We start from the raw sequence: 72,089 nt of genomic DNA on the forward strand, positions 1-72,089 counted from the left end.
ATGTCCATGTGTCAATTTTTGCCCTAGGTTGTGAAGCAACCTATATTTCTGTTATTCCAAAAATTCCCAAAAAATTCTCATAAATTGTTTGGATCATATCTTCATCAGATATGTCAAAAACCTTCCTTGCCTAGTTCAAAAATAACTCAACAATATTCATTTTCCTATTCTGTTCAGAGCAGCACTTTTGGAAGGAAGTGTTATTTATATATTCTTAATTTCCCTAAAAATTTGTGAAGACATTCTTCTTAGTATATGATCATCATCAGCCAAAACTCACGCCCATTGGCCATGTGCATTTCCCGTACCGCTAATCAAACACTTGGCTACTAATTCATGTTTGAGCATAGTTCGGTCTCCTCCTGAGAATCTTATGTTATAATTTCTTCCTAGCACCTACCTGGGGAGTGTCCAACCCACTAGACATGCCTAGGCCGCCCAGAACGCTATAGTCACGCGGTGACCACGCGGCGGCATGCGAGCGTATGCGCTCTAGAGTTGGGGCCCTCGGCCACCGTCCAAACCTCGATGTCTCGCCATCAAACCATTTATTTCTGATTAAATAGATACTTATTTACCTAGAAATGATTTTTGGAAAAAATAAAGAGCAAACTATGAGGCACCTGCAGTTCAAATTTGATCCGCTTCCACCTGAATCGACGGGAATTTGTCTTTTTCACCAGAGGTGGATCAAAACTTTTGACACCCAACCATTTTGTCAATTGTGCATTATATATGGCCTAGTATTTTATAAAATTGATTAGGTCCAATTTTGCAACAAATATATGGTAGGTCCTTCACAAAAAAACTCATTTTGGGCACTCGAAAAAAATGGAAAATGAATTTTTCGTCCAAAGAAAATGAAAAGTTCCTTAGGCAACATTGTTTGTCATTCCAAGATGCACCATTGTGCATGATATGAGGTCATTTGAACAAACTATGCCATGAATGTGGCCATAAGATTGATCATTTGGCTTGAAAGCCATGAATCTTCACACATGATAGCTCATTTCTGAGAACATTTTTTTAAATAATTACCGTATTACAAGTTTATTATTTTTCCTAGGAACTTGGCCACATATAATGACACAATGCGAAGGTTTTCCAATTTTTTGATTTTTTTAATTTTTTATGCCCGTTTCAAAATGCGGTCAAAACAGCGGGCATGACCGTTCCTAGCTAGTGGTTGAATCTTGGATTTTTTTGGTGTTTCTCTGATTAAATATATACTTATGTACCTAGAAATGATTTTTGGAAAAAATAAAGAGCAAACTATGAGGCAGCTGCGGTTCAAATTTGACCCGCTTCCAGCTGAATCGGCGAGAATATGTCTTTTTCATCAGAGGTGGACCAAAACTTTTAACAGCCAACCATTTGGTCAATTGGGAATCAAATATGGCCTAGTATTTTAAAAAATTGATTTGGTCCAATTTTGCAACAAATATATGGTAGGTTCTTAATAAAAAACTCATTTCAGGCACTCGGAAAATGAAAAATGAATTTTTCGTGCAAAGAAAATGAAAACTTCCTTAGGCAACATTGTTTTCCATTCCAAGATGCACCGTTGTGCACAATATGAGATCATTTGAACAAACTATGCCATGAATGTGGCCATAAGATTGATCATTTGGCTTGAAAGCCATGAATCTTCACGCGTGATAGCTCATTTCTAAGAACACTTTTTTAAAATAATTGCCGTATTACAAGTTTATTATTTTTCCTAGAAACTTGGTCACATATAATGACACAATGCAAAGGTTTCCCATTTTTTGATTTTTTTTGAATTTTTTATGCCCGTTTCAAAATGCGGTCAAAATGGCGGGCATGACCGTTCCTAGCTAGTGGTTGAATCTTGGATTTTTTTTGGTGTTTCTCTGATTAAATATATACTTATGTACCTAGAAATTATTTTTGGAAAACATAAGGAGCAAACTATGAGGCAGCTGCAGTTCAAATTTGACCCGCTTCCTACTCAATCGGTGAGAATTTGTCTTTTTCACCAGAGGTGGATCAAAACTTTTGAAACCCAACCATTTGGTCAATTGTGAATCAAATATGGCATAGTATTTTAGAAAAATGATTTGGTCCAATTTTGCAACAAATATATGGTAGGTCCTTCACAAAAAGAACTCAATTCGGGCACTCGAAAAATGGAAAATGAATTTTCCGTGCAAAGAAAATGAAAACTCCCTTAGGCAACATTGTTTGGAATTCCAAGATGCACCCTTGTACACAATATGAGATCATTTGAACAAACTATGCTATGAATGTGGCTATAAGATTGATCATTTGGTTTGAAAGCCATGAATCTTCACGCATGATAGCTCATTTCCATGAACACCTTTCTAAAATAATTGCCGTATTACAAGTTTATTATTTTTCCTGGAAACTTGGTCACATATAATGACACAATGCGAAGATTTTCCAATTTTTTTTATTTTTTTATGCCCGTTTCAAAATGCGGTCAAAACGGCGGGCTTGACCGTTCCTAGCTAGTGGTTGAACCTTGAAAAACCTTTAATGTTTCTCTGATTAAATTTATACTTATGTACCTAGAAATGATTTTTGGAAAAAATAAAGAGCAAACCATAAGGTAGTTGCAGTTCAAATTTGACCCGCTTCCAGCTGAATCGGTGGAAATTTGTCTTTTTCACGAGAGGCGTATAGAACCTTTTGACAACCAACAATTTTGTCAATTGTACGTTAAATATGCATTAGTATTTTCTAAAAATTATGCGGTAAAATTTTGCAACAAATACATGTTAGGTTATTCACAAAAAACCCATTTTGGGCACTCGAAAAATAGAAAATGGCTCTTTGTGCAATGAAAATGAAACCCCCCAAATCAACATTATTTGTCATCCTAAGATACATACATGTGCACAATATGGATTGATTTTAACAAACTATAAGTGGTTAATATGGATTGATTTTAACAAACTATAAGAAAAACAAAAGATTTTTTTACACAACCTTAATTCTGATTGGTAGAATTAGCTATGGCATGGATCGACGACATGGCGGAGATCCGTCCATCCATACAGCCATCCACCATCCATCCAACCCACTGATCTAGATCCTACCCTACCCTGTGCTTCTCTCCCTGATCCAGATCCACCTCTCCCCCTCCCTGCCACCTCCCCTCACCTTCTCTTCCCGATCCAGATCCACACGCCACCTCAGCGGCCCCTCATCTCCCTCGACGCCTCCCATCCCCACCGACGACCTCGATGCCCTTCTCCCCCACCAGCGCCGCCCCCATCCTCTTCATTTCCCCTCACCTTCCCTCGCTCTCTTCCCTTGGCCGCCGCACTAGCAGGACTGCGGCGCGGCACCAGCGCCACCACACCAGATCCATCGCCGGCTACCCCCCGCCCTACAGACCCGCGGCAGCTCATCTCGGTGTTGCGCCAGCGTGTGCGTCATGCCGCACCATCGGAAAAGCCTCCTCCGGCGTCCAGCGCCAAGCCTCCTTCGACTCGGGGGCACCACCGCGAGCCTCCTCCGAATCGGGCGCCGCGAGCCGCCCTACCGAGAGCAGCGCCGGTGTCCTTCCGACTCTCCTGCTCGACAACGCCATCGCCTAGGGTATTTTTTCTTTGCCTGTCTCAATCCTATACCATGCGGTCTGTGAACTTCAGAAGCATATGTACAGATCAATTAGTGTAATTAGTGTATTCACAATGGGATCCATGGCCCCCCTCCCTCCCAGATCCACCAGGCCACGCTCCTCCCGTGGGATCCATGGCACGGGTCACCCTACAACAACTGATCTGTGACGAGCGAGACAGGGAAGAGGTGTTCCTTCTCATGGTCCGTAGTGCATCTCGCGTTCCACGGCGTCCTTGGCGAGATGTACAACTTCATGTGGCAGTGGAGATCAGAAGCTGCGGCTGTACGACCACAGTGGTGGTAAGAGAAGTACGGCCCCTTCCCTTCCTTGCTAGCTAGTAGCTATTTTGATTTTGGTTGGTCCAATCCGATCCAATCCTGCCATTTAGTTTGGTTATAACACAGGAGAGGGACACCTACAGTTGAGTTTCAGTTTGGACAGCATTTGACGCACATGTATTGGGGTATTTGGTTTACTTCTATTTGTATGTGCATTTCTTAAATTGAAAATAAAATTAGTTGGGTATTCAATTCCTACGAACCAATCTGCAACATTTTTTATTCAACATGTACTACATCAGCAACTTAAATTTGTCTGTTTCATTTACGAAATTTTTAGAGGCTTGATAGATATCGATGTCACCCTGTTGTTGGTTTGCTTGCTGGAGTCTTGGGGGGGGCATGGATTTTATAGTTTATATATGTAGCAACGTATAGTTGTTTCTACATTTTGATGCACGCCCTATAAATGGATCACCATGTGTGCTCTGGAAGGAAACTAATATAGTGCTTTGAATTTCAGATCAAGATGCTACCTGTAACTTGGATTAGAAGTTACTTAATTTGGAGCACTGAAATGGAATTACAGCAGCTGATTGGTACATGTTCTCAGTTTGGCAGTACGAGTTTCAACATTGGAATGGAGATGTATCTGGTCTATTTGCGAAAATAGTTTCAACATAATCTGAATTTAGTCCTTTTCCATTTATGAGACCCATTTGCTATTTAGCTCAATGAACTACAACTGAGATGGTTTAGGTTAATTTCAGTCTTGTACTCTTGTTTCATCTTAATTATTAGACTAGCCTGTGACATCATAATTCGGCTGGGAATACACCTCTACGTTTTTCATATCCAGTCTACTATTCTGACAGAAATGCCGCGCCACATTGGTATGTTTCATGATTGTCCCTGCAGGTGGTGTTCTGCATCTTTATCGAATTGTAAATCTTTTGCCTAGAAAATGTTGCCGTGAAATAAAACGTATGAACGGGTAGTTTCGTTACAACTACAGATTGTCTTTTGCCCTGAAAGTGTTTATATATGTGGGTCTTTGTTCATTTTTTCCATGAAAATTTAGTAGCTTGTAGGCTGTAGTTCTGTTCATTTTTTTTTGAGAAAAAAAGGTGCGGCTCCTGGTTTCATTTCATCAAATGGAACTGCCATTATGTAGGTGAAGTTATATTACAGCTATATGCTTCGTAGCTTGTTGTTCCTGATCCATGCTCCTATATGTATTAGGCGATCAGGTAGGTGAAGTTAGAGCTGTTTCTGGCATGCATGAGGGGAAGGGCGAACAGCTGGCTCGATTTGTTGACGCTTTTATTGCTTTAGTAGGTACCAATACAATTCTTCCACAAGTGAAATAAATGTCTGAATTCAATTATACCTTTTGCTGTAGACTAGTGTTTTGACACCCAGTTAAATTGGCAGGCAAGAATGGAACCTTGGAGGAGTCGCTTGAACCTTGGAGGAGTTACTACTACTACTAGACTGATCGATCCATTGATTTCTCTGAATGTCACTCAAATCCTTAGCTACCTAGCTAGCTTCCCTCCCTCCCTGCACACACCTAGCTAGCTAATTACACTAGTGGTGTTCAGAAACAACTTCACTCTGAATTAACAGTAGTTAATGTAAGTTGATTAACGCATTGCATCTTACCTTGTATGCTGAATTTAAATTGGTTGTGACTATATACTTAGGAGGCAGTGACATAACAGTATATGCCTGTGCAGATTTATACATTGTTAAAATGGAGGCTTGGGAAGAACTATTTTCTTTGTAGTAATAAGTCAGGAGTTGTTTGTTGCTTCAGTAGGGTGTCATACATTATAATCATCAATTCATGTCGTCTGGGATCAAACATAGCTTTGAATTTTCAAGAGTAAATATTTATGTGAGAAGTACAAACCATGTTCGATTTTAACTAGTACAAAAATTATGCCCCTGCTATAGTGATACATTCTGTACTACACTGTTGCTTCAGTTTGCTTGCTTGATTACCTCTCTAAGGCAGCTTCGTTTTGTTCTTCTTCTTCATGTGCTACTTGCAGCATCAAGGGGATCTTCGACCGCTACCAGCAGGCCACTGGGACCAGCCTGTGGACCGAGCAGTATGAGGTTGGCTGCTGCTTCTCTATCTTGCCTCCATCCATCTTTTTCTTTAGCTGTATCACTTTCTCCTTTCTTTGATGTGGCTGATTTGCTTCGGTTTGATATCATCTAGATCTGACTAGTTTGTACTTAGTCACTAGTGATGCACTGCTCTTTTTCCTTGTGATGCTCGAGTACTGAAGAAACTTGGGTAATATGCACTGGTCTTTTGCTTTTGCTCTTGTGAGTTTGGCAAGTGATTGTTTGGGGAGTAGATGTAGTGTGTGCTTATGCTCTTCTGATATTTGCAGGAGTAGTTCATTCTTGGGACATGTTTTAAATCAATAATGTTCCTCATTGTGTTAAATCAAGCATTGCAGAGTACAATATACACACTAGACTGTTTCTGAACGTGTTAAATCAACAATGTGTATGTGTTACTGTATCCTAGTAATTCTGATGTGTCACTGTATCCCAGTAAAGCAAGATGCTTGTTATACTCATGTTCCTGATGATATTGGTGTACACTCAATTTGGTTATTTCTTCTAGTTCTGCTACGAGTTGCTGTGTACTCCTAGTGCTGTAGTTGCTGTGTAGTAATACAGAAATATTAATGCTCAAATATGATGATCTGGCCTGCAGCGCACCTACAGTTTTCATTTCTATGATCAATTTAGAGAGTTGCACATGTTAGTATATTGTATACTAAAAAAAATCCTAGCTAGTGAGAACATTTTAGTCACTCCATGAACACATACTGGTTAGTGTTAGTCATACTATTTATGTACATCTCATTTGCTGTCAATTCTTTCTTATAAGTTATTGGATCCCTCATTGGCTAGTGTTTGATGTCATGTACACATTCTTATTCTTATATGTTCATTCTTTTTTTTGCACAGGTGAAGTGCGAATCCAAGTTCGAAGCTGTCAAGCATATCAACAAAGACTAGCATATTATGTGTTGTAAATGTAGGTAGTAGTAGGCTTATCTGGGCTGTAGTATACTGTAACACTTGTAATAGACCAATGCCGTGTTGTTTTGGACGGATTTCATTTGCTATTTGCATTGTTTGAAATAATGATTGTGTATGTGATTTGAATACCCGTCAAATGGAAACCTGACAAGGGGGTCCAAGTTATAATGGTTGTTTGACAGATTTTGAAATTTTTGATGTGTAGGATCAATTTTGTGATAAGCATGACAAGTGGGACCAATCTGATTGGTGGGACCAGTGGCAAAAAGAAGGACGAAAATAAAAAATCTGTAGACTGTAAAAGGCTGCATCTTAGAAAAAAGGCCGAATTAATGGCCCAAGCCCATGTAGCTACCGAAAATTAACAAGAAAAAGTACATTAAAAGGCCAAATTGTTGGGCTAGGCCCATGTAGAAAATCGAATTGGACCGGGCTGAATCTTGTGCCACATCAGATTGCCACGCTGGATGCCTACGTGGCCTGGGGAGGTTGCTAGTGACCAAAACGCCACAATAGACGTATTTTGGTCATAAACGTCTTCGACCATTCCAGAAGAAAGGTCGCTATAGTCAGTTTACGACCGCCAGCTTTTGACCTTATGTTTTTGGTCACAAAAAGGTCACAAATTGAAAACAGTGACCATTCAGTGACCAATAGTGCTGGTCACAAGTTGACATATTTCTTGTAGTGAACACACCCAATACAATGGTAAATTTTATAGGTGCACTAGTTCGGCGAAGAGATGGTGATACGAGTGCAATATGGGTGGTAGATATAAGTATTTGTAATATGAAATTATAAACACAGCAATGTAACTAATGATAAAAGTGAGCGTAAACGGTATTGCAATTGTAGGAAACAAGGCCTAAGGTTCATACTTTCACTAGTGCAAGTTCTCTCAACAATAATAACATAGATAGATCATATAACAATCCCTCAATATGCAACAAAGAGTCACTCCAAAGACACTAATAGCAGAGAACAAACGAAGAGATTATGATGGGGTATGAAACCACCTCAAAGTTATTCTTTCGGATCAATCTATTCAAGAGTTCATACTAGAATAACACCTTAAGACACAAATCAACCAAAACCCTAATGTCACCTAGATACTCCATTGTCACCTCAAGTATCCGTGGGCATGATTATATGATATGCATCACACAATCTCAGATTCATCTATTCAACCAACACAAAGTACTTCAAAGAGTGCCCCAAAGCTTGTACATGAGAGTCAAGACGAAAACATGTGCCAACCCCTATGCATAGGTTCATGGGCGGAACCCGCAAGTCGATCACCAAAACATACATCAAGTGGATCAACAGAATACCCCATTGTCACCACGGGTATCCCACGTAATACATACATCAAGTGTTCTCCAATCATGAAAGACTCAATCCGATAAGATAACTTCAAAGGGAAAACTCAATCCATTACAAGAGAGTAGAGGGGGACAAACATCATAAGATCCAACTATAATAGCAAAGCTCGCGATACATCAAGATCGTGCCATAGAGGGAACACGAGATAGAACACGAGAGAGAGAGAGAGAGAGAGAGAGAGAGAGAGAGATCAAATACATAGCTACTGGTACATACCCTCAGCCTCGAGGGTGAACTACTCTCTCCTCATCATGGAGATCGCCGGGATGATGAAGATGGCCACCGGTGATGGATCCCCCCTCTGGTAGGGTGCCAAAACAGGGTCCAATTGACTTTTGGTGGCTACAAAGGCTTGCGGCGGCGGAACTCCCGATCTATCTTCGTTCTTGGTGTTTTTAGGGTACGTGGACTTATATATGCGAAAGAAGTCGGTCGAGGGGGTGCTCGAGGGGCCCATGAGACAGGGGGGCGCACCCAGGAGGGGTGGGCGCGCCCTCCTATCTCCTGGCCTCCTCGAGGCTCTTCTGACGTGAACTCCAAGTCTCCCGGATGATATTCTTCCAAAAAATCACGCTGCCGAAGGTTTCATTCCGTTTGGACTCCGTTTGATATTCCTTTTCTTCGAAATACTGAAACATGCAATAAAACAGCAATATGGGCTGGGCCTCCTGTTAATAGGTTAGTCCCAAAAGTAATATAAAAGTGTATAATAAAGCCCGTAATCATTCAAAACAGATAATAAAATAGCTGAATGCTTCATAAATTATAGATACGTTGGAGACGTATCAGCATCCCCAAGCTTAATTCCTACTCGTCCTCGAGTAGGTAAATGATAAAAGAAAGAATTTATGAAGTTTGAATGCTAGCAGGTGCACAAGTTTGATCAATGATAATTTCAATCACCTTTCCTAGCATGATTATATGTCATAACAGTAGTTCATCTCATAAAACTTTTCATGATCAAGTAACAAGCTATTCTCATGTTATAGCATACCATAAAATTTCTTGAAAACTAGCAAACTTCATTCTCAGTCATCAAACGATTGCAATTCGTCTTATTTTCAGGAAGGGTCTATGTCAGAGCTTTGATTTAGGAAACTCCACATACTCAACTATCATATAGTCTTCTACAATTGCTAACACTCACGTGATATTAATGGGTCCAAAGCTTTAATCAAACACAGAGAAAGATAGGGGCTTATAATGTTGCCTCCAAAGGTATTCACCTTTGGGTGATGTCAACAATAATAGTTCATGCTAACTTACATCCAATTGGATATATATATATCAGGATCACCCCAACACAAAGTGCTTGCCAAAGGAGAAAATGAAAAAGGGAAAGGTGAAGATCATCTTGACTCTTGCATAAAGTAAAAGACATAAAGTAAAAGATAGGCCCTTCGCAGAGGGAAGCAGAGGTTGTCATGCGCTTTTAGGGTTGGATACACAAAATCTTAATGCGAAAGAAAGTCAATTTATATTGCCCCTTGTATATGGACCTTTATTATGCAGTCCGTCGCTTTTATTGCTTCCATAACAAGATCGTACAAAGCTTATTTTCTCCGCACTAATAAGTTATGCGTATTTAGAGAGCAATTTTTATTGCTTGCACCGATGACAACTTACTTGAAGGATCCTACTCAATCCATAGGTAGGTATGGTGGACTCTCATGGCAAAACCTGGGTTTAAGGATATTTGGAAGCACAAGTAGTAACTCTACTTGGTGCAAGGAATTTTGGCTAGCATGAGGGGGAAAGACAAGCTCAACATGTTTGAATGATCCATGACAATATACCTTAACTGAGATGTGAGAAAACATAACCCATTATGTTGTCTTCCTTGTCCAACATCAACTCTTTAGAATGTCATACTTAATGAGTGCTCACAATTATAACAGATGTCCATGATAATATATTTATATGTGAAATCTCTCTTCCTTCAATATTCTTTCATGAATTATTCAAATGAGCAATACAGTGCTTGCTAACCTTCAATAAACTACCTCTACTTCTTAGATGTGAAGTCCTTACTCCCCATGGGATAAGCAAATGAAACATATAATATCAGATTTATGACATTCAACTCATTCAACCATTTACTCATAGGATATAAGTGTAGCACATGATCAAATGAAAAACTACTCCAAAAGGATATAAGTGAAGATCAATGAGTAGTTAAATAATTATGTAGCTATATGAAGACTCTCTCTCATTTAAGTATTTCAGATCTTGGTATTGTATTCAAACAGCAAGAAAAGAAAAACAAAATGACATTGCAAGGATAGCACAACTCATGTGAAGAAGCAAAAACTTAGGTTCACCCGATACAAACCGATAATTGTTGAAGAAGAAAGGTGGGATGCCTACCGGGGCATCCCCAAGCTTAGATGCTTGAGACTTCTTGGAATATTATCTTGGGGTGCCTTAGGCATCCCCAAGCTTGAGCTTTTGTGTCTCCTTAATTCCTTTTATATCACGGTTTCCCTAAATCTCAAAAACTTCATTCACACCAAACTCAACAAGACCTCGTGAGATAAGTTAGTATAAAACAATGCAAAACCTTATCATCTTCTACTGTAACAAATCACTAAAATTATTATTCAACATTTAATACTAAATGTCTCTACATATTTAATACTCCTATCCTAAAATAGAATCATTAAAAAAGCAAACATATGCAAACAATGCAAACATAACAGCAATCTGCCAAAACAGTATAGTCTGTAAAGAATGCAAGATTCATCATACTTACCTAACTCCAAAAATTATAAGAAAAATTCTAATCTGTAAAAGATTTATCAGAGCTCAATATGAAAAAATATTCAACATTATATCACTCTCTTACTTTTCTAGGGAATTTTTTGCAACAGCGGTAAACTTTCTGCTTTTTCAAACAGCAACATGTATACTAGCAAAATAAGCAGGGAAAAGGCTATCCTTGACATTTTTATTGAAAATATAAATGCAAAACATTGTTCTAGATAACATCAAGGAAATACTAATAAAGAAAAATAACGCTCCAAGAAAAACACATATCATGTGGTGAATAAAATTATAGCTCCAAGTAAAGTTACCGATGAACGAAGACAAAAGAGGGGATGCCTTCCGGGGCATCCCCAAGATTAGTTGCTTGGTTGTCCTTGAATATTACCTTGGGGTGCCTTGGGCATCCCAAAGCTTAGGCTCTTACCACTCCTTATTCCATAGTCCATCGAATCTTTACCCAAAACTTGAAAACTTCAACCACACAAAACTCAAAACAAAACTCGTAAGCTCCGTTAGTACAAGAAGACAAACCACCACTTTAAGGTATTGTAATGAACTAATTCTTTATTTATATTGGTGTTAAACCTACTGTATTCCAACTTCTCTATGGTTCATACTCTCCGATACTACTCATAGATTCGTCAAAATAAGCAAACAACACAATGAAAACAGAATCTGTCAAAAACAGAACAGTCTGTAGTAATATGTATCAAACCTATAATTCTCGAACTCCAAAAATTCGGAAATAAATTGTTGGACCTGAGGATTTTGTCTGTTAATCACCTGCAAAAATAATCAACCTAAAATCACTCTCCAGTAAAAAATGGCAGCTAATCTCGTGAGCGCTGAAGTTTCTGTTTTTTACAGCAAGATCATAAAGACTTCACCCAAGTCTTCCCAAAGGTTCTACTTGGCACAAACACTAACTAAAACATGAGACCACGTCTAACCAGATGCTAGATGAATTTTATTCCTAAACAGGAACAAAAAGCAAAGGACAAAAATAAAGTTGGGTTGCCTCCCAACAAGCGCTTTTCTTTAATGCCTTTTTAGTTAGGCATGATGATTTCAATGATGCTCACATAAAAGATAAGAGTTGAAGCATAAAGAGAGCATCATGAAGAATATGACAAGCACATTTAATTCTAACCCACTTCCTATGCATAGGGATTTTGTGAGCAAACAAGTTATGGGAACAATAATCAACTAGCATAGGAAGGTACAACAAGCATAGCTTCAAAATTTTCAACACATAGAGAGGAAACTTGATATTATTGCAATTCCTACAAGCATATATTCCTCCATCATAATAATTTTCAGTAGCATCATGAGTGAATTCAACAATATAACCATCACCTAAAACATTCTTTTCATGATCTACTTGCATAGAATTTTTATTACTCTCCACATAAGCAAATTTCTTCTCATGAATAATAGTGGGAGCAAACTCAACAAAATAACTATCATGTGAGGCATAATCCAATTGGAAACTAAAATCATGATGACAAGTTTCATGGTTATCATTATTCTTATAGCATACAAGTCATGACAATAATCATCATAGATAGCAACTTTGTTCTCATAATCAATTGGAACCTCTTCCGAAATAGTGGAATCATCACTAAATAAAGTTGACACTCTTCCAAATCCACTTTCATATTCATCACAATAAGATTCAACATCCTCCAAAATAGTGGGATCAATACTACCTAAAGTTGACACTCTTCCAAACCCACTTTCATCAATATAATCATCATAAATAGGAGGCATGCTTTCATCATAATAAATTTGCTCATCAAAACTTGGGGGACTAAACATATCATATTCATCAAGCATAGCATCCCCAAGCTTGTGGCTTTGCATATCATTAGCATCATGGGTATTCAAAGAATTCATACTAACAACATTGCAATCATGCTCATCATTCAAAGATTTAGTGCAAAACATTTTATAGATTTCTTCTTCTAGCACTTGAGCACAATTTTCCTTACCATCATTCTTACGAAAGATATTAAAAAGATGAAGCGTATGAGACAAACTCAATTCCATTTTTTTGTAGTTTTCTTTTATAGACTAAACTAGCTAGTGATAAAACAAGAAACAAAAAGATTCGATTGCAAGATCTAAAGATATACATTCAAGCACTCACCTCCCCGGCAATGGCTCCAGAAAAGAGCTTGATGTCTACTACACAACCTTCTTCTTGTAGATGTTGTTGGGCCTGCAAGTGCACAGGTTTGTAGGACAGTAGCAAATTTCCCTCAAGTGGATGACCTAACACTACAAGAAATATGTCAACTTGTGACCACCACTATTGGTCACTGAAAGGTCATTGTTTTTCATTTGCGACCTTTTTTTGACCAAAACTTGAAGGTCAAAAGCTGGTGGTCGTAAAATGAAATTAGTGACCTTCTTTGTGATATGTAAAAGGTCATTGGTTCTTTGACCAAAATTTTGGTCACTAGCAGCCTCCCCAAGCCACGTAGGATCCAGCGTGGCAAGCTAACGTGGATAAGATTCAGCCCGGTCCGATTCGATGTTTATATGGGCCAAGCCCATTAATTCAGCCTTTTTAGAATATTTTTTCCTTATTAATTTGGTCGACTACATGGGCCAAGCCCACAGTTTAGCCTTTTTATTTCTGGCCTATGACCTCTTATAATGCATTTCTTATTAGTTTTCGTCCTTCCAAAAAAATATTGTTTGGGCCAAGCCCACAGTTTAGCCTTTTTATTTCTGGCCCATGACCTCTTATAATGCATTTCTTATTAGTTTTCGTCCTTCCAGAAAAATATTGTTTGGGCCATGGCCTTTTCATCCCATACCATGTTTGTACCACCTTGGTATGTCTCGTGGCCTATTCAGGCCCGGTACTATCATGGCAATTGAGTAATTTTCACAATCAAACATTAAAGCAACATGTACACAGGGAATACAAAATTTCATTACACAGGAATACAATGTCTACATAATTTGCCTGTAGGAGCACATCTGGTACTATCCTAACAATGTCTTCATTGCTCCCTCTGATGGGCAAGTTCTCCAGGTGCGACAACTTGAATTCCTACAAGAACAGAACATTACATGAATACATCAATCAAGGAGGAAACAGTAAAACAGGCTGAAAGCATCACACATACAAATAATAACATCATACATTAATGTATAACATAATAAAAAATATCTATAACCAGGGCTATTTCTAGCCAACCTGTGTGCATGAATCATAATAGATCAAGCAAAAGACGTATAACCATTAGCAAGCAGCAAATATTAGTGAAAGGGGACAATTTCTAGTACTCGTCATTTTTGCAAAGTGAGCAAGAACGATGATATTTTCCTACACATACTTTCTGACTTTTTCTTAGTCATATGGTGATCTGCTCACTCCAATTCTATCTACTCAACCCATTCGCATGCAACATGGATAATCAACTAGCCTCATCATTTGAAGCATCTAGTCAAATAAGGAATTGGAATGCAACATGGATAACTATGCCCTATGAAACAGTACATCAAAGTAAATAAGGAACTGGTATAGAACACCAACTCAATCACCTTCACAACAATGAAATCATGAATAATTCTTCTATTTAATTGAAGTTCTCTAAACTTCTCCCCCCATTGAAAGCAGTCTACAAAATAATTGAGAACAAGGTCAGCGCCAAAATATTTCAAACCATATAATTTCTTGCTAATCTCATATACTGTTATTCAAAATAAAGATGTACTTTGCTGTAAGATTTTAACGCTAGTACACAAGACATAAAAAGGTACCAGCAATCCTTAGTGATCTGAAGCAGCAGCACGAAATTTAAACACAGACAATGCATGCCATAGTAATAGCAGCACAAATAGAGAAATGCAAAAGGCACCTCATACTAGCATGGTGATCTTCGGCGCAAATTTTAAGCTCTGTTTCATGTAGATAATTTATTTGGTTTCAGTAAACAACAGCATGGAGTATATATGAAGGGTTATTGGTTGCATAACAGCTGAATTGATCCTCTACTAGTACCTAGAAATCATATGCAACTCTATTTTTGCTCTAGCCCAGCCAGAAGATCATAAAAGAAATCGTAAGTATCTGGTGCATTTGACATAATAAAGCTGCTCCCGAACAAACAGAAGTTCTGCATCTTCACATCCCAATTGAGGAGCTCTGTGGGATAACCTACCCTGAGGAGCTCGCCGCGGGATCTTCTCCATGGCCAGCCCCCTTCTTTCACAACACCAGATTGGCCTCTTCACGAAACTGCAAAAATAAATGCACACACACATCAGATTGGGGGAGACGAGGGGAGGAAGAAGAAGAGAAGAGGAGGAGGAGGGATGTGTATGCAAGTGTATAAGCATCAAGCATGAGATACTTTTCAAATTACTATGAACATTCTTAGTTTCTGGCAGGGGTATATGTAGATGTTGGCATTAATTGAAAAAAATGGATATGAACAAGAAGGCACTGCTGCACAATAATGAATGAGAACAATTAGCTACTGGCAGGGGTATATGGCTGCACCATCGGTCAATGCAGGACACTGCCAACAATGTAAATGCAATAGCAACCTTTCTGACGTTTGAGAGCACTCTCACTGTGCTATAGTTAACTGCATTTTCATTTTCAACAAACACTTATGGAGCACTTAGTTCTAAATAGCAGTCATGAAACTAGGAGACCCATCTATCTGAGATCTTGCACGCAAGCTAGCTAGTTGCACTTGCACCACTAGTTAAAGTTGGTTTTAACATTCATCAACATACATGCTCACTGTACTCTGGATTAATGTACAAGCATTAGTGAACCAATGTTAGAGAGTGAGATCAAACAAACAAAGCATATGAGAGCACGACATTTATAGTACAAGCATGAAAATCAAAACAGCAGAACTCCAGTTTGACCACTACAATTATAGATACCAACAATGGCTACCTATTGAGCAATTTGATTTCATTTAAATGCAACTAGGGAAAAACATGAGGTAAGCATGCTTGTGGATGCCACCTTGCCCTGATGCATTTATGTCTTAACCAGCTTCATACACTAATAATGTTGTCATGTATTATGCTGTGTGGTGTGCTACGCCCAAACAGTGAATTACCTCTATAGTCCTTGTGTTCAGGGTCAACATAGGAATCAGGGAGCACAAAAAGAACACCAGGAATCCCTGCGGCACAACCAACAGATGTACTTAGGCATGCTCCCATCTACCGAAAGGAGAAGCAGACATGTTTGTTAGCTCTGGTAATTTTACATGTGGATAACACGAAAACATTCAAGCTTGATGGCCGTCTCCTCGTCAATCTCGCACCCGAACCCGAAGTAGCGTTGGCATGAGACGTTGTAAATCTTCCTCTTGGCCTCCTCCTTGCTGCTACACATTCAGAGACAGAGCAACGTCATATCTTCAGGCTTGCATGAACAGTACTTGACAGAAAGCAACACTGAGCTAGCCTCCCAGCACAAAGAAGACTCAATTTTGTAGTCTTTGTCACTCATTTCCGAGTAGCGAGAGAGTCTGACTGAGCCGCTCTGGCAACGGGACGGAGGCCGGATGGATGGACGGGTACCTTCTGAGGACCTTGGCGAGGGTGTGGATGTAGCAGTCGATCATCTCGTGCTTGGAGGCGCCCTCGCCGCCGGGCTTGTCCATGACGATCAACCAGTGCTCGTAGTCGCAGCCCGGGAATAGCAGCGCCATCTCCGTGGGCGCCCGGTCCCCGGCCCCGCAGCCGCCTCGCGCGGGGGAGTACCCGACGGCCCCCGGCCGCCGCTCCATGCCCCTGGCGCCCCCGACGCCGCGGAAGAGGAGCGACGAGGAGGCGACGGCCGTACAGCGCAGCATCTCCTTCGCCGCCACCGGGGCGCGCGGGATGGACCAGGGGGAGGCGAGGAGGTGGGAGATGAGGAGGCGGGGGAGAGCAGCCTGTGGGCCATGGAAGCGGTGGCGACGGCCATGGAGAGAGATAGGGAAAGGGGAATGGGGAATTCGGGATCGAGCCGGCACAGAGACCTATGTGGGTTTAGGAGTGGAGGGGAGGGGAGGGTGCAGATAGATCCGAGGCTGGGGTGTCCGGATCTGACTCGAGTAGGAGCAGGAAGGCATGCTACGGTGGAGAGGGGTGGTCGTCGCCGGCTGGGATCGAGAGGAGGCGACGGTGGAGGGACTTGCAGTCAAGGTGCGATATGGGGCGACGGCGGAGGGACTTGCAGGCAAGCTGTAAGAGGCAGCGAGGTGTGATCGAGGAAAGGGATAGAAGTGGATCGGGGAGGCGGCGGCGGGGATCGGAGGGAGCGAGGGGCTGACGGTTGTGGGAGAGAAGGGGACGCGAGGAAGAGAAGAGCCGGCTGTGTTAGGGTTACGTGGGTGAGAGGATGAGGGGGTGAGGGCTCCCGTTGAATGCTCGCAGATCCAACGGTGTTTGAGCATGATCCGCGTGATATGTCTATTGACCAATCACAACGCATCAAAGAATTTAAAGAGTTCAAAATGAGTTTTTTTTAAAATACCTATCAAATATATGTTCAAATGATATCATATTTTTCACAAGTTTACATCTTGGATTGGCAAACAATATTGACAAAGGGAGTTTTTATTTTTTTAACACGGAAAATCAATTTTCCATTTTTCTAGTGCCCAAAGTAAGATTTTTTGTGAAGGACCTATAATATGTTTGTTGTAAAATTGGACCACATCAATTTTCAAAAACACTAGGCCATGTTTAATGCACAATTGACTAAATGGTTGGGTGTCAAAATTTTGATCCACCTCTGGTGAAAAAGACAAATTCCCCCCGATTCAGGAGGAAGCGGGTCAAATTTGAAATACAGCTGCCTCATAGTTTGCTCTTTATTTTTTCAAAAAATCATTTCTAGGTACATAAGTATCTATTTAATCAGAGAAACACCAAAAAAATTCCAAGATTCAACCACTAGCTACGAACGGTCAAGCCCGCCGTTTTGACCGCATTTTGAAACGGGCATAAAAAATTCAAAAAAAATCAAAAAATTGGAAAACCTTCGCATTTTGTCATTATATATGACCAAGTTTTCAGGAAAAATAATAATGTTGTAATAAGGCAATTATTTAAAAAAATTGTTCTTAGAAATGAGCTGTCATGTGTGGAGATTCATGGCTTTCAAGCCAAATGATCAATCTTATGACCACATTCATGGCATAGTTTGTTTGAATGATCTCATATTGTGCACAAGGGTGCATGTTGGAATGACAAACGATTTTTCCTAAGAAAGTTTTCATTTTCTTTTGCACGAAAAAATCATTTTCCATTTTTCGAGTGCCCAAAATGACGTTTTTTTTGTGAAGGACCTACCATATATTTGTTGCAAAATTGGACCAAATAAAATTTCTAAAATATAGGCCATATTTAATGCACAATTGACCAAATGGTTGGGTGTCATAAGTTTTGATCCACCTCTGGTGAAAAAGACAAATTCCCGTCGATTCAGTTGGAAGCGGGTCAAATTTGAACTGCAACTGCCTCATAGTTTGCTCTTTATTTTCTCAAAAAAATATATTTCTAGGTACATAAGTATCTATTTAATCAGAGAAACACCCAAATTTTTCCAAGATTCAACCACTAGCTAGGAACGATCATGCCCGCCGTTTTGACCGCATTTCGAAACGGGCAAAAAAATTCAAAAAAAATCAAAACATTGGAAAACCTTCGCATTGTGTCATTATATGTGGCCAAGTTACCAGGAAAAATAATAAACTTGTACTACGATAATTATTTTTAAAAAATGTTCTCAGAAACGAGCTATCATGCGTGAAGATTCATGGCTTTCAAGCCAAATGATCAATCTTATGGCCACATTCATGGCATAGTTTGTTCAAATGATCTCATATTATGCAAAAAGGTGCATCTTGGAATTCCAAACAATGTTGCCTAAGGGAGTTTTCATTTTCTTTGCACGGAAACATCATTTTCCATTTTTTGAGTGCCCGAAATGAGTTTTTTTATGAAGGACCTACCATATATTTGTTTCAAAATTAGACCTAATCAATTTTATAAAATACTAGGACATATTTAATGCACAATTGACAAAATGGTTGGGTTTCAAAAGTTTTGATCCACCTCTGGTGAAAAAGATAAATTTCCACCGGTTCAGTAGGAAGCGGGTCAAATTTGAACTGCAGCTACCTTATTGTTTGCTCTTTATTTTTTCCAAAAATCATTTCTAGTTACATAAGTATCTATTTAATCAGAGAAACACCCAAAAAAATCCAAGATTCAACCACTAGCTAGGAACGGTCATGCCCGCCGTTTTGACAGCATTTTGAAACGGGCATAAAAAATTCAAAACAAATCAAAAATTGGAAAACCTTCGCATTGTGTCATTATATGTGACTAAGTTTCTAGGAAAAATAATAAACTTGTAATACGACAATTATTTTTAAAAAGTGTTCTCATAAATGAGCTATCATGCATGAAGATTCATGGCTTTCAAGCCAAATGATCAATCTTATGGCCACATTCATGGCATAGTTTGTTCAAATGATCTCATATTGTGCACAAGGGTGCATCTTGGAATTCCAAACAACGTTGCATAAGGGAGTTTTCATTTTCTTTGCACGGAAAATTCATTTTCCATTTTTCGAGTGCCCGAAATGAGTTTTTTTTGGTGAAGGACCTACGATATTTTTTTTTGCAAAATTGCATCAAATCATTTTTGTAAAATACTACGACATATTTAATGCACAATTGACAGAATAGTTGGGTGTCAAAAGTTTTGATCCACCTCAGGTGAAAAAGACAAATTCTCGTCGGTTTAGTAGGAAGCGGGTCAAATTTGAACTGCAGCTGCCTCATAGTTTTCTATTTATTTTTCCAAAAATCATTTCTAGTTACATAAGTACCTATTTAACCATAAATACATGGTTTGGTGGCGATACGTCGAGGTTTGGACAGTGGCCGAGGGCCCCAATTCTAGAGCGCGTAAACTCGCATGCCCGCCGCATGGTCACCGCATGACCTAGGCGTTGCCATGTGTTCTGGGCGGCCTAGGCATGTCTAGTGGGTTGGGCACTTCCCAGGTCGGTGCTAGAAACAAAATCACAACATAACATTCTCACGAGGAGACCGATCGATGGTCAAACATGAATAAGTAGCCAAGTGTTTGATTAGCAGTATAGGAAATGCACGTGGCTAATGGGCGTGAGTTTTGGCTGAGGATGATTAGTTACTTAGAAGACTGTCTTCACAAATTTTCAGCTCAAAAGGAGGAGCCTAGGTGGTACTTGCTTTGCAAAGTACCACACTGGACATAAATACGAATGTTGAAGCTGGGCTCAAAATAATGAATGGATTGAGCTGGCATCTGGTGGAGGATGGTTATTTGGGCATAGGAAAGCACTGTAGAAAATGGATACCATTTGGACATGCCAAAGTGGTACTTCCTTCACAAAGTGTTTTTCTGAACAGAATAGGAAAATGAATATTTTGAATTATTTATGAACTAGGCAAGGAAGGTTTTTTACATATTTGCTGAAGATTTGACCCAAAGAATTTATGAGATTTTTTTGGGAATTTTGGTAATGACAGAAATATAGGTTGCTTCACAACCTAGGGCAAAAACTGCCACATGGACATGACACATAGGCAAAACTGATGAGGTGGCGCCTAGTCATAGCACTAAGTACTAATGCATCCACGTTCACAACCTCATGACCATTTATATTGGTCGTAATCAGGTAGAAATAAGGTCATGGACCACTCTTGTCTACTTTATGACCATTTGGTGTAAGGCAATTCAGGGTTTGAGCCCTTCCAAGCGAAATGGCCGTGGATTTACGACCAATTCAGCTAGGGTCACTAAGAGAAGGTCACTAGTTGACATATTTCTTGTAGTGTAAGGTTTATCAATCCGTGTGAGGCGTAGGATGAAGATAGTCTCTCTCAAACAACCCTGCAACCAAATAACAAAGAGTCTCTTGTGTCCCCAACACACCCAATACAATGGTAAATTGTATAGGTGCACTAGTTCGGCGAAGAGAGTGTGATACGAGTGCAATATGGATGGTAGATATAAGTATTTGTAATCTGAAATTATAAAAACAGTAAGGTAACTAATGATAAAAGTGAGCGTAAACGGTATTGCAATGGTAGGAAACAAGGCCTAAGGTTCATACTTTCACTAGTGCAAGTTCTCTCAACAATAATAACATAGATAGATCATATAACAATCCCTCAATATGCAACAAAGAGTCACTCCAAAGACACTAATAGCGGAGAACAAACGAAGAGGTTATGGTAGGGTACGAAACCACCTCAAAGTTATTCTTTCGGATCAATCTATTCAAGAGTTCGTACTAGAATAACACCTTAAGACACAAATCAACCAAAACCCTAATGCCACCTAGATACTCCATTATCACCTCAAGTATCCATGGGCGTGATTATATGATATGCATCACACAATCTCAGATTCATCTATTCAACCAACACAAAGTACTTCAAAGAGTGCCCCAAAGCTTCTACTGGAGAGTCAAGACGAAAACGTGTGCCAACCCCTATGCATAGGATCATGGGCAGAACCCGCAAGTCGATCACCAAAACATACATCAAGTGGATCAATAGAATATCCCATTTTAACCACAAGTATCCCACGTAAGACATACATCAAGTGTTCTCACATCATTAAAGACTCAATCTGATAAGATAAATTCAAAGAGAAAACTCAATCCATTACAAGAGAGTAGAGGGGGAGAAACATCATAAGATCCAACTATAATAGCAAAACTCGGGATACATCAAGATCATGCCATAGAGGGAACACAAGAGAGAACACGAGAGAGAGAGAGATCAAACACATAGCTACTGGTACATACCCTCAACCTCGAGGGTGAACTACTCCCTCCTCGTCATAGAGATCGCTGAGATGATGAAGATGGCCACCGATGATGGATCCCCCCTCCGACAGGGTGCCGGAACAGGGTCCCGATTGACTTTTGGTGGCTACAAAGGCTTGCGGCGGCGGAACTCCCGATCTATTTTCGTTCTCAGTGTTTTTAGGGTACGTGGACTTATATAGGCGAAAGAAGTCGGTCGGGGGGTGGGGGTGCTCGAGGGGCCCACGAGACAGGGGGCGCGCCCAGGAGGGGTGGGCGCGCCCTCCTATCTCCTGGCCTCCTCGAGGCTCTTCCGACATGAACTCCAAGTCTCCCAGATGATATTCTTCCAAAAAATCACGCTGCTGAAGGTTTCGTTCCGTTTGGACTCCGTTTGACATTCCTTTTCTTTGAAATACTGAAATAGGCAATAGAACAACAATGTGGGTTGGGCCTCCGGTTAATAGGTTAGTCCCAAAAGTAATATAAGTGTATAATAAAGCCCGTAATCATTCAAAATAGATAATAAAATAGCATGAATGCTTTATAAATTATAGATACATTGGAGACGTATCAAGCATTTTAAATTATCCCTGTCCTTTGAGAACTTCTGGTTGCTTTCTGGTGAGACACTGAGTGAATGTCTTCTGAGCATTTTCAATTATTCCTGTCCTTTGAGAAGTTCTGGTTGCTTTCTGGTGTGACACTGAGTGAATGTCTTATGAGAATTTTCAATTATTCCTCTCCTTTGAGAAGTTCTAGTTGCTTTCTGGTGAGACAATGAGTGAATGTCTTCTGAGCATTTTCAATTATTCATGTCCTTTGAGAAGTTCTGGTTGCTTTCTGGTGAGACACTGAGTGAATGTCTTCTGAGCATTTTAGCACATGCTATGTGGGTGAAATTATGATACCATGCCAAGTTTCAATGTTTTCAGAGTTCATTAGTAGTGATTTTTAATTTCAGGGTCATTTAGCTCAAAAAAATCATAAAATCCATGAAAAATAGCAAATGGAGTTGGAAAATGGTTGACAATTGATGATGTGGCTTTGAATGGTGCACACTAAACACACAAAAAGTCTGGAGTTGTAATAGATGAGTTTTCGTGTGAAACCCTGATACTTCGAAAGATATTGTCCAGTTTGTACACGAAGTGCATCCAGTTTTTGTCGAAACTCGTATTGCTGTTTTTTTGCCTATTTCAGTATTTCGAAGAAAAGGAATATCAAACGGAGTCCAAACGGAATGAAACCTTCGGGAGCGTGATTTTTGGAACGAACGTGATCCAGAGGACTTGGAGTGCAAGTCAAGAAGCAGCCGAGGCCTCCACGAGATAGGAGGGCGCGTCCCCCTCCCTTATAGGGAGCGCCCCATGTCTCGTGGGGCCCCTCGGGCGTCCACTGACGTACTTCCTCCTCCTATATAAGCCTACGTACCCCAAAAACATCCAGGAGGCAACCGAAACACAATTTCCACCACCGTAACCTTCTGTATCCGCGAGATCCCATCTTGGAGCCGTCGCCGGCGTTCTGCCGGAGGGGGAATCCACCACGGAGGGCTTCTACATCAACACCATAGCCCTTTCGATGAGTTGTGAGTAGTTTACCACAGACCTATGGGTCCATAGTTATTAGCTAGGTGGCTTCTTCTCTCTTTTTTGATCTCAATGCAATGTTCTCCCCCTCTCTTGTGGAGATCTATTTGATGAAATCTCGCATTCCGTGTGTTTGTCGAGATCTGATGAATTGTGGGTTTATGTTCAGATTTATCTATGGATAATAATTGAATATTCTCTGAATTCTTTTATATGATTGAGTTATCTTTGCAAGTCTCTTCGAATTATCGGTTTGGTTTGGCCTACTAGATTGATCTTTCTTGCCATGGGAGAAGTGCTTAGCTTTGGGTTCAATCTTGCGGTGTTCTTACCCAGTGACAGAAAGGGTTGCAAGACACGTATTGTATTGTTGCCATCGAGGATAAAAAGATGGGGTTTATATCATATTGCTTGAGTTTATCCCTCTACATCATGTCATCTTGCTTAATGCGTTACTCTATTCTTATGAACTTAATACTCTAGATGCATGCTAGATAGCGGTCGATGTGTGGAGTAATAGTAGTAGATGCAGGCAGGAGTCGGTCTACTTTTTATGGACGTGATGCCTATATACATGATCATGCCAAGATAACATCATAATTATTCACTTTTCTATCAATTGCTCGACAATAATTTTTTCACCCACCGTAATACTTATGCTCTTGAGAGAAGCCACTAGTGAAACCTATGGCCCCCGGGTCTATCTCTTATCATATTTGCTTCCAATATACTTTTATTTGCATCTTTATTTTCTGCATCTATATTATAAAATACCAAAAATATATTTATTTTATCATACTATCTCTATCAGATCTCACTTTCGCAAGTGGCCGTGAAGGGATTGACAACCCCTTTGTCACGTTGGTTGCGAGTTCTTTGTTTGTTTGTGTAGGTTCGTGGGACTTGTTGAGAAGCCTCCTACTGGATTGATACCTTGGTTCTCAAAAACTGAGGGAAATACTTACGCTACTATTGCTGCATCACCCTCTCCTCTTCGAGGAAAACCAACGCAAGCTCAAGACGTAGCAATAAGGATTTCTGGCGCCATTTACGGGGAGGTCTTCGCTCAAGTCAAGACATACCAAGTACCCATCACAAACTCACCTCCCTCGCATTTACATTATTTTCCATTTGCCTCTCGTTTTCCTCTCCCCCACTTCACCCTTGCCGTTTTATTCGCCCTCTCTTTCCCAATATTCTCCTCTCTTTTCCGTTTGCTCGCGTGTTAGAACGTTTACCTTGTCGTTATGGCTAGCCCTGTTTTTACCCCTTCGTCTCCTGACTTTGAAGTTCTTCACTTCAAACAAAGACAAGGAGAAAATCTGAAAGATGCTTGGTTTAGGATGCTAGAATCTTATCGTAGTTGCGTTAGAAGGAGATTTCAAGATTTTAATTCGCAATTTTTATATTGGGTTAACCCTACCCCATAGGCAACTCCTTGATTTTACTGCAAAAGGGTGTTTTATTGAAGTTGATCCTAGTTTCGCTTATGAACTTATAGAAGGGATAGTAGGAGTACTTCCCCTACAAAAGGGATCATCCTTCTCTCATGAAGGAACTCAAATTTTAGAGAAACTTTGTGAATTGCAAAAATTTATTGAACCACTTAAAAATATTGGTGGAAATATCAACCGCATGAATAACTTGATTGCACTTTGTAATAGGCGATTGGATGCCTTAGATCAAAAGATCTCCGAGCATGAAGGGAAACACAAGGAACCTCCCGGATCCGAGCATAACCCCATTAAAAATCCAAGTGCCAAAGATGGCACTACTTAGATCTATCTTTGCTTTTATGCCTAGCTAGGGGCGTTAAACGATAGCACTAGTTGGGAGGCAACCCAATTTTCTTTATGTTCTTTGTTTTTGTTCCTGTTTATTGTTAAATTTTGTTTCTACTTTCTGTTTAGATGTGTTTTTAGCTTTAAATTAGTGTTTGTGCCGAGTAGAACCTATAGGATAAACTATGATGATAGTTGATTTGATTCTGCTGAAAACAGAAACTTTGCACTCACGAGAAACAATTCAATAAATCACAGAAACGAGCTTTTGTAATGATTCGTTTTGCTGATGATCAATAAACAAATTTTTTAGGATGTCCTATTTTGGTAGGATTTTTAGAGTTCCATAAGTTTGCGTTAGTTACAGATTGCTACAGACTGTTCTGTTTTTGACAGATTCTGTTTTTTGTGTGTTGTTTGCTTATTTTGATGCATCTATGGCTAGTAAAATAGTTTATAAACCATAGAGAAGTTGGAATACAGTAGGTTTAACACCAAAATAAATAAAGAATGAGTTCATTACAGTACATTATGTGGTGCTTTTGTTTTCTTTCACTAACGGAGCTTATAAGATTTCCTGTTGAGTTTTGTGTTGTGAAGTTTTCAAGTTTTGGGTAAAGCTTTTATGGACTATGGAATAAAGGGTGGCAAGAGCCTAAGCTTGGGGATGCCCAAGGCACCCCAAGATATTCAACGATAGCCAAAAGCCTAAGCTTGGGGATGCCCCGGGAAGGCATCCCTCTTTCGTCTTCGTTCATTGGTAACTTTACTTGGAGCTATATTTTTATTCGCCACATGATGTCTATGCATCCAGCTGTTCCGCTTACGGACGTACGTACTACCGGCCGGCACATCCAAACTCCAGATCGGCCGACACATCTGGGCATCTCGATCGATGGAACGCCAGCGGCTGCAAGCTCGCGAAGACCACGACCTACCCGACGATGTGCTGGCCGACGTCCTCCGCTGGCTCCGGCCACGCTGGCTCGCCGCCTCACGGTGCATCTGCAAGGCCTGGCACCGCGTCATCAACGACCGCCACCTCCTCTGCTGGAATTTTTGCTTATTTGGGCTAGCCCAATAGCAGTTTTAGAAATTCCTAATAAATCCTAGAGGCCCACGCAGCCCATTCGTGCAAGGTAAGAGGTGGAACTAAAAGTTTAGTCCCACCTTGCTAGTTTAGAGGGAGTTGGACCTCTTTATAAGGGAGGCTCCTTCCCCACTTGTATGAGCATGAGAACAAGAGGGACATCCACGCGCGCTCCTCCCGCCCTGCCCCGTCGGCGCGGCGCGGCGTGGGTTGCGGGAATGAGCCGATGTCTAATTTTTGCCACGCACTACGGGTATACGAAAGGTCACCTAGGAACTGAAAAGTTTTTGCGGTAGTGGATAATGAATACGAATGGCGCACCTCTTCGTGTGCTGCCTGTTCACTTCGTCTCCCTCCGTTGCTTCACCTCCCGGCGCAGCCTGTTCGCGTCCCTCTGTTGTGCCTATATAAGAAAGGTCGCTCCTCTCCCGAGAGATACATCAGAAGGTCCTCTTCCTCTCGCCACACAGTTCCAATCTCTGCGCTACCGCTGTCTTCCTCATCTCGGCTTGTGGCGTGCACCGCATGTCGGGACAGTAGGCCTCCGGGACCGCACCTTTTGAGTCCTGTACGGGAGAAGGGTGATAAGGTTTTTGGGGAGCGCTCAGCGCGACTACTGGCTGCTTCATCACGGACGATCCGGTCGCCGACGACTACTTCCCCGACGACGACTTCTTCCCCGACGTCCACGACCTCCTCGACGACATGGAAGGTGAGGACACCGACCCCAAGTCCAGCGCTTCTGCCCCTGTTCAAGAATTCATCCGATTAACCAGTTAACTTGCCGATTAATCCCTACTCATAGGGTCACCGAGTAGCCTATAAACCGATAAATCGTCCGATTAATTGATTAAATGGCCGATTAACTTGCCGATTAGCCGATTAATCCCCTACTCACCAGCCAACCGAGCAGCTACCAGTTAATGATTTCCTCAACAATGACTTCTGCTGCTGCTGTGCCATACGTGTTCTTCTCCTTTCTGTTAGAAGTTCTCCTACAGTTCTTGGCTCTAGTTTCTGCCCTACGTATGTTAGGTTCTGTTTCGTATAAGCAACTTCATCTAGTGTATGTTCTAGATGTGTTTACCTCAAGTTCATATATGCAGACGATGTTTACCTTCTCTCTGTTAGGTTGCATGACTTGCTTTATATTTGCTACTTTACTCATGCTTTATCTAGTATTTTTATTAACAAAATCATTCGGTAAATTGCTCATATTTCCAACAATCCAAAAACCTTATTATAGGCAATTTACCCCGAGTGGTTTTGCTGCTTCCATGAGACCTCCTATGTTTGAGGGTATCCACTATAAGAGGTGGCGCGTGAGAGCAGTCTTATGGTTTCAGACCATGAGCTGCTATGACGCCACTCTTGGCAAACCTAAAGGAGAGCAAGATGCCCAACAGGCACAAGCTTTTCAGAAAATGGATACCTTGTTTAAGGCTGCTCTCTTGAGTGTTCTTGGTGAGAACATAGTTGATGCTTATGCGTCAATTGAAAATGGAAAAGATATGTGGGACGCACTCGAGGCCAAGTTTGGGGTCTCGGATGCCGGCACTGAGCTGTACATCATGGAGCAATTCTATGATTACAGGATGACTGAAGAGCGCTCCGTGGTTGAGCAGGCTCATGAGATATAGTCATTTGCTAGAGAACTTGAGTACTTCAATTGCATGCTACCGGACAAGTTTGTTGCCAGGGGTATCATCACTAAGCTTCCTCCTTCATGGAGGAACTTTGCTACCTTACTGAAGCATAAGAGACAGGAGTTTTCCGTTCTGGATCTCATTGGTACTCTTGATGTGGAAGAAAAGGCGAGAGCAAAGGACACACGTGCTCGAGGTATTGAGGGAGGATCTTGTGCCAATCTGGTACAGAAGAAAAACTTCCAGTCCCACAAGTTCAAGAACAAGGGCAAGCTTGATGGTAAAGCAAAGTTTGATGGGAAGAACAAGGTTGTGCAGCACACAAACTTCAAGAAGAAGAATGACAAGAAGAAAGGTGTCTGTCATGTGTGTGGAGATCCTGATCATTGGGCTCCTAGTTGCCCCAATCGCTATGACAAGCGTCATCCTGGGAAAGGCGGCAAGACCGCTGATGTTGTCATTGGAGACACTGACTTGAAGGATGCTGGGTATGGTATATTTCCCACAATTCTTTCAGTATGTCATTCTCCTGATTGGTTGATTGACACGGGTGCTAATGTGCATGTATGCGGTGATATTTCCATGTTTTCGTCTTATCAGACCGCAGGGACTTCAACCGTGCTAATGGGCAACGGTTCAAGTGCTTCTGTTCGTGGTGTTGGCACGGTCGATCTAAAGTTTACTTCGGGGAAGATCGTGCGGCTGAAGAACGTGCAGTATGTCCCCTCCGTCAATAAAAATCTTGTTAGCGGATCTCTTCTGTGTAGAGATGGCTATAAGCTTGTCTTTGAGTCGAATAAATTTGTAATATCCAAGTATGGAACCTTTGTTGGTAAAGGCTATGAGTCAGGAGGCCTGTTTCGTTTATCCTTATCAGACGTTTACAATAAAGTTGTTAATCATATTTGCAACAATAGTGAATCAAATGTGTGGCATTCACGTCTTTGTCATGTTAACTTTGGTTGCATGTCACGACTAGCGAAGTTGAACTTAATCCCTAGTTTCACCACTGTCATGGGATCTAAGTGTCAAGTATGTGTGCAAGCTAAGCAACCTCGTAAGTCTCACATGACTGCGGAGATGAGAAATCTTGCACCACTAGAACTTATACATTCAGATTTATGTGAAATGAATGGTGTTTTGACAAAAGGTGAAAAGAAATATTTCATGACGTTAATTGACGACTCCACTAGATACTGTCGTGTGTATCTTCTGAAATCTAAGGATGAGGCTTTGAACTTTTTCAAGATCTATAAAGCTGAAGTGGAAAACCAACTTGGTCGGAAAATCAAGAGGCTTAGGTCCGACCGTGGTGGAGAGTATTTTTCCAATGAATTTGATGCTTTTTGTGCGAAACATGGTATAATCCATGAGAGGACGCCTCCCTACTCACCTCAGTCAAATGGGGTGGCCTAAAGGAAGAACCCTACTCTAACTGATTTGGTTAACGCCATGTTAGACACATCGGGTCTCTCCAAGGCATGGTGGGGGGAGGCGATATTGACTGCATGTCATGTCCTAAACCGAGTTCCCACAAAGAACAAAGAGATAACTCCATTCGAGGAATGGGAGAAGAAAAGGTTAAAGCTCTCTTATCTACGAACCTAGGGTTGTTTGGCGAAAGTCAATGTGCCAATTCCAAAGAAGCGGAAGCTGGGACCAAAAACTGTGGATTGTGTTTTCCTGGGATATGCTTTTTATAGCATTGGCTATAGATTCTTGGTTGTAAAATCTGAGGTACCTGACATGCATGTCGGTATGATCATGGAGTCGAATGATGCGACTTTCTTTAAAGATATCTTTCCCATGAAGGATATGGCTACCTCATCTAATCAGGAGATGCCTAGTTCATCGAATCAGGAACCAGTTACAATTACCGAACCTGCCATTTCGATGGAACACTTTGAAAGTCCTGTGGAGGAAAACAATGAAGTTCCTACTAGGAGCAAGAGACAGAGGACTGCAAAGTCCTTTGGTGATGATTTTCTTGTGTATCTCATATATGACACTCCCAGTTCTATTTCAGAGGCCTATGCATCGGAAGATGCTGACTACTGGAAGGAAGCACTTCATAGCGAGATGGATTCCATCTTGGCGAATGAAACTTGGGAGATAACTGATCGTCCTTATGGGTGCAAACCTATAGGATGCAAATGGGTATTCAAGAAGAAGCTTAGGCCTAATGGTACTATTGAAAAGTACAAGGCTCGGCTCGTGGCAAAGGGTTATACCCAAAAGGAAGGTGAAGACTTCTTTGATACTTACTCACCTGTGGCTCGACTGACCACTATTCGAGTTCTACTTTCACTAGCTTCCTCACATGATCTTCTCGTTCATCAAATGGATGTTAAGACTGCTTTCCTAAATGGAGAGTTGGATGAGGAAATTTATATGGAACAACCAGATGGGTTTGTAATAGATGGTCAGGAAGGGAAAGTGTGCAAGTTGCTGAAGTCTTTGTATGGACTCAAGCAAGCACCCAAACAGTGGCATGAGAAGTTCGAAAGAACTCTAACAGCTGCAGGCTTTGTTGTGAACGAAGCTGACAAATGTGTGTAATATCGCCATGGTGGGGGCGAGGGAGTTATGCTTTGCTTGTATGTTGATGACATACTGATTTTCAGAATAAATCTGAATGTTATTAAGGAGGTCAAGGATTTCCTATCTCGTTGTTTTGAGATGAAGGATTTAGGAGTGGCTGATGTCATTCTGAACATCAAGTTGTTGAGAGATGATGATGGTGGGATTACATTGCTTCAATCTTACTATGTGGAAAAGATCTTGAGTCGCTTTGGCTATAGTGACTGCAAGCCCTCTCCAACACCATATGATGCTAGCGTGCTGCTTCGAAAGAATCGAAGAATTGCTAGAGATCAATTGAAGTATTCTCAGATTATTGGCTCGCTTATGTACTTAGCTAGTGCTACAAGACCTGACATCTCTTTTGCTGTTAGCAAACTGAGTCAGTTTGTTTCAAAACCAGGAGATGTGCATTGGAAAGCTCTAGAGAGAGTTTTGCGTTATTTGAAAGGCACTGCGAATTATGGAATTCACTACACTGGGCACCCAAAGGTGCTTGAAGGGTATAGTGACTCAAACTGGATCTCAGATGCTGATGAGATAAAGGCCACGAGTGGTTATGTATTCACTCATGGAGGTGGCGTTGTTTCTTGGAAGTCTTGCAAGCAGACCATCTTAACGAGGTCAACAATGGAAGCAGAACTCACAGCACTAGATATAGCTGCGGTCGAAGCAGATTGGCTTCGTCGGCTCTTGAATGACTTGCCGGTAGTTGAGAAACCTGTACCGGGTATCCTTATGAACTATGACAATCAAACTGTGATCACTAAAGTGAGCAGCTCAAAGGATAACATGAAGTCATCAAGACACATTCAGAGAAGGTTAAAGTTTGTCAGAAAAATGAAAAACTCCGGAGTTATTGCATTGGACTATATCCAAACGTCTAAAAATCTAGCAGATCCTTTTACTAAGGGTCTATCACGTAATGTGATAGATAATGCATTGAGGGAGATGGGAATGAGACCCACAATATGAGTTGTTCACAGTGGTAACCTATTCTTTGTGATCGGAGATCCCGTGAATTAGATGTGGAAGATAAGATGTCGGTCAACTAAGAGGAGAGTATCCTTACTGTTAAAATACCACTCCATGAAGATGCAATACTCTCCTAATCTGCATGGCAGGTTGATGTATATCTTAATGTGTTCTAAGTGGCTTTTTGAAGCAGAGATGTTGTCCTGCAGAACATCTTTTGAAGAACGCACCTATATGAGTCTGATTGTTAAACGTCGCAATCTATGAGAGTAGGGTTCTCTCTAGTAAACTCATGAAAGGTCACGGAGTATGACGCATAAGCTCCACCTGCGGGGAAGACCCACGGTAGCCACGTATCGGTCAAGGCTTTATGTGAAACTAGATTCGCAGAAAACTTGCAGTTCAAGGCCCAGTCCACTGTTCAAGTTGTTTACTAGTGTAGCATAGGGTTCTAGGTGGAAGTTCAACTTCACAATCTCTACTGCAGTACCGGTATATAAAACAGTGTTTTGGAACCAAAGGAAAATTTTGTGTGCCTCTGGGATCTGGTGGGGGATTGCTGGAATTTTTGCCTATTTGGGCCTAGCCCAATAGCAGTTTCAGAAATTCCTAATAAATCCTAGAGGCCCACGCAGCCCATTCGTGCAAGGTAAGAGGTGGAACTAAAAGTTTAGTCCCACCTTGCTAGTTTAGAGGGAGTTGGACCTTTTTATAAGGGAGGCTCCTTCCCCACTTGTATGAGCATGAGAACAAGAGGGACATCCACGCGCGCTCCTCCTCCGCCGCCCGCCTCGTCACGACGCGCCGCGCCGCGCCGCGCCGCGGGTTGCGGGAATGAGCCGAGCCGATGTCTAATTTTTGCCACGCACTACGGGTATACGAAAGGTCACCTGGGAGCTGAAAAGTTTTTGCGGTAGTGGATAATGAATACGAATGGTGCACCTCTTCGCGTGCTGCCTGTTCACTTCGTCTCCCTCCGTTGCTTCACCTCCAGACGCAGCTTGTTCGCGTCCCTCTGCTGTGCCTATATAAGAAAGGTCGCTCCTCTCCCGAGAGACACATCAGAAGGTCCTCTTCCTCTCGCCACACAGTTCCAATCTCTGCGCTGCTGCTGTCTTCCTCATCTCGGCTTGCGGCGTGCACCGCACGTCAGGACAGTAGGCCTCCGGGACCACACCTTTTGAGTCCTCTACGGGAGAAGGGTGATAAGTTTTTTGGGGAGCGCTCAGCGCGACTACTGGCTGCTTCATCACGGACGATCCGGTCGCCGACGACTACTTCCCCGACGTCCACGACCTCCTCGACGACATGGCAGGCGAGGACACCGACCCCAAGTCCAGCGCTTCTGCTGCTGTTGTGACGTACGTGTTCTTCTCCTTTCTGTTAGAACTTCTCCTACAGTTCTTGGCTCTAGTTTCTGCCCTACATATGTTAGGTTCTGTTTCGTATAAGCAACTTCGTCTAGTGTCTGTTCTAGATGTGTTTACCTCAAGTTCATATATGCAGACGATGTTTACCTTCTCTCTGTCAGGTTGCATGACTTGCTTTATATTTGCTACTTTAGTCATGCTTTATCTAGTATTTTTATTAATAAAATCATTCGGTAAATTGCTCATATTTCCAACATCCTCCACGCCGGCTTGCTCCCGCTCTCGCTCACCGGTATCTTCATCCAGTTTGAGGAGCACGCATTCCTAGAGTTCTTCGCCCGCCCTTCCTCTTCCCCGGTTAACACCAAGCTCGACTTCCTACGTCCGGTCGTCTCCCCCTCCACAGATAGGTGATGGTTTCGACGAAGACTACTTTGTGCGAGACCACTGTAATGGCCTCCTCTTGCTCAACAACTATTTGGTTAAGCAACCCTACCACGCGGCGCTGGGATCCTCTGCCTCCTCGTCTAGACCTTGACCCCATGGGGATCGCCCATGGTTTCGATAAGTATCTAGCTTTTGATCCCACCATATCGCCGCACTACCAGGTGTTCAGCATCCCTTATTTGCACGAGACGAGTGTCTACAACGGTATAGCCAACCGACAACCGCGGTACTGCCCAAGTAGATCCCTTAATGGAGAAATCCGAATGGCCGCCATCCACATGCATCCTGAATGTCTTCTCATCAAGGTCGGGTCATTGGGAACAGAGGTCTTTTGCTAGAGAAGGTGTTGTGGTGGGGTCTATTGCTAAGATGCGCCACGGCTGGCCCAATTGTGACGGCGTCTACTATCGACGAGCACTTTATCATGTACTGCCAAACTATCTTTGTCATGAGGTATCTACTCGGCCTATACGATCCACTACTAGTTTTTTATAGTCAATTACACCACATGTGCTAAAACTTGGCGTGAAAAATCACTTTAGTGCCGGCATACATTGAATTGGTGCAACAACTTGGCTTTGGCGTGCATATACGGTGCAAATTGCATTTGTAGACAGATACGGAACTGATTAGGCGCGCCACATGGCATCAGGCCCGCTACCCGTCACTGAAGGGTAGATATAGGGCGTGTGTCCTCTTATATTTTGGAAAACCCATCGGCATTATTTTTCAAAAATAAATTGTGGCCAACCAGATTTGAACCGTGATCTGCAGCGTGGAGGCGCTCATGCCCAACCAATGCCCCCAGAACAGTTTTCTATTAATGTGGATTGAAGAAGGCAACCTCTCTTTCATAATCATAAATTTAATAATATTTCAGATATATACTACCACGTATTAGTGTATGAGACATGAATGTATCTACAGCCGGGTTGTATGATGTATTTTTACTTTGTCACAAAAAATTATTATGTATCTTTATATTTACTAGATTTGTTTACATAAAACTGGGAAAAGGAGCATATTGTCAAAACAAGTGTTTGAACGAACATATGTATTTTACTAGTCTTGTCTCGAATATTGCCACTAAAATTTGAAGTGCTTTCTAGTATGGAGCCAGCCAGTGACTTGAGGATCAATATATCCAACTGACCTTGCATTGCATGATTACCAGTAAACAAAAAAAATTGGTATATTCACAAATGTACATTATATATCGAGGCGGACTTATGCTAGCTGGAGACCCTAAACCATTTTGCAGTGTTATTTTTTTACAAAAGATATCTATATGTAAATTATAATCTTTTTGCGAATATATAAATCATAATCGGGTGCCATGCTTTAAGATTTTTATTAAAAAAACAATCTATGTATTTTAATAAATGCTTACATAAGTTTAAAATGTTCACAAGTTTTTTTAGAAACAAATCTTCACACTTTACCAAAATATTAATGTAGTATATAAAAGTGTTCATGCTTTAATAATTATTCTTTATATTTTAATAAATGCTTATATAAGTTTATAATTCTTCACAGTAACGAAATACCCATGTAGTCTATAAAAGTGTTCATGTTTTACGAAACATATATTCATATTATGTAAAAATCATTGGCTAGGATTCAACAGTTACATGTAGTCATCAGGTGCGCGTAGCCACCACCCCACCAGACAGCATTATTTTTTTCTTCAGAAATTTAAAAAATATGTAAATCATAATCAGATATCATAAATAATATATATATATAATTTAAAAATTCACGTATTATTTAAAAATTTATCCATATGGTTAAATTATAAATTAGTTAATTATGCCCGTAATAATTTTCATTTTCAATAAAAATATCAAAGTATTTTTTTCTATATATTTAAATGAAGGTAATATATATTTAAAATTTGCATGCTTAATAAAATATTTATGTATTATAAAAGTGTTCATTTTTATTCTGCAGTTTATTTTGTTTATAATGCACAATTATAATTTGCATATAATTTATAATTTTTTAACAAATGACAGTGCAAAATGGTCAGTAGGGTGTCGAGCCCGCTGAAGGTCTACCGAATATATAGAGTGCGTATCCGTTTTGTATGAAAACGGTTCTCGGTCCATTGGTTAGGCAGACGTGCATCCATGCTGTAGAGCACGGATTCAAAATCCATCATCCACCATTTTTGCACATAATTTGCTCGCTGACAGATGAACTGACACGTGGCAGTGGCCTTTTTGCGAGAAAAATAATTTCGATGGGATTTCACAAAATAACAGGCCACAAGCCCTATCTCTACCATTCAATGGCTGCCAGTGGGTCCCACGCCATGTGGTCACCTAGTCAGCACTGTGTATGTATACAAATGCGATTTGCACCGTATATACACGTCAAAGCCAAGTTGTAGCACCAGTTCAATGTATGCCGCAAGTTTTGGCACTAAAGTGATTTCTCACGCCAAGTTTTAGCACCAGTGATGTAATTGACTCCCTTTTATACGTTGAACACTTAATTATTTGTACCATAGATATAGTGTTGCATTAATTATTTCAAAACATTTTTAGCGTATTTGCCAATGACCGATTTTTGGAGGATATCTCTAACCGATGATACATGCCGTGTGATAAATTGCCATTGGACGCACTCGGTTATCAGGGAAGATCAAAAAAGGACGTGTGCTTTGCGTCAACCAGTAGTGATGGCCTTAAGGTTTGGATCCTTGACGAATCATGTGATGAAATGAAGTGGGTGTTCAAGGGACAATAGGACCTAAAGCCCGTGCTAGCGTTTGACCGGCGAGTTCATGGTCCCTGGATCTTGCAAGACATGAACTATGAGTTCTTTCGTTGTCAACTTCCGAAAGTCAACAAGAAAGCACTAGGTGAAGAGGAATTCGAATGGGACTCCAACAATGATGACGTTGTTGACAACATAGACGTGGTTCAAGAGGGTCGCAGTTTATGCAACATACTTGGATTTCACCCATTCAAGGAGATTCTCTTCCTGAGCAGCTTCCGGGGAGAAGAATGGAGGGCGACGGTACATGCATATCACTTGAATAGCTCGAGAATTGAATGCTTGGGCGACATGTGCCCAAGTCATTATGATAGTTTTGAGCCATTGCACACCCACGTGCGAGAATACCAGTACTTTCCATACACGCCATGTTGGATGGGTGAGTTCCCTCGGAACATATGAATTAGAAGAACCTCGTGTAAAGCATTGTTTTGTTGTTTTCATTTTGTTTATTTTCTATTGCGACTGCAAGTGCTAATGATAATGGTTATCTCGTTACTAGTACGTGTGCAATATTTTCCCGCATAAAAAAAGTACGTGTGCAATATATTGCACCTTATTTTTGAACACAACTTTGTCACCGTACATGATAACTCCATCTCACGATATATCCTACCCACTCGATCAGACGAAGTTATCTTCTGCTCCTTGATCGGCTCCACAATCACTCGTATATATCATGCCACTAACTAAACATTCCAGCAAAGTGGCAATTCCTGGATCAAGTTTACTAGGCCTATGAGCAACGTCGTCGGTGACTCCACCTGGCCTCTCCAAGAAAGCTCAGGCAGCACCGTATTTTAAGCACTAACTCAACTGGAACGCAAATCAAAATCAATTTTTTTAAACACAGTACAGAGGCAAGCGCTCATAGATATGCACATACACTCACCCCTATGAACGCACACACACCCTACTCCTATAAGCACCTTCAGGAGACTTCGTAAATCTCAAGTTCACATGCCGGATCAAAATCAAACTTGATAGGTGTGATTGTGGAATGGGCCTGGGCGGACAGGCGCTCCCTCGTGTTTGTGTCTGTGTGTGTGTGTGGGGGGGGGGAGCACCGGTGCTCCCTCGAGAAGCTGCTGCCTCTCTCTCTCTCTCTCTCTCTCTCTCCACGGTCGCAATCGGGGATGGGCGAACGTGCTCATTCTGGTTGGACCGCTGGCTCCCCTGCAGAGTCATCGCAATGGCGTTTCCTGCTCTGATCAGTGTTCACGCACGCCACGGACCAGGAGGCCACAGTCTGCCAAGTGCTCGTCCGCGACATCGATCACTTCCTTGTTCCCCGAGGGTGCATGCGAGTCTCTTTGCTCTACTAGAATCCGCATCCTTCCTTGACGGCGGCGACGACACCTTCGCCATGGCTCTAAACAAGACAACGGACTATCTGCCAGCACAGTGTACAAGCTCTCGCGGTTCGGCGGGGTGATCGCGCCCTATGGCAACTTGGTTTGGGGGTCCCACACGCCGTCCCGCATCAAGTTCTTCTGCTGGCTCCTGGTCCAACGACGCAACCACACGCGCAACGCCCTCGTGCAAAAATGCATCATCGATGCGAGGGCCGCCGGGTGCCCCATCTGCCTCGCCATGCCGAAAACAGCGGATCACTTGCTCTTCGGCTGCCCGTTGGCCAAGGATTTCTGGCGTGTAACTGGGGTGCCCATTGCTGGCGCCTCCGTCCCCGACCTACACCTCCTTGCTTGTACCTGGAGGGCACTGTCAAATCCCCTACCGAGTTCGTGCTCCTGTGCTGTGCTGTTAGCAACTTTGGAAACACCGCAACATGGTGGTCTTCCAGGACCAGCCACCCTCCCTTCGCCGCGCCCTCAGCTGCTGCAGGGAGGACGCGGTGCTCTGGCATGGACGCTTACGCGAACAGCACCGGCAGCATGTGAGCTCGTGGCTGCACGCTCTATCCTTGGTGCTGCCCTCTGGAACTGGCTGAGCGAGCACGCTCTAAGCGTGTGTCATGGCTGTGCTGGTGTTGCCCCCTGATCATGCTCCCTTTCCGCTTGTGTCGTGTGCTGTGATGCGAGGACTTTGATCAATATATATTCAGGCGGGGACTCCCCACCCCAACCCCTGAAAATTCACAAAAAAAATCAAACTTGAAAAGGGGAAAGAGAAAATAAATAAACTTAGAGTATTACTATCATGAACCATTTGTACAATTTTAATTTTCACGACAAGAATATGTATTATCTTTTCACCATCCGAATGAAACCATAGTAGTCTCTCTGAAAACAAATGTAGGACACTTTTGCAATTTAAATTAAACTACAGAAACGTCTTACATTTGTGTACAGAGGGAGTGTATGAAATTTCACCTAATTAAAACCAATGCCTAGAGATCTCTTGAACTAAAATGTTGTCGAACAACAAAAGATGAGAAAAACAATTTCAGGTGCGGCTAAAAAAATCCAATGGACATAATAATTTCGGATGCAAATATACAACACAAGTAAACAAAATAGTTGGAATGAAAAAAATGATGTTGGGATGAAGTCAAACAGGTGCTGGAAGTACAGAACTTTGAATTTGAAGGAAAATATCTAGGGCTACCCACTCCAGATGGTCGTATGCACAAAGGAAAATTCCAGATGTTACAGGCAAGTTTGACCAAAAGAATCATGGTGTGGGGAGATACTCTTTCGCAGGCAGGAAAAGAAACATTGATCAAGTCAGTTTTGCAGGCCATCCTTACATATATCATGGGGGTATTTAAGTTACCTTGTTCTGTGTGTGATGATCTCACACGACTAGTACGGAATTTCTGGTGGGGATCAAAACAGGGACAAAGAAAGACTCATTGGCTTGCATGGGAGAAATTGCTTGAGCCAAAAGGGAAGGGGGGCATTGGTTTTCGAGATTTTCGTCTTTTTAACCAAGCTCTACTAGCAAGACAAGCGTGGCGCCTGCTGATCAAGCCGGAGTCCTTGTGTGCACAAGTGCTAAAAGCAAAATATTACCCGAATGGCTCTCTTGAGGTCACAGTTTTTTCAGGCAACGCGTCACCGACGTGGCACGCCATTCAGCATGGACTCGAGCTGCTCAAAAAAGGGCTCATTTGGCGAGTGGGAAATGGCGAGCGGATCCGGGTGTGGAGAGACCCATGGATCCCACGCCCCACGAATACAGGCCAATCACTCCTCGAGGTACCTGCCGGATACGGCGGGTATCCGAACTCCTTGATGGCAATGGTCGATGGCGTGTGGAACTACTTCAGCAACATTTCTCTGCACCAGATGTTGAATGTATTTTGGCGATCAAAGCCAGCCCACGGCGGCTGGACGACGTCCTAGCATGGGCTCCAGACTCGTGAGGTATATTCAGCGTATGAAGCGCCTACAAGACCACTCTAGAGGAGCGGACCAGCACCACCGCATGCGCCACTGGCAGGGCACCGGACGGCACTCGTGCCGTCTGGAAGGCAGTGTGGGGGGTGCCCTGCTCCCCCGAAGGTACGAGTCTTTGCATGGAGGGTTGCGACAAATGCTTTGGCTACACTTCACAATAAATGTAAACGTAAACTTGAGGTCTCTGACACGTGTGCTTTATGTGGGTTGGAATGCGAGGACTCTTTCCACGCCCTGTGCAGTTGTCCACGGGCGAGGTGTGTGTGGAGGGCGATGGCACAAACATGGAGCATGCCCAAGCTAGAAGCCATCACCAACACAGGTCCCGAATGGATCATTCATCTGCTCGATGGTTGCAGCCCTGAAGAACGCCTTCCTGTGATCATGACTTTATGGCGGAACTGGCATGTGAGGAATGAGATATACCACCACAAACCGGCGCCGCCGGTAGAAGCTTCTACCAAATTCTTAGGTGGCTACATCAAAACTCTTCTGAACATCCAGCAGAACCCAAATGCTGATGTTGCTAAAGGGAAGGAGGTGGTCTCACACAGCGGCTGTGATAGAAAGGGCAAACTGAATAAAACACCAACAGAGAGGCCAAGGTCCATGGCGAGCTGGAGCAAGCCACCTCTAGGCTGGGTTAAACTTAATATTGATGGATCATGGATGGAGGAGGAGGGTACTCGAGGAGCTGGAATGATTCTGCGTGACCACAGAGGTGCCATTATCTTTACCTCATGTCGTTTTATTCAGAGATGCAGAAGTGGTCTCGAAGCAGAAGTTGCAGCGCTCACGGAAGGGGTTTCCCTGGCTATCGAACGGAGTTCTGAGAGTATCATCGTGGAAACGGACTGTGCTGTTGCAGCGCATATGGTTACTGATTCCTCTCTGGACAGATCACCTATGGCAGCAATGGTGAGTGAAGTCAGGCATCTACTGGCTAGCAGGCAGCATAAAATCACGTCCATCAAACGTGACCAGAACAAAGCGAGCCATGTACTTGCTCAGATGGGTCGTACGCTCCCAAAAACTGCTGTTTGGATACGGTGTGCACCAGAGGAGGTGGCTGAAATTTGTAAACTTGACTGTGAGGTCTCCTTTTAAGTAATGAAAGTATTTTATTCGCAAAAAAAAAGTTGGGATGAAAAAAATGATGTTGGGATGGAGTGCTACAAATTTCTGGCAACTTGTGCCTCTATAAGTAGTGTCAAAATATTATCGTTGGTACCTAAAAAATCTTGACACGTATAAAATTACGCCGTGAGGTAATTTGTTTGTGTACGACACCGGGCGTCCTGCATATATAGGTACATCGTTTTTCCATCAGAAGCTGTTCCGTGTTAGATACTACCGGCCAGCACATCCGGAAAATATTCTGTAGAGCATAGGCTTTGGGCACCCCCTTATCTAGCCACTCATTTTTGCATCGCAATTCGTGCGAGTACATTTGTCTTTTTTGTTTCTCCCATATAGAAAAATATATGAACTTCAAACTTGGCAGCTCAACAAAACATTCTTACTAGAATGTGGGAAAAAACTTTCAGATTTTTTCGTGCAATATAAATACTAAAAAGTACATTTTTTAATACAAAAAATCTAATTTCGTATATTTATGTTTGACAAAAAAATCTGAAAGTTTTTTCTCACATTCTAGTTAGAACGTTTTGGTGTCTTGCAAAGTTTGAAGTTCATATGTTGTTTTATTTTGAAGAAACATAAAAGAGAAAATCTGATGTACAAAATTAGTTGTCTAGAACGGATCTCAAAGCAATGTTGAAGAGTAAGGATAAGGGGTGTCCAGAAACCTGAGCTCTAAAAATCCGCGTCCCAGCACATCCAGCTCCAGCCCGAGAGACCGATGGACGACCTACCGGACGACGCTCTAGGCGATGTTCTCCGCCGTCTTGCACCGCGCTGGCTCGCCGTGTCGCGGTGCATCTGCAAGGCCTGGCACCGCACTGTTGACGACCTCCGCATCCTGCGCCCGGACCTGCTCCCGCTCTCGCTCGCCGGCATCTTCATCCAGTTCGACTCCCACGCGTTCCCGGAGTTCTTCGCCCGCCCCTCTACCTCACCGGCCAACACCAAGCTCGACTTCCTGCCTTCCCCCATGTATCCCTTTGATGAGGTAGGCGACGGGTTCGACGAAGACTACTTTGTTCGAGACCACTGCAATGGCCTCCTCCTGACCAGCCTGTACGTGATCAATCCCGCCACGCGACGCTGGGACCTTTTGCCTCCACGCCGGTGTCCGGCCGATCCAAAACGGGTCACCTTTTGGTCCAACGAGTATCTAGCCTTCGATCTCACCGTGTCGTCCTGTTGGAAATATGCCCTAGAGGCAATAATAAAAGTGTTATTATTATATTTCTTTGTTCATGATAATAGTCTTTTATTCATGCTATAACTGTATTATCCGGAAATCGTAATACACGTGTGAATACATAGACCACAATATGTCCCTAGTGAGCCTCTAGTTGACTAGCTCGTTGTGATCAACAGATAGTCATGGTTTCCTGGCTATGGACATTGGATGTCGTTGATAACGGGATCACATCATTAGGAGAATGATGTGATGGACAAGACCCAATCCTAAGACTAGCACAAAAGATCGTGTAGTTCGTTTGCTAGAGCTTTGCCAATGTCAAGTATCTCTTCCTTTGACCATGAGATCGTATAACTCCTGGATACCGTAGGAGTGCTTTGGGTGTATCAAACGTCACAACGTAACTGGGTGACTATAAAGGTGCACTACAGGTATCTCCGAAAGTATCTATTGTTTTATGCGGATCGAGACTGGGATTTGTCACTCCGTGTAAACGGAGAGGTATCTCTGGGCCCACTCGGTAGGACATCATCATATGCGCAATGTGACCAAGGATTTGATCACGGGATGATGTGTTACGGAACGAGTAAAGTGACTTGCCGATAACGAGATTGAACAAGGTATTGGATACCGACGATCGAATCTCGGGCAAGTAAAATACCGCTAGACAAAGGGAATTGAATACGGGATTGATTAAGTCCTTGACATCGTGTTTCATCCGATGAGATCATCGTGGAGCATGTGGGAGCCAACATGGGTATCCAGATCCCGCTGTTGGTTATTGACCGGAGAACGTCTCGGTCATGTCTACATGTCTCCCGAACCCGTAGGGTCTACACACTTAAGGTTCGATGACGCTAGGGTTATATAGGAAGCTTGTATGTGGTTACCGAATGTTGTTCGGAGTCCCGGATGAGATCCCGGACGTCACGAGGAGTTCCGGAATGGTCCGGAGGTAAAGATTTATATATAGGAAGTCCTGTTTCGGCCACCGGGACAAGTTTCGGGGTCATCGGTATTGTACCGGGACCACCGGAAGGGTCCCGGGGGCCCACCGGGTGGGGCCACCTGCCTCGGGGGGGCACATGGGCTGTAGGGTGTGCGCCTTGGCCTACATGGGCCAAGGGCACCAGCCCCAAGAGGCCCATGCGCAAGGAAACTTGGAGAGGGAAGAGTCCTAAAGGGGGAAGGCACCTCCGAGGTGCCTTGGGGAGGATGGACTCCTCCCCATCCTTAGCCGCACCCCTTCCTTGGAGGAGGGGGCAAGGCTGCGCCCTCCCCTCTCCCTTGGCCCTATATATAGTGGGGAAAAGGAGGAGCAATCATACCTAAGGCCTTTGGTTGCCTCCCTCTCCCTCCCGTGACACATCTCCTCTCCCGTAGGTGCTTAGCGAAGCCCTGCAGGATTGCCACGCTCCTCCATCACCACCACGCCGTTGTGCTGCTGCTGGATGGAGTCTTCCTCAACCTCTCCCTCTCTCCTTGCTGGATCAAGGCGTGGGAGACGTCACCGGGCTGTACGTGTGTTGAACGCGGAGGTGCTGTCCGTTCGGCACTTGATCATCGGTGATCTGAATCACGACGAGTACGACTCCATCAACCCCGTTCACTTGAACGCTTCCGCTTAGCGATCTACAAGGGTATGTAGATGCAAACTCTCCTCTCCTTTCTACTCGTTGCTGGTCTCTCCATAGATAGATCTTGGTGTTACGTAGGAAAATTTTTGAATTTCTGCTACGTTCCCCAACAGTGGCATCATGAGCTAGGTCTATTGCGTAGATTCTTTGCACGAGTAGAACACAAAGTAGTTGTGGGCGTCGATATTGTTCAATATGCTTGCCGTTACTAGTCTTATCTTGATTCGGCGGCATCGTGGGATGAAGCGGCCCGGACCAACCTTACACGTACGCTTACGTGAGACAGGTTCCACCGATTGACATGCACTTGGTGCATAAGGTGGCTAGCGGGTGCCAGTCTCTCCCACTTTAGTCGGAACGGATTCGATGAAAAGGGTCCTTATGAAGGGTAAATAGCAATTGGCATATCACGTTGTGGTCTTGCGTAGGTAAGAAACGTTCTTGCTAGAAACCCATAGCAGCCACGTAAAACATGCAACAACAATTAGAGGACGTCTAACTTGTTTTTGCAGGGTATGCTATGTGATGTGATATGGCCAAAAGGATGTGATGAATGATATATGTGATGTATGAGATTGATCATGTTCTTGTAATAGGATTCACGACTTGCATGTCGATGAGTATGACAACCGGCAGGAGCCATAGGAGTTGTCTTTATTTTTTGTATGACCTGCGTGTCATTGAAGAACGCCATGTAACTTACTTTACTTTATTGCTAAACGCGTTAGCCATAGAAGTAGAAGTAGTCGTTGGCGTGACAACTTCATGCGGACACGATGATGGAGATCATGATGATGGAGATCATGGTGTCATGCCGGTGACAAGATGATCATGGAGCCCCGAAGATGAAGATCAAAGGAGCTATATGATATTGGCCATATCATGTCACTACTCTTATTTGATTGCATGTGATGTTTATCATGTTTATACATCTTATTTGCTTAGAACGACGGTAGTAAATAAGATGATCCCTCATTAAAATTTCAAGAAGTGTTCTCCCCTAACTGTGCACCGTTGCTACAGTTCGTCGTTTCGAAGCACCACGTGATGATCGGGTGTGATAGATTCTTACGTTCACATACAACGGGTGTAAGACAGTTTTACACAGCGAAAACACTTAGGGTTAACTTGACGAGCCTAGCATGTACAGACATGGCCTCGGAACACGGAGACCGAAAGGTCGAGCATGAGTCGTATAGAAGATACGATCAACATGAAGATGTTCACCGATGATGACTAGTCCGTCTCACGTGATGATCGGACACGGCCTAGTTTGACTCGGATCATGTAATCACTTAGATGACTAGAGGGATGTCTATCTGAGTGGGAGTTCATAAGATGAACTTAATTATCCTGAACATAGTCAAAAGACCTTTTGCAAATTATGTCGTAGCTCACGCTATAGTTCTACCGTTTAGATATGTTCCTAGAGAAATTATAGTTGAAAGTTGAAAGTAGCAATTATGCAGATAGTACATAGCTTATGTCCTTAATGCACCGCTTAGTGTGCTAAACCCCAAACGTCGTTTGTGGATGTTTCGAACATCGAACATACACGTTTTGATAACTACGTGATAGTTCAGTTAAATGGTTTAAGTAGAGGCATCAAAGACGTTTTCGAAGCGTCGCGGAACATATGAGATGTTTCGAGGGCTGAAATTGGGATTTCAGGCTCGTGCCCACGTCAAGAGGTATGAGACCTCCGACGATTTTCTTAGCCTGCAAACTAAGGGAAAAAAGCTCAATCGTTGAGCTTGTGCTCAGATTGTCTGAGCACAACAATCACTTGAATCGAGTGGGAGTTGATCCTCCAGATGAGATAGTGATGTTTCCCCAAAGTCATTGCCACCAAGCTGCTAGAGCTTCGTGATGAACTATAACATATCAAGGATAGAGATGATGATCCTTGAGGTATTCGCGTTGTTTGACATCACGAAAGTAGAAATCAAGAAGGAGCATCAATTGTTGATGGTTGATGAAACCACTAGTTTCAAGAAGGGCAAGGGCAAAAAGGGATACTTCATGAAACGGCAAATCAGCTGCTGCACCAATGAAGAAACCCGAGATTGAACCCAAACCCGAGACTAAGTGCTTCTGTAATAAGGGGAACAACCACTAGAGTAGAATTACCCTAGATACTTGGTAGATAAGAAGGCTGGCAAGGTCGATAGAAGTATATTGGATATACATTGTGTTAATGTGTACTTTGCTAGTACTCCTAGTAGCACCAGGGTATTAGATACCGGTTCGGTTGCTAAGTGTTAGTAACTCGAAATAAAAGGCTACGGAATAAACAGAGACTAGCTAAAGGTGAGCTGACGATATGTGTTGGAAGTGTTTCCAAGGTTGATGTGATCAAGCATCGCACGCTCCCTCTACCACCGAGATTGGTGTTTGCGTTGAGCATAGACATGATTGGATTATGTCTATCGCAATACGGTTATTCATTTAAGGAGAATAATGGTTACTCTATTTTGAATAATACCTTCGATGGTCTTGCACCTAAATAAATGGTTTATTGAATCTCGATCGTAGTGATACACATTTTCATGCCAAAAGATATAAGATAGTAATGATAGTATCACTTACTTGTGGCACTGCCATGTAAGTCATAATGGTATAAAACGCATGAAGAAGCTCCATGTTGATGGATCTTTGGACTCACTCAATTTTGAAAAGTTTGAGACATGCGAACCATGTCTATTGGTATATATGCATGAAGAAGCTCCATGCAAATGGACCGTTCGGACTCACTTGATTTTGAATCACTTGAGATATGCAAATCATATCACATAGGCAAGATGACTGAAAAGCCTCGTTTTCAGTAAGATGGAACAAGATAGCAACTTATTGGAAGTAACACATTTTGATGTGTGCAGTCCAATGAGTGCTGAGGCATGTAGTGAATATCGTTATGTTCTTACTTCACAGATGATTTGAGTAGATGTTGAGAATATTTACTTGATGAAACACAAGTCTGAATTATTGAATGGTTCAAGTAATTTCAGAGTGAAGTAGAAGATCATTGTGACAAGAGGATAAAATGTCTATGATATGATCATAGAGATGAATATCTGAGTTACGAGTTTTGGCACACAATTAAGACATTGTGGAAATTGTTTCACAATTAATACCGCCTGGAACACCATAGTGTGATGGTGTGTCCGAACATCATAGTTGCACCCTATTGGATATGATGCATACCATGATGTCTCTTATCGAATTACCACTATTGTCCATGGGTTAGGCATTAGAGACAACCACATTCACTTTAAATAGGGCACCACGTAATTCCGTTGAGATGACACCGTATGAATTATGGTTTAGAGAAACCTAAGTTGTCGTTTCTTGAAGGTTTGGGGCTGGGATGCTTATGTGAAAAAGTTTCAGGATTGATAAGCTCGAACCCAAAGCGGATAAAATGCATCTTCATAGGAAACCCAAAACAGTTGGGTATACCTCATAATTCAGATCCGAAAGCAATATGGATTGTTTCTAGAATCGGGTCATTTCTCGAGGAAAAGTTTCTCTCGAAAGAATTGAGTGGGAGGATGGTGGAGACTTGATAAGGTTATTGAACCGTCACTTTAACAAGTGTGTAGCAGGGCACAGGAAGTTGTTCCTGTGGCACCTACACCAATTGAAGTGGAAGCTTATGATAGTGATCATGAAGTTTCGGATCAAGTCACTATCGAACCTCGTAGGGTGACAAGGATACGTACTACTTTAGAGTGGTACAGTAATCCTGTCTTGGAAGTCATGTTGCTAGACAACAATGAACCTACGAGCTATGGAGAAGCGATGGTGGGCCCGGATTCCGATAAATGGCTCAAGGCCATAAAACCCGAGAGAGGATCCATGCATGAAAACAAAGTGTAGACTTTGGAAGAACTACTTGATGGTCGTAAGGCTATTAGGTACATATGGATTTTAAAAGGAAGACAGACAATGATGGTAAGTGTCACCATTGAGAAAGCTCGACTTGTCGCTAAGATGTTTTTTCGACAAGTTCAAGGAGTTGACTACGATGAGACTTTCTCACTCGTAGCGATGCTAAGAGTCTGTTGGAATTATATTAGCAATTACTGCATTATTTATGAAATCTTGCAGATAGGATGTCAAAACATTGTTTCCTCGACGATTCTTGAGGAAAGGTTGTATGTGATACAACCGGAAGGTTTTGTCTATCCTGAAATATGCTAATAAGTATGCAAAGCTCCAGCAGTCCTTCTGAGGACTGGAGTGAGCATCTCGGAGTTGGAATGTATGCTTTGATGATGATCAAAGATTTTGGGTGTATACAAAGTTTATGAGAAACTTATATTTCCAAAGAAGTGAGTGGGAGCACTATAGAATTTCTGATGAGTATATATGTTGTTGACATATTGTTGATCAGAAATGACGTAGAATTTCTGGAAAGCATATAGGGTTATTTTGAAAGTGTTTTTCAATGGAAAGCCTGGATTAAGCTACTTGAACATTGAGCATCAAGATCTATAAGGATAGATCAAAATGCTTAATAATACTTTCAAATGAGCACATACCTTGACATGATCTTGAAGGTGTTCAAGATGGACCAGTCAAAGAAGGAGTTCTTGCCTGAGTTATAAGGTACGAAGTTAAGACTTAAAGCTCGACCACGGCAGAATAGAGAGAAAGGACGAAGGTCGTCCCCTATGCTTAAGACGTAGGCTCTTCAGTATGCTATGCTGTGTACCGCACCTGAGGTGTGCCTTGCCATGAGTCAGTCAAGGGGTACAAGAGTGATCCAAGAATGGCTCACAGTACAGCGGTCAAAGTTATCCTTAGTAACTAGTGGACTAAGGAATTTTCTCGGTTATGGAGGTGATAAAGAGTTCGACGTAAAGAGTTACGACGATGCAAGCTTAACACCTATCCGGATAGCTCTGAGTAGAGAGACCGGATACATATAATGGAGCAATAATTTAGAATAGCTCCAAGTAGAACAGTTATTTGGAACAGCTCCAAATAGAGCGTGGTAGCTACATCTAGGAGATGACATAGAGATTTGTAAAGCACACATGGATCTGAAAGGTTCAGACCCGTTGACTAAAACCTCTCTCACAAGCAACATGATCAAACATAAAACTCATTGAGTGTTAATCACATAGTGATGTGAACTAGACTACTGACTCTAGTAAACTCTTGGGTATTAGTCACATGGCGATGTGACCTGTGAGTGTTAATCACATGGCGATGTGAACTAGATTATTGACTCTAGTGCAAGTGGGAGACTGTTGGAAATATGCCCTAGAGGCAATAATAAAAGTGTTATTATTATATTTCTTTGTTCATGATAATAGTCTTTTATTCATGCTATAACTTTATTATCCGGAAATCGTAATACACGTGTGAATACATAGACCACAATATGTCCCTAGTGAGCCTCTAGTTGACTAGCTCGTTGTGATCAACAGATAGTCATGGTTTCCTGGCTATGGACATTGGATGTCGTTGATAACGGGATCACATCATTAGGAGAATGATGTGATGGACAAGACCCAATCCTAAGACTAGCACAAAAGATCGTGTAGTTCGTTTGCTAGAGCTTTGCCAATGTCAAGTATCTCTTCCTTTGACCATGAGATCATATAACTCCTGGATACCGTAGGAGTGCTTTGGGTGTATCAAACGTCACAACGTAACTGGGTGACTATAAAGGTGCACTACAGGTATCTCCGAAAGTATCTATTGTTTTATGCGGATCGAGACTGGGATTTGTCACTCCGTGTAAACGGAGAGGTATCTCTGGGCCCACTCGGTAGGACATCATCATATGCGCAATGTGACCAAGGATTTGATCACGGGATGATGTGTTACGGAACGAGTAAAGTGACTTGCCGATAACGAGATTGAACAAGGTATTGGATACCGACGATCGAATCTCGGGCAAGTAAAATACCGCTAGACAAAGGGAATTGAATACGGGATTGATTAAGTCCTTGACATCGTGTTTCATCCGATGAGATCATCGTGGAGCATGTGGGAGCCAACATGGGTATCCAGATCCCGCTGTTGGTTATTGACCGGAGAACGTCTCGGTCATGTCTACATGTCTCCCGAACCCGTAGGGTCTACACACTTAAGGTTCGATGACGCTAGGGTTATATAGGAAGCTTGTATGTGGTTACCGAATGTTGTTCGGAGTCCCGGATGAGATCCCGGACGTCACGAGGAGTTCCGGAATGGTCCGGAGGTAAAGATTTATATATAGGAAGTCCTGTTTCGGCCATCGAGACAAGTTTCGGGGTCATCGGTATTGTACCGGGACCACCGGAAGGGTCCCGGGGGCCCACCGGGTGGGGCCACCTGCCTCGGGGGGCCACATGGGCTGTAGGGGGTGCGCCTTGGCCTACATGGGCCAAGGGCACCATCCCCAAGAGGCCCATGCGCAAGGAAACTTGGAGAGGGAAGAGTCCTAAAGGGGGAAGGCACCTCCGAGGTGCCTTGGGGAGGATGGACTCCTCCCCATCCTTAGCCGCACCCCTTCCTTGGAGGAGGGGGCAAGGCTGCGCCCTCCCCTCTCCCTTGGCCCTATATATAGTGGGGAAAAGGAGGAGCAATCATACCTAAGGCCTTTGGTTGCCTCCCTCTCCCTCCCGTGACACATCTCCTCTCCCGTAGGTGCTTAGCGAAGCCCTGCAGGATTGCCACGCTCCTCCATCACCACCACGCCGTTGTGCTGCTGCTGGATGGAGTCTTCCTCAACCTCTCCCTCTCTCCTTGCTGGATCAAGGCGTGGGAGACGTCACCGGGCTGTACGTGTGTTGAACGCGGAGGTGCTGTCCGTTCGGCACTTGATCATCGGTGATCTGAATCACGACGAGTACGACTCCATCAACCCCGTTCACTTGAACGCTTCCGCTTAGCGATCTACAAGGGTATGTAGATGCAAACTCTCCTCTCCTTTCTACTCGTTGCTGGTCTCTCCATAGATAGATCTTGGTGTTACGTAGGAAAAATTTTGAATTTCTGCTACGTTCCCCAACACGTCCCACTACCAAGTGTTGAGCATTCCCTATTTGCCGCCATCTACACACATCCAATTAGACCCCTTAGTGGAGAAATCTGAATGGCCGCCATCTACATACATCCTGGATGTCTTCTCGTCAAAGTCGGATCGCTGGGAGGAGAGGCCTTTTGTCATCGGCCAAAGGTGGCGCTGCCTACTGGCAACAAGCACTTTATGTGCACTGCCAGCCTAATGCTGTCATGAGGAGGCCATTGCAATTTGATACCATCACTTGCTTTACCATGATCAAAGGATCACTCGATTCCATGGACTTATGTACAGTTTCTGTCAATGATTTGACCTTGCAGGATATCTCTTTCCGATGACAAGTACTGTGTGATTAAACTACCAACCGACAAGGAAACCATGGCTTATCTAGGAAGATCAAAAAAAGGCGTGTACTATGCATCGTTCGTTAAGGACCTCTTTCGAGTTTGGATCCTGGATGAATCATATGGTCAGATGAAGTGGATGATGAAGGGTGAATATGACCTTAAGTGCGTGCCAGAGTCAGATCAGCGTGTTCATGGTCCATGGGTCTTACAAGACATTAACTATGAATTGTTCCGTTCTCAACTTCCAGAAATCAAGAAGAAAGCAATAGTCCAAGAAAAAACTGAATGGGATTCTGACAATGACGATGTAGACAACATCATAGACATGGCCGAAGAGCGTCGCCATGGATGTGATGGACTCGGATTTCACCCGTTCAAAGAGATTATGTTCTTGAGCAGCTTCACGAAAGAAACATGGGATGCTACGGTACACGCCTACCATTTGAATAGCTCGAGGGTTGAGTGCTTAGGCAACATGCGCCCGGCATGTTGTAATCTTTTTGAAGGCTTCAGATGTACCGAACAAAATTACGAATATTTTCCGTACACGCCATGTTGGGTAGGCGAGTTGCATAGCAACAATAAATGTAGTTTATAACGTCAGTCATCTCGAACGAACCTGCGTATGCGGTTTTAGTTTTGATTATTTATTTTCTGCACTTGGTACATTATTGTTGTGTTATTAGCTGGAGATGTATTTGTAATTTAATTTATCGGTATAAAAAATCTAGATTCTTGTGTGAATCTTGCATGTGTTATTAGCCCTTTGACTTCGGCTTAACGGCTTTAGTTCCTGCCGCGTGCGCTGTTGCCTTGCACCCTACGCCGACGGCCTCTACGGCGCCTTGTACGGCACTATACGTACGCTCCCACTGGAGACAATGAAGAGAAGAAGAAGATGCATTGGTTTGCATGGTGGAAGATGTGTATACCAAAGAAGAATGGGGGGATGGGGTTTAGAGACCTACACAGTTTCAACCTTGCTTTACTAGCAAAACAGTGTTGCCGACTACTCCAGAACACGGAATCTTTGTGTGCACAGGTCCTTGGTGCAAAATATTATCCAGATGGTAACATACTTAATGCAGGTCCAAAGAAAGGTTCCTCTTTTACTTGGCAGAGCATTGTGATGGGGATACAAACCTTTAAAAGAGGATGTATTTGGCGGGTTGGTAAAGGATCACATATAAACATTTGGAATGACCCTTGGATTCCAACGAGCGAGACATGAAAAGTTATCACCCCTAGAGGAGCCACTATGTTGGGAAAGGTAGAAGAGTTGATAGACCCGTATTCAGGAAAGTGGGATGAAGAGCTGGTGCGCTCAGTTTTTAACCCGGTAGATGTCTACAGAATTCTGCAAATTCCACTTCGGGTAGAGATGGTGGATGACTTCATAGCGTGGCATCACACAAAATCAGGAACGTTCTCAGTGAGATCAGCATACCATGTTGAGTTTGCTCACCAATATGGAAATCAGTGGAACAGGACGGATCGGCAAGGAGGTCACCGTGAAAATGATATTTGGAAACACATCTGGAGACTGCGGGTTCCTGGAAAAATAAAACACTTTGCTTGGAAAGTTCTTAGAGGCGTTCTACCGTGTCGAGGGACATTGGCAGGGAGACACATACCAACATCAGCACAATGTCCGATTTGTGTAGTAGGTATGGAGTTGTTTACTTGCCAAAGGGCCCTGGATGTTTGGAACCAGCTTGGGATAAAGGAAGAAGTGGAACGAGCTGTTGCGGTAGACCGATCAGGTGCAATCACCATGGAAGTTCTCATGAGACGCCAAGCTATGGTAGGCGATCTACCCTTGGCGGAGCTCATGGCGGTGGGTAGCTGGTACATATGGTGGCAACGGAGGCAATATGTCAAAGGAGAAGAGATCAGATCGCCTGAACGTACGGGTATCTCGATCAAAGTTCTGGCCACCAACTTTGTGCGGGCTGAAACTCCAAAAATACCAGCCCGGCAACGTGATCATATGTGGAAAAAACCAGCAAAAGGGAGTGTAAAGATAAATGTTGATGCAGCTTTCTGTCCAGAGAACTTGTCCGGAGGAACGGGAGCAGTAGCGCGCGATGACAAAGGAGAGTACATTGCAGCAGCATCTTGGTTTATATCACATGTTAGCTCAGTTGACTCGGCAGAATTGTTGGCTATTCGGAATGGCCTCTTTTTGGCAGCAAATATTGGTTGCAACTCCATTATTCTGGAATCGGATAGCTCAAATGCGGTGGAGATCATTAACCAGGAGGTTTATTTAGGCCATGATGTGTCTATATATATGGAGTGCAAGCAGTTGGGGGCGGAGTTCTCTAAAGTGGAGGTGATCCACTGCTGTAGAGAGGCTAATGCTGTTGCGGATGCCATAGCAAAAAATGCTCTTTCATCTAGATCATCTACTGTGTGGGATGATGTGGTACCTGACTTTGTTTCTCACCAAATTGTAAACGATCTCGCTATTATTTGAGAAATAAAGTTGTTTACCTATCAAAAAATACGTACGCTCCCACTGACTGAACCGCACCACTCCCCTCTCCTCGAGCTAAGCTTCTTGGTTTCTAGCGTTCGCAATCGCAGAGAGAGCTGGGCTAGAAACAAAGACGAGTGGCGAGTGTTTTTTGGAGGTTAAAACTGTGTAAGACATGCACGCACGAGTGTTTTTTTTTATATTGTGGTAGGCCGTGGGAAAAGTGGACTCGGGATCTTTCTTTGTGTACCGTGCGGACCGGCTTCTCTCCTTTGCAGCCTTGGAGTATATGGATCCGACACCAGCAGGATCCCCTACCTGAGGTACGGGCCGGATTGATCCATGGAACGCCGCCTCCGGCAGCGAGATTGCGGCGACCTACCCGACGACGTGCTCGCCGACGTACTCCGCCATCTCCCGCCGCGCTGCCTCGCCGTGTCGCGCTGCGTCAGCAAGGCCTGGCGGCGCGCCATCGACGAGCGCCGCCTCCTGCGCCCGGACCTGCTCCCGCTCTCGCTCGCCGGCATCTTCATGCACTTCGACGAGCACACCTTCCCGGAGTTCTTCTCCCGTCCCTCCTCTTCCAAGAGGATCAACGCCAAGCTCGACTTCTTGCCTCCCCTCAAGGATCCCAATATGGACTACTATGTCTCCGACCACTGTAATGGTCTCTTATTGACCAGCACATGCGTGATCAACCCTGCCACGCGACGCTGGGATCCTTTACCTCTACTAAGGCCTTTCTTCGCCGATCCCATGGGGCTCACCCGTGTTCTCGGTTGGTATCTAGCTTTCGATCCCACCGTGTCGCCACACTACCAGGTGTTCCAGGTCCCCTATTTGCCCCCGAAGCCTTATAAGCCCGGAGATTATGGCTACCGAGGTCCTCAAGATTATGTAGAACCTTTGGTGGAGAAATCTGAATGGCCGCCGGCTCCATGCATCATGAATGTCTTCTCGTCAAGGTCGGGCCGCTGCAGGGATTGTTGCTGAGCTGCGACAAAGGTGGCTCTTTGGTGCCGTCTACCGGCGACAAGCACTTTATGTGCACTGCCAAAATAATTTTTTCATGAGGTATGTATGCACTCAACCCATTACATTACTAGCTAGTTTGATGTCGACGCTTACTGTAACCACAACAAACGAATTACTCAATTATTAGTCAGATTACTTTACATATTCATGTGAATTATTTGATTTTGCAAGATATCCTTGTCTGAGGATAAGTACTGTGTGATTAAACCACCGATGGATATGGATATCAGGGTGTATTCTTATCTAGGAAAATCCAAAAAGGGGGTATACATTGCATCATTCATTAAGGATGTCTTTCGAGTTTGGATCCTAAATGAATCGTATGATCAGACAAAGTGGGTGTTGAAGGGTGAATATGATCTTAAGCGCGTGCAAGCGTTTGATAAGGATGTTCATGGTCCCTGGGTCTTAGAAGACATCAACTATGATTTATTTGGTTCTCGGCTTCCAAAATCCAACAAGAAAGTAATAGTTGAACAGTTTGAGTGGAACTCAGATAACGATGATGATGCTGATGACAAGAGTGAGGTTGTTGGAGAAAACAACTATGAAACACTTCGTTCACAACTTCCGAAAGTCAACAAGAAAGCAATTGTCCAAGGGAGAGTTGAGCGCGATAACGATGATAGTGATCTTCTTGATGAGAATGGGGACGTGGTTGGAGAGCGTCACAATGCATGCAACGTACTCGGATTTCACCCCTACAAAGAGATTATCTTCTTAAGCAGCTTCAAGGAAAGGGAGTGGAAGGCTACAGTGCATGCATATCATTTGAATAGCTCAAGGGTGGAATGCTTAGGGAACATCTGCCCAACGCAATACCAGCAAATGGAAGACCAATTACAGGAGGAACTAGGAGTACAAGGATATTTTCCATACACGCCATGCTGGACCGGTGACTATCCTAGAAACAAATAAAGCATCTAGCGGTACACTACTATTGTTATTTAGTAGGTTGCTTTGGTTTTGTTTACTTCCTAGAGATAAATTGATCGTTATTGTTATGCCGTTAGCTAGCGGTACACTACTATTATTACGAAATAGCTAGATTCTCGTGTGAATCATGCATGTGAGTTCGAATCAATTAAGCATCTAGCTAGTACTCCCTTCGTTACCAAATATTTGTCTTTCTAGACATTTCAAATGGACTACGACATACGGATGTATGTAAACATATTTTAGAGTGTAGATTCACTCATTTTGCTTCGTATGTAGTCACCTGTTGAAATCTCTAGAAAGACAAATATTTAGGAACGGAGGGAGTATATACGAAGTAAACCAGTATGCGCCAGGTTTGCATCACAGGGCAAGAGATAAACATACTGAGAAGCATGTTGCTCCACGAAGATTGGCATGATACGTGTGTTGTCCCCAGAGATTGGCCTTCGCTCTAAACCGATCGGTAGAGATGATATTCTCCCTGTCTTGTGCATCTTTCGTGGTTCCTTCTTCCTCCAACCGATCGGTTTGGGGTTTACCAGGATATCGAGTCCCTTGTCCATTTCGTCCTTTGGTCCCCCGCTTGGTGAATTTAGCGCGAGAGAATGGCATTTTGTCAATCTTGCGCGGGTTTTCGGTTGCATTGTTTATTTCTCAAAAGGCTTAATCTTAGTTGTTGTCTCACGGGGTGCTCCAAGCGATGACATATCTGTCATCAAGAGTGTCTCCGGTGGAGCTTGGATCCTGCCCTTGCCCGCGGCCATCAGCGGTTGTTAGTGTACGATTGTATTGTGTTAAAGAAAACAACTATGTTTTTCTAGGATTATATAGGAGTATTATAAAGAGCTGTTGTAGGCCGTGGAAGAAGTGGACTCTAGCTTTTCTTAGCTCTCTTTTTGTACCCTGCGGGCCGACTTCCTGCACAGCTTTGGTCAATATACATATCGGATCCGATCCATCCATCCATCAAGGAGAGATCGACAGTAAAGCGTAGCCAGTCTGAGCTACGGGCCGGATCGATCCATGGAGCGCCGCCTGCGGCAGCGAGATTGCGTCCACCTACCCGACGACGTGCTGGCCGACGTTCTCCGCCGTCTCCCGCCGCGCTGCCTCGCCGTGTCGCGCTGCGTCAGCAAGGCCTGGCGCCGCGCCGTCGACGAGCGCCGCCTCCTGCGCGCGGACCTGCTCCCGCTCTCGCTCGCCGGCATCTTCATGAACTTCGGCTGCCACACGTTCTCAGAGTTCTTCTCCCGTCCCTCCTCCTCTTGCAAGAAGATCAACGCCAAGGTTGACTTCTTGCCTCCCCTCGAGGATCCCTATGAGGAGGATGACTATACCGTCTTCGAGCACTGTAACGGTCTTCTCTTGACCAGCGAGTGCGTGGTCAACCCTGCCACGTGATGTTGGGATCCTTTGCCTCCGCTCATGCCCTTCATCGACCCCATGGGGATGAGCCGTGTTTTTGGTCGGTATCTAGCTTTCGATCCCACCTTGTCGCCTTACTACCAGGTGTTCAGGGTCCCCTGTCTGCCCCCGAGGCCTTGTCGTCCCGGAGACCGTGGCTACCGAGGTCCTGAGGATTATGTAGACCCTTTGGTCGACAAATCTGAATGGCCGCCGTCTACATTCATCTTGAATGTCTTCTCGTCAAAGTCGTGTCATTGGGAGGAGAGGTCTTTTGCTAGACAAGGTAATGCTGCAGGGATTGTTGCTGAGCTGCGACTGCAACTGCAACATGGGTGGCACTATGGTGCCGTCTATTGGCGACAAGCACTTTATGTGCACAGTCAAAATAATTTTTTCTTGAGGTATATATGTACTCGATGTCTCGGCCCATTCCATTATTAGTTTGATCATGCCGACGCTTATTATAACCATAATAGAATGGCTACTCAATTAGTCTGTTTATTTTACATATTCATAAGAGTGATTTGATTGTACAGGATATCCTTGACAGACGATACGTACCGTGTGATCAAACCACCGACGGCTATGGATATCAGGGTGCACTCTTGTCTAGGAAAATCCAAAAAGGGGGTGTACATTGCATCATTCATTAAGGATGTCTTTCGAGTTTGGGTCCTAAATGAATCGTATGGTCGGAAGAAGTGCGTGTTGAAGGGCGAATATGATCTTAAGCGTGTGCAAGCGTTTGATAATGATGTCCATGGTCCCTGGGTCTTAGAAGACATCAACTATGATTCATTTCGTTCTCAGCTTCCAAAAGCCAACAAGAAAGCAAGAGTTGAAGAGTTTGAGTGGAGCTCAGAGAATGATGATGATGATGATGATGCTGATGACAAGAGTGAGATTGTCGGAGAAAACAACTATGAAACATTTCGTTCACAACTTCTGGAAGTCAACAAGAAAGCAATGGTTCAAGGGAGACTTGAGCGGATGCGCGATAACGAGGCAGTTGACGGCAACGAAGAGGAGCGCCACCATGCATGTGACGTGCTCGGATTTCACCCCTACAAAGAGATTCTCTTCTTGAGCTCTTTCAAGGAAAGAGAATGGAAGGCTACAGTGCATGCATATCATTTAAATAGCTCAAGGGTCGAATGCTCAGGGAACATGTGCCCAAAACAATACCAGCAAATCGAAGAGCAAGAACAGCAGGAACTGGGAGTACGTGAATATTTTCCATACACGCCATGTTGGACCGGTGACTATCCTAGAAACAAATAATTTATAATTCCGCATGTAGGATGCTTTGGTTTTGTTTATTTCCTAGAAACAAGTTGATCGTTAATGTTATGTTTGTTACCAGTGGTACACAACTGTTGTTACGAAATAGCTAGATTCTTCATGTGAATCATGCATGTGAGTTTGAGTCAATTAAGCATCTAGCTAGTATATACGAACAAGTAGATCAGCATGCGCCAGGTTTGCATTACAAGGCAAGAGATGAACATAGTGAGAAGCATGTTAATCCCCGGAGATTGGCACGATACGCGTGTTGTTCCCCAGAGATTGGCCTTTGCTCTAAACCGGTTGGTGGTATGGAGTTACTAGAGATGATATTCTCCCTGTCTTGTGCATCTCTTGTGGTTCCTTCTTCCTCCAACCGATCAGTTTGGGTGCTTGTTGTTTGGAGTTTACCAGGATATCGAGTCCCTTATCCAGTTCATCTTTTGATTCTTTGCGTGGTGAATTTGGCGCGACAGAATGACGATTTATCAATCTTGTATGGACTGGGCTGCATTGTTTCTTTCCCAACAGGCTTCATCTTAGTTGTTTCACGTGGTGCTCCAAGATGACATATCTGTCGTCAAGAGTGTCTGCCGTGAAGCTTTGACTCTGCCCTTTGCCCGTGGCCATGAGCAGTTGTTAGTGTACGATGTAGAAGACCAATGGTACCATTGTCCCTATAAAATAGCGCATAATACTATTTTATAGATAAAGCAAACCATCAAATACAAACAACAATGTACAAAAGTAGTATTTTTTGTGGCCATCCACGAGTTCGATAATAAAAACGGATCGGCCATCGCATTCTATCCTCCGCGGCCATCCCGACCACTATTGGATTAAAATCGATCCGACGGCCACGGGGCCGGCGGATGCACGCGTTGTTATCGGTCGGGTGATTTGAATCATTTTCCTGTTGGGATGGAGTGCTACAAATTTCTGCTAGCTTTTGCCTCTATAAGTAGTGTCAAAATATTATTTTTGTTACGTCAAAAAAATTACAGCTAGGGCACGAATCAGGCCGTGAGGAAATTTGTTTGTGTGCGACACCGGGCTACCTGCATATACACGTACATCGTTTTTCCATCAGAAGCTGTTCCGTGTTAGATACTACGGCCAGCACATCCAGCTCCAGCCCGAGAGATCCATGGACGACCTACCGGACGACGCTCTAGGCGATGTTCTCCGCCGTCTTCCACCGTGCTGGCTCGCCGTGTCGCGGTGCGTCTGCAAGGCCTGGCGCCGCACCGTCGACGACCTCCGCCTCCTGCGCCCGGACCTGCTCCCGCTATCGCTCGCCGGCATCTTCATCCAGTTCGACTCCCACGCGTTCCCGGAGTTCTTCGCCCGCCCCTTTGCCTCGCCGGCCAACACCAAGCTCGACTTCCTGCCTCCCCAGGTATCCCTTTGATGAGGTAGGCGACGGGTTTCACGAAGACTACTTTGTTCGAGACCACTGCAATGGCCTCCTCCTGACCAACATGTACGTGGTCAACCCCGCCACGCGACGCTGGGACCTTTTGCCTCCACGCCGGTGTCCGGGCAATCCAAAAGGGGTCACCTTTTGGTCCAACGAGTACTCCCTCCGTCCGCGAATAAGTGTACTTTTAGCTTTTGTCTTAAATCAAAGTTTTGAAACTTTAACCAACTATATACAAAAGAGTGATAACATATATGACATCAAATTGATATATTATGAAAGTACATTTCAAAATAGATCTAGTGATATTAAGTTAGTGTCATAAATGCTAGTACTTTTCCCTATAAAGTTGATCAAAGTTTTAAAACTTTGACCTAGGACAAAAGCTAGAAGTACACTTATTCGTAGACGGAGGGAGTATCTAGCCTTCGATCCCACCGTGTCGTCTCACTACCAAGTGCTCAGCATTCCCTATTTGCCGCCATCTACATACATCCAATTAGACCCCTTAATGGAGAAATCCGAATGGCCGACATCTACAAATATCTTGAATGTCTTCTCATCGAAGTCGGGTCGCTGGGAGGAGAGGCCTTTTGTCAGAGAAGGTGATGTTGCAGGGATTGTCGCCGAGGCACGACAAGATCACCCCTACAGATGGTCATCGGCCAAACGTGGCTCTGCCTACTGGCGACAAGCACTTTATGTGCATTGCCAGTCTAATGTTGTCATAAGGTATACATATATATACTTGATTATAAGTTTATATGAAAGTACAAATGCTTCCAAGGTGATTTTGGTAATTAATATCAACATATCTTTTGTTAGACTAATACTCTTACCTAGTATGTTTCAGATAAGTTCAACAATAGAGTGGCATTGACTAGAGGATGTGGAACCCCTTCAATATGCTAAGGACAACGGATTGGCTCAAGCTCAAAGCACAAGACTCTACATTTTACTTTTAGTGATCCAAGATCACATTGAGTCCATAGGAAAGTCAATACTATTAAGAGGGGATGAGGTGTTGCTTAATGGCTTGCCTGCTCAAAGTGCTTAGTGATATGCTCCAAAACCCTCAACCACTTTCTCACATCCACATATGTCCCAAATCAAAAGTCAAACTCAGCCCTACCGAAACTTTCTATCCGGCGCCACCGAGTTCAGTTGACATAACCATTGCCAGAAATCCTAATCAAGTCGGTCTCACCGAGATGGGCTTGCAAACTCTCTGTTGCCTATTGCAATAATTTCGGTCCCACCGAGATATGCAATCGGTCCCACCGAGTTTGCTTGGCCAACTCTCTGTTTCGCTTATTACCCAAATCGGTCCCACCGAATTTGTGTAATCGGTCAAACCAAGTTGAGGCTTTACCCTAACCCTAGCACATCAGTCCTACCAAGTTGATCATATCGGTCCCACCGAAATTCTTAACGGTCACATTATGAACTAAATCGGTCTGACCGAGTTTCACGATTCGATCCCACCGAGTTTGGTAAATTGTGTGTAATGGTTAGATTTTATGTGGAGGCTATATATACCCCTCCACCCACTCTTCATTTGTGGAGAGATCCATCAGAATATGCCTACACTTCCAACATACATTTTCTGAGAGTGAACCACCTACACTTGTGTTGAGGTCAAGATATTTCACCCCTACCACATAAATCTTGATCTCTAGCCTTCCCCAAGTTACTTTCCACTCAAATCTTTTTTCCACCAAATCCAAATCCTATGAGAGAGAGTTGAGTGTTGGGGAGACTATCATTTGAAGCACAAGAGCAAGGAGTTCATCATCAACACACTATTTATTACCTCTTGGTGAGTGGTGTCTCCTACATTGGTTAGGTGTCACTTGGGAGCCTCCGTCAAGATTGTGGAGTTGAACCAAGGAGTTTGTAAGGGCAAGGAGATCGCCTACTTCATGAAGATCTACCCGAGTGAGGCAAGTCTTTCATGGGCAACGGCCATGGTGGGATAGACAAGGTTGCTTCTTCGTGGACCCTTCGTGGGTGGAGCCCTCCGTGGACTCGCGCAACCGTTACCCTTCGTGGGTTGAAGTCTCCATCAACGTGGATGTACGATAGCACCACCTATCGGAACCACGGATAAAAAACCTTCGTGTCTCCAAATTGCGTTTGCACACACCAATCCCATCTCTTTACATTCTTACAATTTGCATGCTTTATTTTCCGCTGCTCATATACTCTTGCCATGCTTGCTTGATATGCATTGTGAATGTTAAAACTTGTGCCAAAACTCCACTTCAACTTAAAGAGATTAAAAACTGCAACTTTTCTTACTTAGAGTCTATTCACCCCCCCCCCCCCTCTAGACACCTCTTCTCGATCCTTTCAATTGGTATCAGAGCTTTGGTCTCCATTGCTTTGGTTTAAACACCATTGGAGGAAGATGGATGGGTCTACTTTGGGGAGTCTTAGACATAGAGTGCCTATACTTGATGGAGAGTATTTTCATGAGTGAAAAAAGGAGATGCTTGTGATTTTCAATGAACATCATTTGAACAAGTACATTACTAGCCCTTGTGCACCTCACGTTGATCTATGCATCCTACCCTTGATGAGTCAATTGACATGATTCGCAATCTTAAAACTGTTGATCTTATCACTAGAGGTTTGCCTAAAAACTTGATAGGTTGCTTGCCTACTCTTAAGTGTGCCTACACCATATGGAAATTTCTTGAGGAACGTTTTCCAAATTATTCATTGCAAAATCTAGATGAAATTCTCCATAAGTCTATTGCCTTGAGTAAGATGAATTCCAATGATCCTAAGTTTGGTGATTGTTTATTTGAGCTTACAAATCTTATGCGTGCAAAAGGAGATGTTGGAATTATTAGCAATATTATTTCCGAAGCTATTAGAATTCATAAAGAAGATCATTGTCAAACTCATTCTAATGAATCATCCTCTCTAGGAATTGATCCATCACATGACGATGTTGAACATGGATACTATGATGAGGATGATGATAGTGACTTTGATCTTGATGATGCAACGAGACACTTTGGTCTTATGGCAAATCTTCGGGGATACATGGCAGGAGGAAAGGAATGGGTTCTTGATAGTGGATTTACCGATCACATGACCGGAGATAAAGATATGTTTCGTGAGCTTCCTGAAAACGACGGCCCTCGAAAGTATGTCACTTTTGGTGATAACTCAAAGGGTAAGGTGGTTGGCCTCGGTAAGGTGGCCATCTCACATTATAGCTCCATACAAAATGTCATGCTCGTTGAATCTCCTGACTATAATCTGCTTTCTATTTCTAGACTAGCTGACTTTGGTTTCAATATCCTATTTACCGAAGTAGATTGCCAAGTGTTTCGTAGAGATAATCATAAAATGGTATTTACCGGTATACTTAGAGGTGATCTTGAAATTGTTGATTTCACTAAAAAGGCTCAACCTAAAACTTGCTTAATTGCTAAATCCTCTAAAGGTTGGTTGTGGCATAGATGGTTAGGTCATGTGGGCATGCGAAACCTTGACAAGCTTATTAAAGGTAATCATATCCTTGGCATTAACGATGTCATATTTGATAAGGATAGACTTTGCAGCGCTTGTTAAGCAGGTAAACAGGTTGGAGGAAAGCATCCCGTGAAGAACATCATGACCACAAGGAGGTCGCTCGAGCTACTTCACATGGATCTTTTCAGTCCCAACGCTTACAAAAGTCTCAGTGGAAATTCGTTTGGTCTAGTCATAGTCGATGATTTTTCAAGATTTACGTGGGTGTTCTTTCTCGATGATAAATCGCAGGTCCAAAAGATCTTTAAAGCTTCGCTAGGAAGGCCCAAAATCAATTTGAAGTGAAGATCAAGAAGGTTCGCAGCGACAACAGAACGAAATTCAGGAACACAAATGTGGACACCTTTCTTGACGAAGAAGGGATTTCACATGAGTTCTCGGCTACGTACACACCTCAACAAAATTGAGTTGTTGAGGGGAAGAACCGGACGCTCATCGAAATGGCGAGAACGATGCTTGATGAGTACAAGACGCCGAAGCACTTTTGGGCGGAAGCGATTGAGACAGCTTGTCATGCAACAAATCGCTTGTATCTTCACAAGCTACTTGGCAATATGGCATACAAGCTCCTCACCGATAACAAACCCCAAGTTGGATACTTTCGAGTATTAGGCTCAAAGTGCTACATTCTTGATAAGCATCATCGTTCTAAATTTGCTCCTAAATCTTATGAAGGTTTCCTACTTGGTTATGGCTCAAACTCTCACACTTATCATGTCTACAATAATTTCACCCGAAAGGTTGAAGAGATGGTAGATGTGAAGTTTGATGAATCTAACAGCTCGCAAGTAGAATAATTGCCAATTGATGTAGGAGACAAAGACCCTTCGGAAGCAATCCAGGACTTGTCTATTGGCAAAATTCGTCCAACGGAGGTGAAGAGAGTACCTCATCCGTCCAAGTGGAAGCTTCCACCTCACGACAAGGTGAACCAAGAGTTGATACGGAAGCATCCACAAGTGGGACACACCAAGACAAAGAAAACGAGGAAGTACACCAAGATGAACATCAACAACCTCCTTCTCCACCACGACAAGAGAACGACAACGTCAACAATGAAGAAGGCCAAGAAGAAGAACAAGATGAAGAAGATGTTCCACCCAGATCCAAGCAAAAGCTTCCACCAGTTCGAGCAAGAGTCGCCAAAGACCATCCCGTCGAGCAAATCTACAATGATATCCAAACCGGGAGAATCACTCGCTCTAAAACTCGTTTGGCTAACTTTTGTGAACATTATTCATTCATCTCTAGCATTGAACCTATGAAGGTTGAAGAAGCATTAAAGATCCGGATTGGATAAACGCCATGCATGAAGAGCTACACAACTTTGAGAGAAATCAAGTTTGGACATTGGTTGAGAAGCCCGACAACAACCACAACATCATTGGTACCAAATGGGTGTTTCGCAACAAGCAAGATGAAGATGAACAAGTAGATCACAACAAAGCACGTCTCGTCGCCCAAGGCTACACTCAAGTCGAAGGTATGGACTATGGTGAGACATATGCCACCGTTGCTAGACTTGAGTCCATTCGCATCTTACTTGCCTATGCTAATCACCATGATATCACCTCGTACCAAATGGACATTAAAAGTGCTTTTCTAAATGGTGAAATAGGGGAGGAAGTTTATGTTAAGCAACCTCCCGGCTTTGTCAATCCTAAGAAACCTAATCATGTTTACAAACTTCACAAAGCTCTTTATGGTCTTAAACAAGCTCCTAGAGCGTGGTATAAATGCTTGATCAAGTTCTTTATTGAAAAAGGCTTTGAAATTGGAAAATTTGATTCTACTCTTTTTATTAAAAGGGTTAATGAAGAACTATTTATGTGCCAAATCTATGTTGATGATATTATATTTGGTTCGACTTGTTGGAAATATGCCCTAGAGGCAATAATAAAAGTATTATTATATTTCAATGTTCATGATAAATGTCTTTTATTCATGCTATAACTATATTATCCGGAAATCGTAATACACGTGTGAATACATAGACCACAATATGTCCCTGGTGAGCCTCTAGTTGACTAGCTCGTTGTGATCAACGGATAGTCATGATTTCCTGACTATGGACATTGGATGTCGTTGATAACGGGATCACATCATTAGGAGAATGATGTGATGGACAAGACCCAATCCTAAGCCTAGCACAAAAGGTCGTGTAGTTCATTTGCTAGAGCTTTGCCAATGTCAAGTATCTCTTCCTTTGACCATGAGAGCGTGTAACTCCTGGATACCGTAGGAGTGCTTTGGGTGTATCAAACGTCACAACGTAACTGGGTGACTATAAAGGTGCACTACAGGTATCTCCGAAAGTATCTATTGTTTTATGCGGATCGAGACTGGGATTTGTCACTCCGTGTAAACGGAGAGGTATCTCTGGGCCCACTCGGTAGGACATCATCACATGCGCAATGTGACCAAGGAGTTGATCACGGGATGATGTGTTACGGAACGAGTAAAGTGACTTGCCGGTAACGAGATTGAACAAGGTATTGGATACCGACGATCGAATCTCGGGCAAATAACATACCGATAGACAAAGGGAATTGAATACGGGATTGATTAAGTCATTGACATCGTGGTTCATCCGATGAGATCATCGTGGAACATGTGGGAGCCATCATGGGTATCCAGATCCCGCTGTTGGTTATTGACCGGAGAACGTCTCGGTCATGTCTACATGTCTCCCGAACCCGTAGGGTCTACACACTTAAGGTTCGATGACGCTAGGGTTATAAAGGAAGCTTGTATGTGGTTACCGAATGTTGTTCGGAGTCCCGAATGAGATCCCGGACGTCACGAGGAGTTCCGGAATGGTCCGGAGGTAAAGATTTATATATGGGAAGTCCTGTTTTGGTCACCGGAAAAGTTTCGGGCGATATCGGTATTGTACCGGGACCACCGGGAGGGTCCCGGGATCCACCAAGTGGGGCCACCTGCCCCAGAAGGCTGCGTGGGCCAAGTGTGGGAGGGGACCAGCCCCTAGGAGGGCTGGTGCGCCCCCCACAAGGAGTCCAAGGCGCAAGAGGGAGTGGGAGGGGGCAAACCCTAGTCCAGATGGGCCTTAAGGCCCATATTGGTGCGCCTCCCTCTCCTCTCCCCCCTTGGCCGCCTCCCCTTTGCCATCTAGGGCTGGCCGCACCCCTTGGGGGTGGGAAACCCTAAAGGGGGCGCAGCCCCCCCTTCCCCCTATATATAGATGAGTTTTGGGGCTGCCCATAACACATGAGTTCTCTCCCTCTTGGTGCAGCCCTACCTCTCTCCCTACTCCTCCTCTCCCATGGTGCTTGGCGAAGCCCTGCGGGATTGCCACGCTCCTCCACCACCACCACGCCGTTGTGCTGCTGTTGGATGGAGTCTTCCTCAACCTCTCCCTCTCTCCTTGCTGGATCAAGGCGTGGGAGACGTCACCGGGTTGTATGTGTGTTGAACGCGGAGGTGCCGTGCGTTCGGCACTTGATCATCGGTGATTTGAATCACGACGAGTACGACTCGTCAACCCCGTTCACTTGAACGCTTCCGCTTAGCGATCTACAAGGGTATGTAGATGCACTCTCCTTCTACTCCTAGCTGGTTTCTCCATAGATAGATCTTGGTGACACGTAGGAAAATTTTGAATTTCTGCTACGTTCCCCAACACGACTAACCGTCACTTTGGTGAGAAGTTTGGAAAGCTAATGTCGGAGAAGCTCGAGATGTCTATGATGAGTGAACTCAAATTCTTTCTCGGTTTGCAAAACAAGCAAACTAAGGAAGGTACATTTGTCTCTCAAACAAAGTACACCAAGGACTTATTCAGGAAGTTCAATATGCAAGAATGGAAAGGTATGACTACACCCATGCCTACTAGTGGACATCTTGATTTGACCAAAGATGGTGAACCAGTTGATCAAAAGGTTTACCGCTCCATGATTGTTTCATTGTTATATCTATGTGCCTCTCGTCCCGATATTATGCTAAGTGTGTGCATGTGTGCACGATATCAATCGGCCCCTAAAGAATGTCATCTTAAGGCTGTGAAAAGGATAGTGAGATACTTAATACACACACCAAATTTTGGCATTTGGTATCCTAAGAGGTCTTCTTTCGATCTTGTTGGTTACTCCAATTCGGACTATGTCGGAGACAAGGTTGATAGAAAGTCCCCTTCGGGTACTTGTCAATTTCTTGATAGATCTCTTGTGTCTTGGTCCTCCAAGAAACAAAATTCGATATCCTTATCCACCGCCGAAGCGGAATACATTGCCGCTGGTTCATATTGTGCTCAATTACTTTGGATGACCCAAACTCTCAAGGATTATGGGATATATGTGAAACATGTTCCATTGCTTTGTGACAATGAAAATGCTATCAAGATTGCTCACAATCCTGTGCAACACTCTCGAACTAAGTATATTGAAGTTCGTCATCATTTTATTCGAGATCACGTTGCCAAAGGGGACATTAATCTTAACAATGTTCGCACCGATAAGCAATTAGCGGATATATTCACCAAACCGCTTGATGAGAAAGTCTTTTGCCGTTTGAGAGGTGAATTGAACATCATTGATGCTTCAAACTTGAAGTAGGAAATCCATTTGGATACATGCAAGGCATGAGCCTTTGACTAATCCTTGATAATTCTTTCATGTTGCTATTTATATGTCTTGGATATATTTGCACCCTTGCATGTCATCTAACCCTTGTAGGTACTTGGATGAATCTAAATCTATGAGATTGCAACCCACTCACATCTTGAGCAAATTTCTACATCACCAAATCTCTACACAATGATGGTTGAAGAGAAGGAAGCATGAAACCCTTCAAACATATCCTTTGACAAATTCTATATTGAGTTTTATGATTACCATTTTAGATACACAAGTGCTCTTCCTTGCAAGACTAACCCATGTAGGGTGATAAACTCAAATTCCAAGTGGAGCTCCCAACTCTTGATGAGCTACATCAACCTTGAGCAACCCACACAAGTTCAACTACATGATCACGATCAACACCACCACCCAAGGTATGTTATTCCATCTTAGAGAAGCTTTACTCCAAGTCATGAGTTAAAGCAACTCAACAAGATGTGAATACATCAAAATGCTTAAACGAAAAATTGTAACCCCATTTTGAACTTAAACGATGAGTATGACCTATGATCAAGTGATCTCACTTGACTCCTAAGTCAATATACTCTAACATAGGTGACATTGTCGCCGACCAATTCTAGATGAAGTTCTCTTGTCTTCTTTTCTGCGCTCTTGCATTTGTCTCATGCATATTTGTTTTCCCTTTCAAAAAAAAACTTCATCTAGATTTCTTTTCTGTTTCTTTCTGTTCTGCATTCCCTGCATCCAATTCTTTGCAAATCTTTCAGTTAATTCCTAGCAAATCCTTGTGAGATCTAACTTTACTAGTGAGCTGAGGTGACAAGTGTTTTCTCTGTGATAAACTTGGTCACACCGGTCTGTTGCCTTCGGTCCAACCGAAATCTTTCGGTGCAACCGAAGCACACAACTCAGTGCCACCGATTTTACTACAGGAAAGACAGCTTGCCATTTGTTCCTGCATTCTTTTTGATCCAGCTCTACTCAATGATTCTTGTCCTCTACCAGCATCACATTCGATTTGCTGCTTTATTTTGTGACTCAAGGACCAAACCCATTTGTAACAAAAATCCAGAAGAACCCTTTTTGAAAATTGATGTCAAATGGGGAGAGAGAGATCACATCAAAGCTTAATCATTTCTATACGACGAGAGAATGCTCAGGGAGAGAGAGTTCTTCCACAAGGAGACAGGACTATCACTTCAAAAGACCCTAGATGATTGGTGTTCAAGAGGAGAGAAGTCACATGTCTTTAAGAGGGGAAAGACATGTTTATATTTGATTGTTTGCATTAGCTCTGTTTCTTTTCTTTGCTCTGATTTTCTGTTCCCTATCTTCTCCCAGTATCCCATGCTAGATTCACGGGGAGTAAGACATCTAAGGGAAGAAAATCCTTGAATTCATTGCACATCTTTACCTTTGGGGACATATCTATATCCAATGGGGTACTCAGTACTCACTCTCTACATGTCATCCCAGTCTTGGTACTCTTATGATTTCTTTTGTTTGCTCTGGCAAGTAGGTGTATCTGTGTTATCTAACCTTGTTTACGCAGATTCATTCCTTCCTAAGCCAACTCAAGACCATAAAGTAAGTATATGCATTACAGTCATGTGTATGAGGATTTCTTGCTGATGTACATACTGTTTGCAAGGACTCATGAGCATGAAGGTACATTTCCTATATTCACATCATTTGCTCTGATGCATATAGCCAAGATACATGTAACACATTGTTTACTCTGTCATGCTTATGCATTCACATGCTCCTGTATTCCATATTTACATGATTGCATACATGTAGGGGAAGCCTATGCATGTTACATGTCTTTCCAAAGCTTTACTTGTTATTCTCCATATCTTTATCTAAAGCTTTGATGTATGTTGTCATCAATTACCAAAAAGGGGGAGATTGAAAGCACAAGTGCTCCCTGGGTGATTTTGGTAATTAATGTCAACATATCTCTTGTTAGACTAATATTTTTACCTAGTATGTTTCAAATAAGTTCAACAGTGGAGTGGCATTGACTAGAGGATGTGGAACCCCTTCAAGATGCTAAGGACAATGGATTGGCTCAAGCTCAAAGCACAAGACTCTATATTTTATTTTTAATGATCCAATATCACACTGAGTCCATAGGAAAGCCAATACTATTAAGAGGGGATGAGGTGTTGCTTAATGGCTTGCTTGCTCAAAGTGCTTAGTGATATGCTCCAAAGCCCTCAACCACTTTCTTACATCCACATATGTCCCAAACCAAAAGTCAAACTCGGCCCTACCGACACTTTCTATCCGGCGCCACCGAGTTCAGTTGACATAGCCACTGCCAGAAACCCTAATCAAGTCGGTCTCACCGATGGGATCTCGGTCTCACCGAGATGGGCTTGCAAACTCTCTGTTGCCTATTGCAATAATTTCGGTCCCACCGAGACATGCAATCGGTCCCACCGAGTTTGCCTGGCCAACTCTCTGTTTCGCTTATTACCCAAATCGGTCCCACCGAATTTGTGTAATCGGTCAAACCGAGTTGAGGCTTTACCCTAACCCTAGCACATCGGTCCTCCCGAGTTGATTATATCGGTCCCACCAAAATTCCTAACGGTCACATTATGAACTAACTCGGTCTGACCGAGTTTCACAATTCGGTCCCACCGAGTTTGGTAAATTGTGTGTAACAGTTAAATTTTGTGTGAAGGCTATATATACCCCTCCACCCACTCTTTATTCGTGGAGAGAGCCATCAGAACATGCCTACACTTCCAACATACATTTTCTGAGAGAGAACCACCTACACTTGTGTTAAGGTCAAGATATTTCACTCCTACCACATAAATCTTGATCTCTAGCCTTCCCCAAGTTACTTTCCACTCAAATCTTCTTTTCACCAAATCCAAATCCTGTGAGAGAGAGTCGAGTGTTGGGGGGACTATCATTTGAAGCACAAGAGCAAGGAGTTCATCATCAACACATCATTTGTTACCTCTTGGAGAGTGGTGTCTCCTAGATTGGTTAGGTGTCATTTGGGAGCCTCCGTCAAGATTGTGGAGTTGAACCAAGGAGTTTGTAAGGGCAAGGAGATCGCCTACTTCGTGAAGATCTACCCGAGTGAGGCAAGTCCTTCGTGGGCAACGACCATGGTGGGATAGACAAGGTTGCTTCTTCGTGGACCCTTCGTGGGTGGAGCCCTCCGTGGACTCGCGTAACCGTTACCATTCGTGGGCTGAAGTCTCCATTAACGTGGATGCACGATAGCACCACCTATCGGAACCACGGATAAAAAATCTTTGTGTCTTCAAATTGCGTTTGCACACTCCAATCCCATCCCTTTACATTCTTGCAATTTGCATGCTTTACTTTCCGCTGCTCATATACTCTTGCCATGCTTGCTTGATATGTATTGCGAATGTTAAAACTTGTGCCAAAACCCCACTTCAACTTAAAGAGATTAAAAACTGCAACTTTTCTTACTTAGAGTCTATTCAACCCCACCCCCACCCCCCCTCTAGACACCTCTTCTCGATCCTTTCATTATAACATACCAATTTGATACCATGACTTGCTTTACCATGATCAAAGGATCACTTGATTCTATGGACTTATTTACAAATTTGACCTTGCAGGATATCCCTTTCCGATGACAAGTACCGTGTGATTAAACTACCAACCAACAAGGAAATCATGGCTTATCTAGGAAGATCAAAAAAAGGCGTGTACTATGCATCGTTCGTTAAGGGTCTCTTTCGAGTTTGGATCCTCGATGAATCATATGGTCAGATGAAGTGGATGATGAAGGGTGAATATGACCTTAAGCATGTGCGAGCGTCAGATCAGCGTGCTCATGGTCAATGGGTCTTACAAGCCATTAACTATGAATTCTTTCGTTCTCAACTTCCAGAAGTCAAGAAGAAAGCAATAGTCCAAGAAAAAACTGAATGGGACTCTGACAATGACGGTGTAGCCAACATCACAGACATGGCTGAAGAGCGTCGCCATGGATGTGATGTACTCGGATTTCACACGTTCAAAGAGATTATGTTCTTGAGCAGCTTCACAAAAGAAACATGGGATGCTACGGTACACGCCTACCATTTGAGTAGCTCGAGGGTTGAATGCTTAGGCAACATGCGCCCAGCATGTTATAATCTTTTTTAAGGCTTCAGATGTACCGAACAAAATTGCGAATATTTTTCGTACACACCATGTTGGGTACGCGAGTTCCATAGCAACAACAAATGTAATTTATAACGTCAGTCATCTGGAACAAACCTGGGTATGCGGTTTTAGTTTTGATTATTTATTTTCTAGTGGGTACATTATTGTTTTGTTATTAGCTAGAGATATATTTGTAATTTATATCGGTATAAACTATCTAGATTCTTGTGTGAATCTTAAATGTGTTTTTGACTCAAATTAAGCACTAGATATTATGAACAAGTCAATCATCACACTGGGGTACCTGATGTCACG

At 43.1% G+C, this 72,089-nt stretch overlaps 1 pseudogene; it reads right to left on the reverse strand.

The window, feature by feature from the left end:
* Positions 1–15,701: 15,701 nt before the first annotated feature.
* Positions 15,702–17,068, reverse strand: LOC119293044 (annotated as a pseudogene).
* Between the last annotated feature and the right edge of the window lie 55,021 nt (positions 17,069–72,089).

This window comes from Triticum dicoccoides, chromosome 4B, assembly GCF_002162155.2.
Source record: "Triticum dicoccoides isolate Atlit2015 ecotype Zavitan chromosome 4B, WEW_v2.0, whole genome shotgun sequence".
Classification (NCBI taxonomy): domain Eukaryota; kingdom Viridiplantae; phylum Streptophyta; class Magnoliopsida; order Poales; family Poaceae; genus Triticum; species Triticum dicoccoides.